The sequence below is a fragment of the Gobius niger genome (genome assembly GCF_951799975.1).
Source record: "Gobius niger genome assembly, chromosome: 17".
NCBI lineage: Eukaryota > Metazoa > Chordata > Actinopteri > Gobiiformes > Gobiidae > Gobius > Gobius niger.
In genome coordinates this window covers 1,784,035-1,856,123 of record NC_136868.1, presented here as the reverse complement: position 1 = coordinate 1,856,123, position 72,089 = coordinate 1,784,035, and the positions used below count along the sequence as shown (strand labels likewise).

The window sequence follows — 72,089 nt, the reverse complement described above, 5'->3', positions numbered from 1 at the left end:
GTGTTCTTCTCTTCTGTAGCTGGGAAGGCATACTGGACATGAGCGGCAGCTTTCGACTTTGCTGAACCGAGGTGTTGTTTCATTCGCTGTGCCTTAGCGGCTTCTCGATCTTCTTCAGTGCGTAACAGCAACAGGAATTCAGCAAAGGTAGGAGGATTTCTTTTACGTTGTTTCAGCTGCAACTCTGCGATTAGTGAATCGTCCCAGCAGCCTCGACAGAATTGGTTCAGCAGGAAGCGGTCTGTTTCTGCAACTGGAGCTCCTCCCCTCTTCACTGCAAGGTTTAGTGCGACCTGCAGGCGTTGTAAGTAAATCGAGGGTCTCTCACCGGCGTCCTGGAAAGTATCCATAAACTTGGCATACAGTTCATCACCATCCTGGACCGTCCCGTAGGCGGAGTCAAGTATTTGCAGGTAAGTCACAGGAGGTGTGTCAGCTTGTAGATGTTTTACCATGTCAGCGGCCGGTGGAAGGAGACTCTCAAAGATCTTGCGGGACCGCTGCAGATCAGAAACAGATGGATCTTTCAGGAGGAGGTCTACACCCGAACGCCATGTATCATAGTCCGATTCATGTTGAGGTCTTGGCAATTTCCCAGAAAACGCCCTGAGTCGGTGTGATGAGAGATGCATTGCAGTTTCATCGTTCTTGACTATGTGTTCCACCACATAGCGTTGGATTTCAGGTGGGTTGAAGTCAGGATGGGGTGCAGGTCTCGGTGTGTGCTGAGGTTGTGCATCAGAGTGGAGATTTGGCTGTGCAGTTGGATTTTGGATCTGGGCGCTAGCTCCAAGATTTTCTGCGGATGACTGGATTTCACCAACTTCCTCCGGAGGCGCCTTCACTGCACCAGCCATTGCGTGGAACCCTGGGACAGACTGGCCAAGCAGAGACACCACATTAGTGAAAACCACGGCGTAGTCTTGCCCCGTGATCCTAGCTAGTTTGTGCAAATCAGCAAGGTAGGCTTCAGTTTGCATTTTGCTCAAATAATCTGCACAAAACATAGACAACTCTTGAATTTCATGCGATTTGTTATCCGATTCGCAAAAACATGAATGTGGCAATATTAAACGCAATCCCTCCATAGCTTTAGCTGAATCATATTCAACAATAAGAACTTTACGGAGTGTGAAAGTCAATTTGTCACAAAATTCAGTTTTTGAAATTTTGCCATATTTTGACAAAAACTCGAGGATTTCATTGGCAACTTTACCTTTTACAACGTCTTTGATTAAAACAGCATTTGGTATTTCAATACCGAGTTCCTCCAAAATGTCCATGTCCACAAAAATGTTTAAATATATGCACCAAAACAACAACAACAACCAGTTCTGTCCGGGAAAAAAAAAACTCTCCTGGCTTCGCTCGCCACTTATGTAACAGGTACTTAAGCTAAAATATTTCTTTCTGTTGGGCTAATCAGAAGTCTAGAGTACGGCTCTCGGAGAGATAGGACGGAAACTGATCTTTGCGTATAAATGTTGTGTTATTATTTACAGTGAACATAGAAACAAACAGACACTTGGGACAAAAACACATGGACAAGAATGGCCATTCAAATGGACAAAAACAAAACATAAACATCAAAGGTAAAGAAAGTTCATGTGGGACAGTTCAAATGCACATTTCGAATGCACAGTTCAAATGCACCAATCGTACGGCCACGGATTTGAGATTGAAGTATGACAGTTCATAGTGAGAGTTCGGTTTATGGTGATAGTGTGTATGGGGAAATGCAAAGGCCGCAGAGTAGTGAGGTGCGAGGCAAGGGGTTGTGGCTATAAGCCGCCTACCGGCCCGACCAGAGCAGGTGGAGATCCTTGAGAGGTGGAGATCGTTGGGCTCGGGCTCGAGGCCTATCTACAGCTCGCCATCCAAGACTTAGGGACCTGGCCTGCGTAAAACACAGGACCCTGAGTTCGATCATTGTGCGCACATTAAAAATAATAATTATCTATTTAACTTCAATAAACAATTACTACTGCTTGCATTAGCAATACTAAACAATCAACCTTATTTTATATATACAAAAGGCTATACAAAAATAAGCAACACAAATGTCATTATGACAGGCGTAACTACCGGCGCGCACCAGCGGACTGCGCACCAGCGGCAGTGTTCATTCATTGTCTTTTCCTTAGCATAAAAAGTTCAGATGACCCTAAACAGCCACAGCACTTAGACACCAGGTGTACATACCTAAAATAAAGACTCGACATAAATATGACTTAAATCAATTCAGAGACATGGAGGAAAACGGAGTTTAAAGCCCAATGCTAACCCTGCTAACTCGCCCATAAGGAATACATAGAGGCGGCTAGTAGCTACCAGTAGCAACAAATTCACTCACCAACTCCGCGTAATATCACAACATCAACACACTCTCTCGTCACGAATCAGCCCTGATGGTCGGCACCTATAAGTTAACAATTAGTTGTAAAATGTTGGACAGTTGTCATAGCGATCTGCAGGTAAACGAGAACTTTAAAACATACCGGCTTCGAACTCCCCCGAGGCTTAGCCACCGCACCTGTTAGCCATATTGGAACGCTGGATAATATAGAGCGCGATAGGCTGCAACGAGTCACGTGAGCGGGTGACGCTACGCTCGCGAGACTAAACGTAGGGACAGCGCAGGTAATGTAAAGGAATGATATTAAAGGAAATATAGCATATTTCCCACCCGTGTTACACTAGCCTAGCACCACGGAACTCTTCAAACATAAGAACTGCATGAATTACAAAAAAAATATCTCCAGAAATCAGCAACACTCTGGATAACGAGGAAATGAGGCCCTATGTCAAACTTTAACTGTATCTTATATCAGTGCTAAACAAATAAAATGACTTTCCCCTTCCCTCGTTTTTACTAAGCAATGTCCAGATGGATGTTATGCAGAGGGGGTGAGGGGGTAAGTGCTAGTCGTTACTTGGTCTAAACCAGGGGTCTCCAGGCTTTTTACCATGTACTTCACTTTATGTACTTAAATGTTTGCAGATTCTGTTCAAATGTTTAGAATTTAAAGAAAATTCCTCTAAAATGTGACTTGACAAGCACATGTAATCTGAAGAAATGTAGAAAGCCTTTGGCGAGCTTCCAAGACAGGGCTGGAGAGCTGCTGGTTGGAGATCCCGGGTCTAAAACTAGGTCAAATCATTGTCTAAACTGACACTGGACCAGATCTAAATAGATTTAAACCATGTCCAAGTGAGTAATTGGAAATGAGACGAACCAGAACTGGCCCTTGATTGAAAATGACCAGACGAAGCCCACGTGCACCAGCGTTTGCAAACCTTTACCTTAAATATGAGAGTGAAGACTGCTCGAAACAAGACAAAAAAATCTGACTTCCCGTCGCTTTAAACGATGTGTTATTCAAAGTGTGCGTCGCTGTATGAAGGTCTATCAACAGACCTGTCTCTGACACAATTTCCTTGAGATCCACTGACCAGAGCCGAGCTGTCCGCTGGCCCTCCTTTGCTAATGAGATGGGAGGAGGGGGGGTTCAAATTGAGAGCGGGGCGCGGTGGGCACCGGGCAGCCTGTCATCCGCGAGGTGATGGTTTTAAGACTAAGCAGTGATACTCCATTAATTAACCTTCACATTCTATGTAGATCTGCTCATCAAGATGCAGTTAATTAAAGAAAGGTCACGGGAAGGGCTGCGGGGAAGAGGCGTTATTACAATGGAGGGATGGCACTGCTCCGTGAGATAACACGGGGGAGAGGGGCCGGGGGAGGAGGGGGAGAGGGGGGGGGAGAGGGGCAGGGGCAGGCGTCAACCCTCAAATGGCACGCCACCGGATTCACTTTCCCAACGGCTGACGCTGGAATGAAGAGCTAGACAAGCGGGTTAAGATTATTATGATTTCTGGATCTGGAACCACCAAGATTAGACTGAGACTCAAACAGAAATAATACTGTATTCAATAAGAAATGTTGTTCTTACAGACTGTTGAGGTGAAGAAGGAAGTGGACAATAGGACGAGCTCTCGATTTTCCCGTCGATCTACATTCCTTCTCTCATCTGTGGTCATGATCGTAAAGACAAGATCATAGATGCAGATGGTCATTTCAATGGTCAATGTTCCAGCCGCTGGGAGAGGGTTTGAAATGTTCATTAATAAATTAACCTAATATTTTAGGTGCAAATGGACACAAATCTCGTTTTTCTTCGTTTTCCTGGTCGTCCGTTTTGCTCAGATAGAAATAAAGGCCTGTCTCTAATCGTGGCCTGGTTCCAATAAAGGCCTGGTCCTGGATGCCCTTGAGTAAATTAAGGCCAAGCAAAATTATCAATATCAAGCCTCTCAAAACCCCCGCCTTAACCAAGCTTTACCCAAATCTAAGAGCTTAAAAGCAAAGCATCAAAATAGCAACGAGTGAGCCAGAAAAGCAACAAAAAAGTGACTAAGACGTGACAACAAAGCAACAAAATAAGCAATGAATAACCGACAAAAAAACTGACGAAAACACAACAAAAAGCCACAAAAAAAGAAATGAAAAAACAACAAAAACATGCTGCAACAATGTGACAAAAGGGTTCACTTTTGTAGGTCTTAGCTTTCAAATGAGTCGTTATACTGTTGCTCTCCAGTTGGGCTGAAACAACTAATCGATTAATCGACAACTAAACGATTATTGAAATAGTTGTCAACTGTTTTACTAATCGATTAATCGTTTTCTAGTAAACACAGACTTAAAAAGAGCAAAAATGACATGAACATTTTTTATTTTTGATGGAAGCCTACTTTGTTTTCTCAAGTTAGGGTCTGTAGAGTTTTGAACATTGAACATTTCATAGATGTCTGTTTGTGTCTCATCCAATTGGCTTGATGCATAATGTGGCTATGCTAGTTCCTCTGAACTGAAGTTGTGGGGGCTAGTTCTTCCTGTTCATATTAATTTCCATTAAGATTAGCTTAGACCCGTTCGAATCATCGTATTTCCTAAAGATTCTGTGGTGGACAGTGAGTTCCTGGTAGATGATCACTTGTGGAGGACACATCTATGTTTATAAGGATCAGTGAGTTTGTCTTTAAGCAAAAAGCTAATATTTCATGCATTATACAATTTGAAATAATGCCTTTTATAGCATATTAGCTTTTAGCTTCAAGGCAAACCATCAATCCTTTATGATCACAGGTGTCTCCGATCTGAACAGTAAATGATCATCTACCGGGAACTCACTGCCCACCACGTGATCTTTAGAAAATGTGATTGTTATTCCAGGAAAGGAAAACAGACAGGAAGTACTGGCGCTCACAACTTCAGGTCAGAGGAACTAGCATAGCCATCCCGTGCAACAAGCCAATTAATAAAGCAGAACTGGCACTACAAAAACACTTTACAACAGTTTAAGTTTACTCCATCAACATGTCCTCAAGAGATGCCGCTTTAGCTTAATGTGATTAAAAATACATGAAAAAATACAATTTTCATACACCATTCACAGCCAAGCGACTAATCGATTAATCGTAAAAAGAATCGGTGGATTAATCGATTACCAAAATAATCGTTAGTTGCAGCCCTATCCTCCTGTGGAGAAGCTTTTAGATTTGTGTAAAACCGAACTGGAGGAAATGCGCTCGGTTAAGACGGGAGGTAAGAGGTTCACATATGTCTTTGTGGAAGTGCTGCATTTACGCTCATTTGGGCCGGGCCGGTCAGAGTCCAGGGCCCTTTTTCAGTCCCAGTCCGGCCCTGCCTTGGACTAAATAAATCTGCTCCTCCACGTCATGAGGAGCCCACTAAGGTATCTGTTTAGGAAGGTGTTTGTGGGTCAAATCCTGATCTACTGTTACGCTAGAAATAATAAAAAGAATAAGCAAATCTTTATTTTATACCTCTTCTCTGTGGACCACATCACTTTGAGGAAATGTCACTTTCCGCCGCCTGTATTTTGACTTTGCTCTGGTTTCCTTTATTCACGGGAAGACGCGGCGAAAAGAGCTCTAATGGAGGAAGCCTGCGGTGAAATATTCATCAGCTCCAATTGACAGCATCTATCATTTACCACGGCACTATAGTTTCTTTGCACCCCTGTGTCTTCCCTGCCAATTTCTGCAGATCCACTCTCCCTGACCTTGCTCAGTGTATGGAAAGAATCGCCTGCCACCGCGGGTAAATAAAAGGCCCCGGCATAAAATAGTCATGTTATCTGCGAGCGAAATCCACTTCTGGGCGGTGACTTATTCATTTTGACTTGTGTCTATCTTTGCCTCCGACGATAAAAGCACATTTAAAAATATCCCGGTGGTTTTTGAAAGAGTTCTCTGATGTTCCGGGGCCGATGTGGAGGTGATGTCGGCCATTTTAGTTTGGCGTGAAACCTTTGTGCAGAGCAGGAGCGCAAGGAAGATCAGACTTTCCTATAACGCCTTATTCTGTTTTTAAAGCACCGTAGGCTTGGTATTGCTTCTTAAGGTCAGCACACACTACCCGACTTTTATGCCCGATTTCGCTCTAATTCTCAGTCGTGCCGAGTCTAATCGAGTCGCGTCTAGTCTAAGGCGGTCACACAGAGTCGGGTCGTGTAGTGTGGGGGGGTCATGACTGGACTGACGTTGGAATCGTGTAGTGTGGTCGGTAGAAAGACGCAACTAGACTCCAGTCGTAGGAAATCAAACATGTTTGTCATTCACATTTGTGTCGGTAAAATCACCCACGTTTCTCCAGAGCGTCCAAAATCAGAGAGATATAAAGACAGGAAAACACCGCTGCGCCTCTTTTTTCACTTCTCTGTTAAACCAGCGGCACAAACAACTCATTTCATGGCCACAGCTCCACACACGAAACAGCACAACTTTATATCACCAAAAGTTCACGACAGCCACCTTTTCCAGCTACATTTCAACCACGAACAGAGTTTAGCGGCTCTTACTGAGTTTGGAGACGAACTGTTTAGCTTCACCTCGCTGCTAACGGTGGCTAGCCTCCCCGCTTTCTCCTCCGTCTCCTCCGCTGTCTCCTCCATCCTGAGGTCCGTCTCCTTTTCTTATTAAATCCACTGAAACACGTCCCGCTTCTTCCTGTCGCCGACTTTTATCTCCATGTGACAGAACTATAGCCCAGTTGAAGCTTGGTAGTAGCAGTAAGCTAGCGCTGCGGTGTTGTGACATTGTTGACACCGTTGACCAATCGGGACACACACGTTATCCCGCGCTCACAAACACAGGCCTGTCTTTGCTGATTTGGGGTCAGTTTTGGAGACGACAGACGCGCTGTGTTATAAAACATCAGCTGTTTGTCAGAATCGTGTGTCGCTCTTACGATTCTCAGTCGTTAAGTGTGAACCCCCAGACGTTCGAAAATCGCACTGAATCCAGTCGTGTAGTGTGGACCCCCCATTCTATATAAAATCGTTTACGACTAGAAAAGTCGTGTAGTGTGAGCTGACCGTTAGAGTGATGTATGTGTTTAGAAATTTCCTCCAGAAAAAAATGATCCCTTTTTGTTCTGTGTTTATGTCAGAGGCTTGTTGTTGCGGACTGTTTTTTTCCTGAAACATCTTGTGAGCTGATCTCTGCGAAAGGCGCTCAGCAAATATTTACTTCCTCACTTTGTTTTGGATAAACAAAGCATAAACTCCACCTGCTCGGCTGAAAACAGTCTGTTCAAAATGAAGTAGCAACAGTGGAAGCCGCCGGCAGTGTTGGGGAGAACACTTGTATTTACTTACGGAATAAATGTATTTTCTAACACATTCTGTAGTTTTGTCCAAACCTAGGGCTGTATTCTCAATCCTTAGAACACTTTCACATTGCTTTGCATTGTATTAAAGGGACTAGATGCAAGTTGGTTATTTTATGCTCACTGCTGCCACCTCAGGTCTTACGTGTAACTGCAGCTTCTATATTAACTCACTGACTGCCAATGATGTCTATAGAATTAGGTTTTTCAATGGAAACAGCTGCAGCAAAGCCTTGAGCATGACTGCTGTTAAAATCTTAGTTGTGCTGCCTATTGCTGCCACCTAGTGAGTCAGTAAAAGAACTACAAGTTGTTTTATTTAGTCACTAGGTGGCAGCATTGCTCTTTCGTTTTCTCAGCTTTCAGAAAAAATTTTGGGTGATTTCACCTATTTTCTACGGACGATTACTAAAGAATGGAAAGAGGTACAAACAAACATTTTACTTAGATGAAAGAAGAGAGTCTAACCTTTCTTGTGGTGGGTTTCGTGTTGACATAGACCTAGACCTAAATTTTCTGAGAGTCTTGAAAAAATAGTCAAAATCCTGAAAAACCTCTGGCTCTCTGATTTGAAAATGGCAGTCATTGAGTTAAGCTCGGGAATGACGGCACTTCAGACCCGAAGTAACAACTGTTTTGAGTGACAGTGCAGGATTTTAGAGGCATTGTAGCGGCCAGCGGCCCTGTACCACTGTCTGCTCGGCTGGCAAAGTCAAAAAGGTGTTTAGCACGAGTGAAAGAGCCCAGTACTCCCGTGTTAAGTGAAGAATCCTTTTTATTTCCGCTTAACCGGCTTAACCATGGTCATAAACTGTATGCCTTCACTCTGCAGCACTGAGGCCACTCCCTTCAGCCCTTAAATAGGCTCACCTGGACACAAACAGGTGAGCCTATTTGTTCCACCAGCCACTAAAAAAAGCCTCAAAAATGGCTCCTACAGGCATGAATGGAAGATTTAGGAGGAGTAAAATACTTAATTTTATTTTTAAACTCAATATAGTCCCTTTAATATAGAAAATTTACCATTAATAAGTATCACAAAAACAATTTTCTTTTTTTTTCTGTTTCACACCTGCCCCCTGCTGGCCGGCCCTCACACCTGCGCAAGCAAACTGAGCGGCGCGGCCTGATGACATCATCACACAGGGTTTGTTTTTATGTCAGGCAAAAGCACGAGCCGTGGCACGTGAAATGTGTAGGGAAAATAATCCCAGCGCGTGAAATAATGCAAGTCTGCTTTGCAAAAAAAGAAAAAATCTAAAAAATATATATATCGTTTAGTGTAGTAATCGAAATCGTAATAGAATTGTGATTAATTGCACAGCCCTAGTCTCAGGTTAGGATTAACAAACGGCGAGTAAAGCTTTGTAAATGTTTTAGAAATTGTCAATAAGGTGTTTTTAGATTTTTTAGGAAACTATTTTTTTGTTATGTATATGTTCTATTTTTGAATGATCGTCCTGTGTTTAGTGTTTGTCCTGATTGTTTTCACTCTCTGTAATCTATTATGTTTATTATGTCTTTGTGTTGAATTGTATGTTTGTGGAATTATGTGTTGAATATTGTGATGTTTATTTGTTTTATGTTTTTGGTTGGCCTTGCAAACACGCTGTTGCATCTCAGTGGGTTTCCCATTAAAACATTGAAATTGAATTTACAAATGCCTTAGTTTGCCGTCGTCATAAAGTGTTGCCACACATTTTATTGCACTGTAAAATAAGTTATTGCAAAATGCTGTTTTATGACACAAAGAAGTGAGAGTTTAGTTTGAAGGTCTGTGGCGGATGAAACTTTCTGAGTGAGGGGTGAAACATCCAGAGCCGTGGGAGGATGTTTTAGTTAGGGGGCGCTGAGGGACAAAATCTACCCCCAAAATACTTCTTCTGTGCATAAATCCTATTTATTAACCTCTTAACTCCCGCCTGAACCGAGAGCATTTTCTCCAGTTCAGCTTTACCCAAATCCTGTAGGCCAGTGTAACGCCTCATTTGAAAGACCTACAAAACTACATGGATCTTTTTCCTCACGGCAGATTTTTTTTCATCACTTTTTTTGTCGGGCAGTCGACTCATTTTTGTCAAATGTTCGTGACTTTTTTGTCACTTTTTTGTCCATTTTTGTCATTTTTTGTAAATTTTTTGTCACTTTTTCGTCAAATAATTCACATTTTTTTGTCAAATTCTTACCACTTTTTCCTAAATTTTTTGTCAAATTTTTCTCACTTTTTTGTCAAATTTTTGTCCATTTTTGTAATTTTTTTGTAATTTTTTTGTAATTTTTTTGTAATTTTTTTGTAATTTTTTTGTAATTTTTTTGTCACTTTTATGTCAAATTATTCGCATTTTTTTGTTAAATTTTTGTAATTTTTTGTAAATTTTTGGTAATTTTTTTGTCACTTTTTCGTCAATTTTTTCTAAATTTTTTGTCAAATTTTCCTCACAATTTTGTCAAATTTTTGTCCATTTTTGTCATTTTTTCTCACTTTTTTCTCACTTTTTTGTCAATGTTTTCGTCTCAGCTTTGTTGCTATTTTCACACCTTTTTTCCAGAAGCTTTTGGACTGGGGTAAAGCTGGAGAAAATGCGCTCAGTTCAGGTGGGAGTTAAGGGGTTAATATTGCCTGCAGTTCACAAACTTGGAAACATCCTCAATACAACAATAACCCAGTGCGAATGACAACTTTGAAACATTCCTTTTCCCTCTAATGAAGGGACAAAGTTGATTTGTATTGATTTGAAAAAAGTAAAAATGTTTGGATTCAGCCCAGAGTTGGGGTCATTTAGTGGCTGTGCTGTTTGCGAGTGTGGTGGAGGCCGGGGCTCAGGGGAGAGCGTAAATGGCGCTTTGTCCAGGGTCAGCATTACTGCAGCACAGCCCCTCTCGTTTGTCTCCGCACCTGCCAGCGAGCGCCACCGAGCGCCACGCCAAAAGACACGCGGAGACGGCTTCCGGACGACTGATCGGGCACGGGGGAGGCGCTCGCGTCTCTCCGCAATTTTGCAGCCGAGCGATATTTTTGAAGAAACGCTGCCAAGGTTTTCAGGCAAGGCGGTGCTTAGAGAGAGAAGGGAGCCGTGATGGAGGAAATAACGCTTGGCAAAAACATTAAGGGAAGACATTTGTAACACTGAGTCTGATCCGCCTCGTGTTATTGCTCTGTACAAGGTCCCGCGCAAAAGAAAATGGCCGACGTCACCTCTGTCTAATGTCAGTGAACGGCGGCTGATGGATAAGACAATAAAAGAACTCTTCAAAGCAAACCACGTATTTCATTTTCCACATTGTACTTTTGTAAACTTTAGCCGTCGTTGGTGTTTTCACACGACAACAGAAGAATCGTTTGCTTCCATATATGTCACTTCCTGTCAGTGTCCACAAGGAAGTGAAACTAAACACCACAAACAATGTGAATCGTGGAAATCTGAGTACAACTTTTTAGCTAAATATAACGTCTCACATCTTTAGCTTTGATTACAGTTTCATTTGCTTGTGAAGGCTCTCATTCATCCAGGGAGTATCCATCATATAAAAATAGGGCTGGGAAAAAAAAAAAAATGGAGTTTGTCGGTCAAATCGATTCATATTTTCAAAAAATGTAGTTTTTAGATTATTATTATTTTTCTATTATTATTTTTTTTTTTATCTCTCTGCCCTATGCTTGAAGCAGAGGTGCCCAAAGAGGCCCAGTGACCGACTTTTGCACCGTATCTGGTTAAAACTGCCGCTCTCCCATTCATTCTCAATGGTAAATATGGATGCAGTACACTGTTTGGCCACCAGCGTCACATTGGGGGCGCTGTTTCACTCCTTTTGCAAAGTGAATGAAACACTTGTAGGGCCCGATCTTGTGCATCAAAACGGAGACGATAGCGTGACATTTTGCCTCAGTAGCAGCTCTCTGTGATCTTGCCGCTCCAGACTTAGCGTATTTAAGTGGTGGAATATCAACTTATTTATCACAGACAAATAAAGTCAAATGTAAATCGGGCCCATATGGATATTTTCTCACAGCAGATTGTTCAGTAGAAGTGAAAAAACGGCAGTTGTAGCTCGTGCTAGCTAACCGTTAGCATTAGCCCGATGCTAACATGTAGCATCATGTTAGCATTCTCTGTTATTCATGTATTTATGGGCTGTTGAACCACCTTGTTTTTGTATCTTTATTTAGTAGAAAACTATATTCATAATTCAGCATTTGTTAAAGTAGGTTTTGAATAAATAAAGTTTAGATTTTTCCCCTTAAGTGTTTTCAAACATGACCATATACAGACGGCATCTCTGGAATCGCCCATATATGGTCATTTTTGAACAGTTAAGGGGGAAAACAATTTTGAAAAAATGTAAATGATCTAATTGTTCAAAAACTACTGTAACAAATGCTGAATTATGATATATTATAGTATATATAGTATATATATATTATAGTTTCTACTAAATAATGATACAAAGACATGGGGAGGAGCAAAGTGGTTCAACAGCCCATAAATACATTAAAAAACGGAGAGTCAGTTACCACGCTAATGCTAACGGTTAGCTAGCGCTAGCTACAACTGCCGTTTTTTCACTTCTACTGAACAATCTGCTGTGAGAAAATATCCAAATGGGCCCGATTTACACTTGGCTTTAATTAAGTGATAAATAAGTTCATATTCCACCAGAAAATGGCTAAAAAGAGGGAAAATTGTGTTTCTCTAAAGCAGTGGTTCTCAACCTGGGGGTCAGGACACCCAAGGGGGTCGCGAGACAAATTTGGGGGGTCACCAGATCATTTAGATAAAATATACATATTTTCATTAGCATATAATCTATTGTTTTATGGTAGCATGTGTTTGCTATTTTACCAGAGTGCCATTATTTGTTCATAGTTTTGATGAATTTTATTTCAGCCATTTGTTTTTTTTCCTTTGTTTTTAAGAATTATGTCGGCTAATGTTCCTATTTCTCACGGTGTGGCCCGGGCGGGGGGTCACGAACCTCTTTACCTGTTATAATGGGGGTCGCGGCTCCAAAAGGTTGAGAACCACTGCTCTAAAGATTCTATTTTCCCCCTCGGCGAAGCCACGCCCCCTTCTATGACGAGATGCCGTCTGTATCTAAAACAGTCAAATCCAGGTGGGCGCTTTTTAGGGGGTGTGGCAGGATTTAATGTAGGACTAATAATTAAAACAGGCACATACAGGAGTAGACATTTGAACCACTCCCTAAATATAGCACAACCTGTCATCTCCACATATTCCTCCGTTACTGTCGGCAGATCAGCCTCTCTGTGCATCCGACGTAGATCCATTTCCGTGATTCATTTCGATTGTTGCGCTGCTGGCTCCGGTCCGGTACCTGCAGCGCCGTTCGCCCCCGCGGCGCGCATTGGCCCGGGCGGCGGTCGCTCCGGTTGCTAGGCGGAGAGGAGAGACATTTAACCGGAGGCCCCCTGCAATCATTTATGGTGAGAGAGCGCGTCGAGCCTTCACGTCGCCCCTGACACCGGAGCCGGAGCAGTTTATCAGGCCGCGGTAAATCAGGCGCGTGTGGGTGCGGACGGCAACATTGTTTGATCTCTTTCAGACACCGTAATAATCTGCAGCCCCTGATTGATACCTCGGCTCGACAAAGCACATTACTGTTGTGTGTGTGTGTGTGTGTGTGTGTGTGTGTGAGCGAGCCAGGGTGGTCATCCGTCCTGCCCGGGGACTGGGGACTGGGGGCGGGGGGTACGGAGCTGAAACACTGGGTCATTTGGAGTCTCTAAACCAATGACAGGCTAACGGCTAACGGCTCTGCAGACGATGGTGGGGGGTTAAAGAGAGGGGAGGGGGCAGAGGACGGAGGGATGAAGAGGGAGGCGTGTAATACAGCAGTGCCACCGGCTCAAGAGGAGAATTACAGGGCGCAGATAAAGAACTGCCCGCTCAGTTGTTATTGGATTAAACGGAGGCGGACGTGCAGAAAGAAAAGGGAGAGAAACTATTACAGCCTGGAAAACGTAAACGCAGCTACTGGAGACGATTTGTGCCGTACAGTCGAGAACATGTTTTATTTTTAGATGCTTTTCAACAACAAATGCTCTTGTAACAATATTAGTGTTTTTTATTGTATTTATTTGGTGGAATGTGCAGCTTCGGTATATCCTTATGTTTACCACAACCATTGGTTTACTGTCAAACATGTCAAACCAGATTATCCACAGTTACTCACCTGTTTGTACTCATACTCGTACTCATTCATGAGGTCCCGATACCAGAAACCGATACCATTTGACCTGCGGCCAGAGAGAAGAAGCAACAAACTGTAGAATAGTTTAGTGTAAACACAATAATCCACATAGAGCTGACTTTATTACAGACTGCGCTCTCTAAACCAGAGTCTGAGCTGGATTTAACCAGAGCTTAATGTTGTTAGCGCTGCAGCGTCTGCAGTGTTTACAACATACAGGCTAACGATGCTAACTCGCGGCTAACAGTTTTGGCCATTCTGATGCCGTTTTAAGCCCAGGGGTTTATTCATCTGAAAAACTAACCCAGCGACTAAAAAGTCCTCAGAAAATCCAGATTAAAGACATACAGCATGTTTATATTGAGGGAAAATGAGCTGCAGCAGAACAATGAAAACGCTGTAGCTTCTCGCTAAGTTACTACAAACACACGAGAAAATCTACAGGAGCTGAAGTAAAGACGAAAAGAGACCATTTAAGGAACATCTCAATACTATTGTTAAATAAAAACACATAAATGAATAAAGCTCAGGCATTGGAAGCTTTAGGACATGGGCTTTTCTGTCTGTGATGGACAGAGACATAAAAATAAATTATATTGAAAGAAAATAAATAAATAAATAAATGGCATCAGCACAATTCTAATATAACTGCTCTTAAATGTGTCGCCGACTTTACTTAAGGAAATGTATATGAGTAAATGAACTTTTACATTTACAAACCAATCTGCTGCGAAAAAAGTAAGAACGTTGAAGAAAATGCCTTGTACTCGTATCAGTGTTCGGTGTCGGCGAGTACTTAAATCCAAGTACTCGTATCGGTTTTAGAAAAAGTGGTATCGGTGCGTCCCTACTTATCGTTGTTTTGTGGGAGGCCATTTATTGGATATTTCAGCCAGATTGTAACAATTGTTTTAGGTTTTTCTAGAAGTGCCAATGTGCGATTCTGAAAAAGCCAAGTGCTATTGCTGAGCACCATCTTGTGAATGAACATTGTTCCCTGATTCTTTGGCTTCGGTGACAGTGTAATAGATTTACTAACCTGCCTTTCTCTGACACTGAACACTTAAAGGAACAGGCCACCGGTTACTGAGACATGTTCTTACCTGAGCTTAGACGAGTTGATGCATACCTGTCTAGTTGTTGTGTCAGTCACGCAAAACGACCAAAGATGTTGCTAGCATTTGGCATTAGCACTCTCCCAGTATATTCCTATGGCTCCAAACGGGGGTGAAGTTGGAAGCTACCAGTAGTGATGGCAAGATGAAGCCCCATGAAGCATTGAAGCCTCACAGCCAATTGCATCACACATGGTTCGAAGCATCAAGGTGCTTTATTTGCTCCACTACGCCACCATTTGGACAAGAAATGTATCAACCAATCAGTAAAAGTTTATTTATATAGTTCTTTACAACAACACCAGGACCAAAGTGCTTCACAGAAAGATAAAAACAATAAAAAAAACACCAAATGTTTACAACCTGGACACAATTCAGTGCTCTAAGTATTAAAAGCAAGTTTGAAAAGATGAGTCTTTAATCTGGATTTAAAAAGGGACAGGTCCGTATGTATAACACGCTGAGTGCTTACAATAAATGGTGGGGCTGAAAGACTTAAGTTTATAGAGCTATGATGGAAAATGTGCTTGTGTTACTTTGTTTATGTCCAACCCAAATACACAAAATGTCACTGTCGCTTTTGTTTTGAATCGCGCTTCAAACCCGCGAATCATTTCCTGAATCAGTCACGCGGTGCGGCCACTTCCCGAGGCTTCGAACGCCGCCACACACGTGATCAACACACACACGTGATCAACACACGTGATCAACACACGCATCGATACGCGCTTCAATAGACACTCCTCCAGATTACTCAGCACGAGCTTCGAAGCCTCCACATGATCAGCACATCACTAGCTTCCAGGCTCTTCCTCAAAGACCAAGCAGGTACATATCAACTCAGGTAAGAACATATCTCAGTATAGAAGAACTGGTGTTCCTGCCGCTGCGCTGTCATGAAGCGTTTCCTCCCATTTTCAGGCAGTGCTTCCGTTTCACTTGTGTCTTTCTGATGTATTAGAGGTGGTTATGTCGCCAAATTCAGACTCATGATTTGTGTCCTTTATTCCCCCCAATGTTGGACTCCTGGACTCCGCTTAAGCCCCACTGTAAACAGCTGACGCGAGAGTGCTCCTTGCGTCATATGTTTTGATCAAACACACTCCTGTGCCTGAGCCTCACATGACCTGAGAGACAAAGCACTTTTATTAACTATATATTGTGAGCCAGGAGTCGCCAGCCTTTTCACATGATGAGGTGCTTTTATGCAACAAAAGTGACAGATACTGTAGCTACTAATGCATCAACGAGACTTGTCTAATTATGCTTCAACGGAAATGAGTTTAATTTCGTCCTTATGCTCTGCTAGATAAAATCAATAAAACATCAACATAGAATTAATCAATTACAGTGAAAGGCAAGAGTGCAGATAAAATACTTTCAGTGTCATATTCACGGGTAAAAAGAACTGTTTTCAGCCTGGATCTGAACATTGTCAGAGTTGAGGCCTGTCTCACATCCTCATGAAGACTGTTCCAGATTCTCCCTTATTGAATATTGTTTCACGGCCTGGTCCTTTGCTGGAGCCGCTGCGCTTAAACCAATCCAGCAGTTGTACAAAGCAGGTATTAAGGATCAAAACCCCAGTCTTTTCACATATGTGCTCCAATAAACAAATATACATTTAAACATTTTGAAAATCTAAAACGTTTTAAAATGAATTGCCTTGTTTATATATATTGATACTCGATCAACAGCCAGGGGGGACTGTGAGGTACAGGGGGGACTGTGAGGTACAGGGGGGACTGTGAGGTACAGGGGGGGCTGTGAGGTACAGGGGGGGCTGTGAGGTACAGGGGGGGCTGTGAGGTACAGGGGGGGCTGTGAGGTACAGGGGGGGCTGTGAGGTACAGGGGGGACTGTGAGGTACAGGGGGGACTGTGAGATGCAGTTCCGGAGGTGTTTCCATTAAGGCTTGTTCTAGTTGGAACACTCTACTATGACAGTTAGAGAAAGCAGCACCTACGTCTCATTTAAGAGACAACTGAAGGAACGGCTTTTCTGCAAACAAAGGCGTGACCATTAAAAGGCATTAGACAGGAACATATTTTAAATACTTGCAGGTACAGGTGTGTGAGTGGGCGGGACGAGGGGAGTGGCCTATGAAAGAGATGCACTTTATGTATTGTGTAGTTGTCGTCCTTGCCTGTTTTGTCTGTAATGCACTGCTGTGTGTTGTGGTTTATATGTTTTATATGTTGTATGTTCTTGTCTTGTTTTTTATGGGACTGCGGATGGAAATTTGCCTTGAGCTAAATCCGGCATATTTACAGCACTAGTTGTCTGTTTATTAAAATGCACTGTCCCATTCAAATAAATTAATACATGAAATGAAATGAGATTTTAGCTGCATGAAACTGAAACGCAGCCTCACCGTGTTTAGTCGTGGCTCTGGAACCACCAGGAGACCCCTTACCTGAAGTTCTCAGGGCCCGAGATGGTTCATACGGCTGTAACATGTCAGAGATGGACATGAAAAGACTTAAAGTTTATTTTCTGAGTGACAGGAAGCCAGTGCAGAGACCGGAGCACTGGACTAATATGGTTGTATATCCTGGTTCTTGTCAGGCCAGTGAGCAGCCGTTACAGTCGTTTAACCTGCTGGAGACAAACACATGGATAAGTCTCTCTAAGTCTGGTTTTGACACTATTCCTCTGATCTCAGCCATGTTTTTCGGATGTTATTGCTTTAATGTGGTTGTTTAAGTTCAGGTCTGAGTCCATGATTACTCCTTTTGTCTGAGTCTAGTTCTATATCAAAAAGTTTGGAGAAATGTTCAGCAACCAAAGAAAATGTATCTAAAATGTGACTTCTCAAGCGCGGGTTGAAATATGAAAGCCTTGGGCGAGCGAGATCCACGTTATGAGCTGTTGGGCCATAGAATTATGAAACTGAATATGTGGTTCATGAAATGTGAGCAAATGCTTTAAATTTGAGTGTTTTATGTCGGCCATGTATTGATAATGAATATAATTATTAGAGAAAAATTAACCGCGATTAATCTAATTTCACAAGTGATTCATCCGATTAGAAGAATGTTGATGATGAATGATTTAAAGTTTAAAAATGTTGTTTTGATTTGGCCACACCCTTTTATAATGTGTCTTATACCGGCCCCCATGTCGATGTAACACTGAGAGCTGCTTTCTGATGCCGTAGACAAGTTCATGAAAACAGCTCCTTCTTTACTACAAAAATACAGCGTCAAATGTCCAATTACAAATCGAGACTGACAAAACCGTCGAGCTCGTGTCTCGTGTTATTTCCCACTCATCCAGAGACGCTGAGCTTTTTGCCATTACCACCTCCGTGTCACTTCCCTGAATGTGAATATGGTGATAAGAGAGTGCGGCGGGAAAGCTCAGGCAGCAGCGGCAAATGAGGGGGGATCGGAGATTAATAAAGTGTTTGATCAACATCTGGAAGTAGGTGCAGATGAAACAACTGGCACATGACACTGCGGCGCACCTGCTCCCTCCATCTTGCACCGGTTACAACACTGCAGCTCATATTAACAGGCCTGGATGAGAAGTACAAACCCAGACTGACTGTGAGCGATACAATGTACCGTAAAGTCTCTAATATAGGCTCGGGCCTTTATTTACTCAAGGGCATCAGGACCAGGCCTTTATTGGAACCAGGCCACAATTAGAGACAGGCCTTTATTTCTATTTGAGCAAAACGGACGACCAGGAAAATGAAGAAAAACAACTTTTGTGTCCATTTGCACCTAAAATATTAGGTTCATTTATTAATTATCATTTCAAACCCTCTCCCAGCGGCTGGAACCTTGACGCCTTTTATTTTGTCGGGACAACAGGAAGTGTTTCGTTGCTGTTAGCGGAGCTTTGACATCAGTGTCACTGCAGGTTTCTGTTTCGTTTTTACCGCGGACCGGATTATTTGTTGTTATCTTGTGTAAAAGGCGAGTTTAGACGGAGCGTTTGTGTTTGTGATCGATCATGAGACTGACCCGAGAGAAGACGAGACGCTCGCGCTGATGGGAGGAGTTATTTTGAGGCGTGGGACTGACCTGCACACGGAGCAGCTGGACGTGCTTTGAAGACGCGATGGAGACTTTATTAAAACCCTGGAGGGTCAGAAACATTTGCCCTGTTTCCAAATATCGTCCCAGGAGGTTTGAAAAGTGGCTAAATCTGTGTCAAAGTTACGCTCGGATCAGCTCCTCCGCAGCGTCCCCCCTCGGCCCGGGTTCAGTTTGTTACTTCCTGCAGGTGAGTTTTCATTTACACCAGTATGAGACAAATTCCTAACATGGGGAATATTTCTACTGCTATAGTTTCTAATAAAAGCCCCGGCCTGTTTTAGAGACCGGCTTTAATTTGCCTCCGCCAGCCGCGAACCCGGGCTCTGTCGGAGACCCGGCCTCTGTCGGAGACCCGGCCTCTAATGGAATACAGGCCAGTGTTAGAGAATGTACGGTAGCTGTGTCGAATCGAAACCAGGTCTAAACTACGAAGCTACAAACCATCTACGTCTTTCTTTTGCCACAAAAACTTAAGGATTCAAAGACTGTCAATCAATGCATGTTTGGAACGGGACAAAAATACAATCGATGGACGGCAACAAGAAGATGAATCATCCACATCTACGCCCAGTGCTTACTTTGTAAATTGGTAGTTTCAGGAACACTTCTGGGCTGATGTGATGGATTCGGGGAACAGGCCAAGACAGTTGCTGGAACACTCTCATTAAACACTTCACCAGCGGAACATTCTTGTTTATTAACACAAAAACGAGGAGCACCACTCCGTCTTGGTGTTCTTGCCTCCACGTCGTGCATTAAAACTGTTTACAGTGTTCCCTCGTTTATCGCGGGGGTTTCGTTCTAAAAATAACCCGCGAAGTCTGCAAAGTAGTCAGCTTTATTTTTTACAGCTATTATATATGTTTTAAGGCAGTAAAACCCCTCACCACACACTTTATGCACTTTCTTTGCCTGGTGTTTTCTTTGTCTTATAAGATTTTTAGATTCACATCACAGACGTGGGGATGGAAACATCGTGAGCTGCTCTCGTCTCCGCTGTGCGATTGTTCAAATTAAGAGACAATCGTAGCTACGACCAAAGTTTTATGGTTGCAGTGCAGGCTTCAGAAGGCCAGTGTTTAATTTTAGTCAAAGTGATATTTTTGTGACTAAAATTGGACTAAAACTAAATGAAAAGTTTCTCATGAGACTAAAACTGTGACTAAAATGTCCAGATATTTGAGTCGACTAAAATCAGACTAAATAAAAATGAAAAGGAGAGACTAAAATCATCCAAACTTGTATTGAGCGTCTGAAAGAGCCTCAGATCATGTAAATTCTCTGCCAAAGGATCAGCTCTGAGCTTTGTTCATGTGGAGCAGAAACATGAAGCAGAGGAACAACATTAAACATGATTATAATCAATATTATAAATATAAGTCGACTAAATTAGTCTTCATTTTAGTCGACTAAATTGACATGCAATTTTAGTCGACTAGAACTAGACTAAAATTGAACTACATTTTAGTCAAAAGACTAAAAAGACTAAAATGTAACTAAAATAAAATATGTTGTCAAAATTAACACTGGTGTCTAGCTGAGGTGAGCGCCACATGCTAGCGGTGTTTATTTTTGCGGAAAAGTGCAGAGAAAGTAAACATGCCGTTCATGCGCTTTAAAAAAGCAAAATTGTACAAAAAATAAATCCCCGAAACAGCGAGGCCGCGAAAGGTGAACCGTGTAATAGTGAGGGACCACTGACCGCACGGCTCCTTGTTGTTTCATTCTACATAGAATGTGCTTTATGTTATAAGCCAAAAATGTAAGGGAAAAATAATATGAGTTTTCTAACCTGACCCAATCGCACCTGAAGCTGTATATTTGCGGTTCCCGAAACGCCCAAATCCGCGGACATCAGATCAACATCACTGGCTCCTGTTATGCATTAAGGAATGTTACCACAGAGATCTACAGGCTCGAAAGTGATCCAGATTTGTTGTATTGTTAAAAGCAGAGTTAAAGGAACAGGCCACCGTTTTCCACACTGAGACATGTTCTTACCTGAGCTTAGACGAGTTGATCCGTACCTGTCTGGTCTTTGTGCCCATGGAAGAGCGTGGTCGCTTCCAACTTCCCCCCTGTTTGGAGCCATAGGAATACATTGGGAGAGGCAAAATTCTAGCAACATCTTTGATCAGAGCCGTGGGAAGATATTTTAGTTAGGGGGCGCTGAAGGACAAAATTTACCCCCAAATACTTTTTCTGTGTATAAATCCTATTTATTAACCTCTTAACTCCCGCCTGAACCGAGAGCATTTTCTCCAGTTCAGCTTTACCCAAATCCTGTAGGCCAGTGTAACACCTCATTTGAAAGACCTACAAAACTAAATGGATCTTTTTCCTCATATCAGATTTTTTTTCATCACTTTTTTTGTTGGGCAGTCGACTCATTTTTTTGTCACTTTTTTGTCAAATTATTCGCATTTTTTTGTCAAATTCTTATCACTTTTTCGTCCTTTTTTCCGCAATTTTTGGTCAAATTTTTCTCACTTTTTTGTCAATTTTTCGTCAATGTTTTCTCACTTTTCTCACATTTTCATCCTCGTTTTCGTCTCAGTTTTGTCGCTATTTTCACACCTTTTTTCCAGAAGCTTTTGGATTGGGGTAAAGCTGGAGAAAATGTGCTCGGTTCAGGTGGGAGTTAAGGGGTTAATATTGCCTGCAGCTCACAAACTATCCACTCAGCACCCTGGGTTCCCACGGCCTTGTCTTTGATCGTTTTGCGTGACTGAGGGCGGGCACAAAGACCAGACAGGTACACATCAACTCGTCTAAGCCCAGGTAAGAACATATCTCAGTATGTAAAAAACAGTGGCCTGTTCCTTTAAACCATAACTTCCCTCAATCCAGCTCCGTAGTATTGAGCCAAACGTGGACTATCTTTGCGTTGTCCTTTTGTGTGGGATAACGGAGAAGAAGCATCTAAACCAGGTCTAAATCAGGTCCAAACGAGGCACAAACTAGGTCTGAACACGGACAGTCGCACTGCGTTTTCCTTCTGTGTGCTCAGACGGAGCGGCCCGCTGGGATATCGCGGATAAGTAATTGTAGCCTGTTGTAATACGGCGCGGCGGTGCTCTTTGTTTGCCCTCGCTGAAGCGCCGGTCCCCGAGGAGCCGAGCGCGGGGAGCCCGGCTTTGTCAACCTTGTCTGAGAGGGACTTAATATGAAAACAACACTAATGAGAGCCATTTCCATTGCTCCGGTTATTTGCGGAGATGCATCGAGCGGGGCACACGCACGGCTCAGTGATCGCACGTTGCATCGCATTCATTACGGGGGCCCGGGATGGACCGCGGATACATTACGCACAAACACACTTATAATTGCATTTTTTTTTTTTTATTGTTCGCTGCTACTTTTAATGTTGCACTGCGGCAAAATGGGCTCCATCCGACCGAGCTGAATCATCGGGTCAGGCGTCTGCTCTGTGTCTGTTCTGAGGGAAGGACTATTGCAGAAATAAAGCCAAACTGCTCCAGTTCTGAACCAGATCTAAAGCAGAAAACCGCGTCTAAATACAGTACTGACAATACAATACAGTACTGACAATACAATACAGTACTGACAATACAATACAGTACTGACAATACAATACAGTACTGACAATACAATACAGTACTGACAATACAATACAGTACTAACAATACAATACAGTACTGACAATACAATACAGTACTAACAATACAATACAGTACTAACAATACAATACAGTACTAACAATACAATACAGTACTGACAATACAATACAGTACTAACAATACAATACAGTACTGACAATACAATACAGTACTAACAATACAATACAGTACTAACAATACAATACAGTACTGACAATACAATACAGTACTAACAATACAACACAGTACTGACAATACAATACAGTACAAACAATACAATACAATACAATACAGTACTGACAATACAATACAGTACTAACAATACAATACAGTACTAACAATACAATACAGTACTAACAATACAATACAGTACTGACAATACAATACAGTACTAACAATACAATACAGTACTAACAATACAATACAGTACTAACAATACAATACAGTACTAACAATACAATACAGTACTAACAATACAATACAGTACTGACAATACAATACAGTACTAACAATACAATACAGTACTAACAATACAATACAGTACTGACAATACAATACAGTACTAACAATACAATACAGTACTAACAATACAGTACTAACAATACAGTACTAACAATACAATACAGTACTGACAATACAATACAGTACTGACAATACAATACAGTACTAACAATACAATACAGTACTAACAATGTATCCATTAAGAATGTTTTTTATTGTGTATTTTGTTTTGGGATTCTTAAAGGAACAGGCCACCGTTCTTCCATGCTGTGATTCGTTCTTCCCTGAGCGTAGACGAGTTGATCCGTACCTGTCTGGTCTTTGTACGTTCCCCTGGAAGAGCGCGACAGCTTCTAACTTCACTCCCGTTTGGAGCCATAGGAATACATTAGGAGAGACATGACTGAGGGCACAGACAAAGACCAGACAGGTACGCATCAACTCGCAGTGTTAGTTTTGACAACTTATTTTAGTTTTAGTTTTAGTCTTTTGACTAAAAAGTAGTTTAATTTTAGCTAAGATTTAGTCCAAAAAAAACTTTTCAATTTTAGTCTAGTTTTAGTCACTAAAATTGCATGTCAATTTAGTCGACTAAATTTAAGACTAATTTAGTCGACTTTGCATTTATAATATTCATTAAAATCATATTTAATCGTGGTCCTCGACTTCATGGAGCTGCTCCACATGAATGAAGCTCAGACCTGTTCATTTGGCAGAGGATTTACATGATCTGAGGCTCTTTCAGACGGACAATAGAAGTTTGGCCCAAAAACATTTTTCAGGTTTTGGGCCAAATTGGTCTCTGAACATACAAGCTTTCACCCAGAAACAGAAAATATGCCTAATCTTCACAAAAACATGTTTAAATATTGCGCTGATTCAATGTTCCCCCATAGACTTATATGGGAGAACACAATTTCAAGGCCCTTTTTCTCAAAACACATTTTTCTGTCATTGTGGCGACACTATGTCCACGTCAGTCGGACCTAAAGACTTCACATTTTCCAGCCTTGGACTGAACAAGATTTGGAAGATTTTTTCAGATTTTTTATTATCTAATCCCTTAAACCCCATTTATTGAGTTTTGAATGTCAAAAAATAAGGCGAAAATTTAATTTTTACAAAATTTTCCACTAAAAAACAGCTTATTTTAAAACTAAACAAGAAATCCAAAATCCCCTCTGAGAAAGTGTTTTAGCAATAAAATGAAACCATACATTAGAATGTAGCTCTGTCCATTATTCAGATTTCGTCGCCGAAAAGATGGGAAATTTGGGGCATTTTTAGGCATAAAACACCTTGTTCTTATATGAAAAGATAAAATGACAGAAAACATGACATGTATTTTTTCTCACATTTATGCCAGTTAATCTACAGCAAACGTTTCAAATTGATATCTGTAAATATACATTTTTTCCCTGTTCACCTGCAGTGTCTCGCCTTCATCTGATTTTAGTCGACTAAAATATCTGGACATTTCAGTCAGAGTTTTAGTCTCATGAAAACCTTTTCATTTAGTTTTAGTCCAATTTTAGTCGTCAAAAATATCACTTTGACTAAAATTAAGACTAAATATTTTAGTCGACGACATGACCACTGTGCCCAAGGACACAACGACAGTGGCACCTGCATAAGACGACTCACTCTATCCGAGCCGTGAATGCATTTTCTCGTTCACCGCTTCTGTAACGTCGTACATCTTTATGCGACCAAACAAAATCATAAGGCCACGCATCTGCTTCCAATGTTTTTTTTGGACTAAAAGCTACAAATTAGCCGCGCGGTCGTTTGCCGCATCCCGCCGCCGAGGGCAAAACAAGCCCCTCCCCTTCCCGCCCGTGCTGCGACGTGCCTTCTATAGAATCCAAAGTGTTTTTTTTTTCATCAATAAATGACAAGCTCGAGCAGACAAGTATCATTTCCCGCGGCAGAATGAATCCTCCCGCGTCCGTCTATTCACTCACGGACACGCCATTTTGGAAAATCTCTCCAAAGTGACATTACTCTTGAGATAGAAACCACTATTTCATTGAGCAGAAAATTGCTATTGAATTTGGAGCTGAATAATTGCGAAGCGGGGGCCGTAGGAGCGCGGCGGAGTTATGTTTTACAGTCGCACACTCAAAGCGATGACATTCGGAGGCAAATGGTATGGGTATTGTTGGACGCTACATTGCTCCCCTTTGTGCGCCGGCCATATCGCGCGCCGAGCTCCGAGGCAATTTGGACGACGCCGCTGGCTTTGATTTGATGGAGGGCCATGAATGGAATAAAAAATAAATATCCGTGCTTTGAGGAAAAAAGCGCTCGACTGTGGGGTTTTATGTTTACTGTTGTTGTGGCGATACATAAAATCCATACTCTTCACCCAGATAGCGCCTCTTTTTGGACATTTATACAATGACGGTGAAAAAGTCGTTGCACACACTGACAAAAGTTACATTTCTTGGCTTAAAGCTGCTGCACGATGAGAAATGAATTGTGATATTTGTTAACTGTCTTAAAGGGATGTTTCAGGATTTTTGACAAAGGGCCTCATTTCCTAGTTATACAGACTGTTGCTGATTTCTGGAGATATTTTTTTCTTAAATTCATGCAGTTCTTATATTTGTAGAGCTTAGTGGCGCTAGGCTAATGCAAGGCTAGTGCATTTCTATGGTATCAGCTAGCCTGCATAAAAAACACAGAGCACATGAGGCGAATCACTTATAACAATATAAACGTCTGTGTTAATAGAATCATTATAACTGTTTTGCAGTTATATTTGAGCAGCATCAGTGTCGTGGTTGTATAAGCTACGCGGCGGCGGAGTGATCTGCCCCAGGGTTCGATTTTAGGCCCAGTGCTTTTTAATCTGTATATGCTCCCTCTTGGTGATGTCATCAGGAGACATGGAGTCAACTTTCACAGTTATGCTGATGATACACAGTTATACATCTCCATGTCTCCTGATGACACCAGGCCAATGGATGCACTTTTTAACTGCATTTTAGATATTAAATCCTGGATGGCAGAAAACTTTCTCCAGCTTAACCAGGACAAAACAGAAGTTTTAGTCATCGGTCCTGAGGCCCAGAGAGAGAGACTTTTACCCAAACTACAGTCACTGTCTTTTAATCCTTCCTCACAGGTGAAGAACCTGGGCGTGATCTTTGACTCTGAGCTGACTTTTATTCCACACATCAAAAATATCACAAAGATAGGTTTTTACCATCTAAAGAACATAGCCAGAGTCCGCCCCATTCTCTCTCGGGCCAACACGGAGACGCTAATGCATGCTTTTATCACCAGTCGTATCCACTACTGTAATGCCCTGCTTTCTGGTCTTCCCAAAAAGAGTATCTCAGGTTTACAACTCTTACAAAATTCAGCAGCTCGTGTCCTGACGAAGACCAGGAGGCGGGACCACATTACACCGGTTTTAGAATCGCTGCATTGGCTCCCCGTGTGTTTCAGGATCGATTTTAAAGTACTTTTAATGGTTTTTAAATGTCTTAATGGTCTTGGTCCTTCTTATCTTTCAGAACTGCTTTTACCTTATGAACCTTCACGGCCCCTTCGCTCCTCCGGCAGGGGTCTCCTAGTTACTCCTAAAGTGAACAGGAAAACTCACGGTGAGGCGTCTTTCCAGTGTTACGGCCCTCGCCTCTGGAACGACCTGCCGGAGGAGCTCAGGGCCGTAGAGAACGTTCATGTTTTTAAGAGCAGGCTCAAGACCCACCTTTTTAGCTTAGCTTTTAACTGATATTTATTTTTGCTAGGCCTATTTATTATTATTTATCAGCACCTTATAATTAATTAAATTGACATTTAATAGTTATTCATATTTATTCTGTATTTATGTATTTTACCTCTCGGTCTTATTTTTTTTTTTTTATTATCCTATTATTCAATTTTACTTACGTGCTTTTATTTATTTTAACAATTTTTATGCTCTTCCAGTTTCCTCTGGAGGAGCCCTCTGCCTCGGGAGCGGTGGTTGGCTGTGGCTGCTGGGGTGCTGTCTTGTGGGTGTCTGGATGGAGGTGTGGTGTTGTCCGGGCACCCTGTGTTGGTCCCTGTGGCTGCAGCCGAGGTGCCGCTCCCGATGCAGACGGCTCCTTGGATGGTGTTCCCTTACCTGGTTTATCTGCACCCAGCCTTATCTTTGCCTTATCTTAGCCTTTTGTCCATAATCTCCACTGTTTTACCTTGAGTGTGTATTGTGTGCTTGTGCAGTGTGTCTCTGGGGAGGTGGGTGGGGGGAGTGTGAATGCTACAATGTGTCTGTTTTTTCTGGAAGGAAGTGGGTGTGAGAGAATGTTTTTAAATCTGTAAAGCACTTTGTGTTACATGACATGTATGAAAAGCGCTATACAAATAAAATTGATTTGATTTGATTTGATTAGAAAATAGTCCCTGAAAATGCGGTAATTCATGTGATGCAGGTCAGTTATATTCCAAACATGACTCTATGGACACAGACATTTACATGGTTAGTCTGGTGTTATAAGTGATTTGCCTCAGGTGCTCTGTGGAGCGGTGTAAAGACCACCTAGGTCCCTACATGGGAGTCACCCAGCAGGGGTGAACCAAATCCCTCTAAAATGTTGTTCAATGTTTAGAACCTGGTCACAGTAGGCGTAGGATGTGTTTATTGTATTTGTGTCGTATTATTGCAAGCCGGTGGTGTTCCTGTGTTAGCCTGGGTTACCAGACTTGGGACTCTTTGCCAGTGTTGCGTTGCCGGGAGCTAACCATTTGTGGATGTATGCGAGTTTTTTGGAACTAACCATCCAGGACGGAAGTGGATTAACGCTTCGCGGAGCTGCTGGGAGTGTCTGGTCCGACTTCGGGTGCACGGGAGGGCAGCCGCTCGGGTTGTGAGTAACTTGGCTGCCGATGGTTAGCCTGATAAACCAGACCCACCTTCTTTCTGCACGAAAGAAGGTGGGTGTGGCCACGCACGGTAGACAAGTTGTTGATTGGCGGCTAAGGCCGAGCCGAACCAATCACGACCGTCACAGAGAAATGAGAAGGTTACGTCACTCGCTGCACCTTTATGTTTTTAGTTCAATTAACGTTAACATCAGCCAAAACTAACCATTGGATGAAGTAGTCAAGGATTTTGCCTCACGTTCTCCGCGTGAGTTAATATTCACTTCATATTTGTTTAATTGGACACAGCTGTCGTCACGTCCGCTAATCGCTAATTGGTTTATTTCACTGACAATCTGACCGCGTTAGGCCCGCCCCTTCAAACTGCTCCAATTGCTCCGTGACCAGACTAACTCCCTGCATGGAATGGACAGGGAAGAGTATGGCAGAGCCAGGCAAGCCGATGGCCACATAGCCGGCTGCCTGTTGCTATAACCGCGTTTATTCTGTCCCATAGAAACCGGGCCTGCGGTGGGTTTCAAGGCTTCCTGGTCTGGACCTGTACTTAAGGACTTTATTTTAGACTATAAACTTTATTTTCATGCGCCTTAGTGCGTTGTTTTTTTTGTTCAACGGGTTTTACGCTCGAGCGTTGGGGTGGTATGTGGCTGTACGTGTAAAATAGAGCCAAAGTGAAATCATTTGTTGTAATGCAGGCTAGCTGATACCATAGAAATGCACTAGCCTTGCACTAGCCTAGCGCCACTAAGCTCTTCAAACATAAGAACTGCATGAATTACAAAAAAAAGAATATCTCCAGAAATAAACAACACTCTGCATAACTATAGGAAATGAGGCCCTATGTCAAAAATCCTGAAATATATATTTAAAACTCGACGAATTATAAAAATGTGGATAAAAACGCAGCAGTAATGCAACAAAAACCTTATGATGAGTTCTAAGCTTTCAAATGAGGCTGGCCTGGCCTATAGGCTTTTACCTGTTAGCCGTCCCCCTGATCAGGGGGTTAGGATATGATTAGGGTTAAGAACGGCAAATCTAATGTAAGTTGTGTTTCACTCACACAGATCTCACACAGATTTTTAGAAACTAGAAGGTCTTGGCTTTCAAATGAGGTATCGCACTGGCATATATAGTGGGGAAAAAAGTGTTTGGCCAAAATCCAATAAAAAGTCTATGGGGAACAGACTATTACTAGGTTATAAGCCAGGGGTGTCCAAAGTGCGGCCCGGGGACCAAATGCGGCCCTCAGACCAATTTTTGCAATGTTTAGTTGAGATCAGGGATGATAAAATGACAGTTGTTAATATGCAGATCATGTGGCGTGGTTGGATAACTGCAGTCCCATCTGAGGCGTCGCCTTCATTTACAGTGGTTTCTGACAGATGTGTGGTTTTTCTTTAGCTGACCGTGCACGAGCGCCGCTTTGGGCCTGATGCTGCTGAGCTGGTCCTGCTGTAGCTCTCTGGACTGTGGCCGTGCTGACTTAAGCTAATGCACTTTTTTAGAACCAGTCAGAAATTTTAAAAAGTAATTAACCTTTGCAGACGGCCATATCGAGCAAAACACACTTTTTAAATCAACTTTTGCCAGTTTTGGTTGAAAGGTCTGCAGTTGTTCTTGGTAGAGGTCGTAGTAGGATTTTGGGGAATTTTTATTGGCCGATGCCGATATGCCCGATATGCTCAGATTCAGATGCAGTTCATTTGCCATTTGAAGTATGAAACAATATTGGAAAACAGGTGCAAGTAGCTCAAAGTGCACTGCCCAATACAGACCCTTTAACTGCTGTGACATCATCAGTGACATCATCTGGAGGCAGGAAGTGATCAAGAGAAATAAGATTAAACTAAAACTAGAGTCATTTTAACCATTTTGCATCTAAAATACTTTATATTTGAGCAGCATCAGCTTCGTGGTTGTATAAGCTACACGGCGGCGGAGTGATCTGAGAGAAAATAGTCCCTCAAAATGCGATCATTCATGTGATGCAGCTCAGTTATATTCCAAACATGATTCTATGGACACAGACATTTATATGGTTAGTCTGGTGTTATCAGTGATTTGCCTCAGGTGCTCTGTGGAGCGGGTCACACAGTGTTTAATGCAGGCTAGCTGATACCATAGACATGCACTAGCCTAGCACTAGCCTAGCGCCACGAAACTCTTCAAATATAAGAACTGCATGAATTAGAAAAAAATAATATCTCCAGAAATCAGCAACACTCTGGATAACTAGGAAATGAGGCCCTGTGATAAAATAAGGTTTATTTGATATTTCCAAAAACAGTTAAACATTTGTTTATCGTTCCCATGACAACAGCTCCAATGGAAATAGATAGGAATCTAACTTCCTGCCTCCAGCTTCACCAGGAATGTTTACAAACAGTGAAAGGGTATACACCGCGTTCCAAATTATTATGCAAATGACATTTTTCTAAGATTTTCTAAATTGTCAACTCAAATGAGAGTCAGAATCATTTTCAAGTCTTTAACTGGTCGAGGATCATTTAAATGTGGTGGGGAAAAATCTCCCAGTGAAAACAGTATTTTTTTCAAAAATAAATATAGTGAAAACCTCAAAATCCACTGTTCCAAGTTATTATGCAACTCATCGTTTCAATACATTTTAAAGCTTGTAATTAACTGAAAATTGTCATTTGTTGAATTTGTGGCATTAGGAGGTCATACTTACTGAAATCAAAAGTTATTTCAATCAAAAAAATATTAACAGGTCAAGTTATATTTTACCAAAGGAGCCCTTGTGTGATAGCAGCTTCAAAATTCTTAAATCCATTAAAAAGTTTTTGGACAGTTTCTGCTTGGATTTATTTGCAGGATGTTAGAATAGCCTCCCAGAGCTGCTGTTTGGATGAAAACTGCCTCCCACCCTCATAGAAGTATTTTTTGTTGAGGCTTCAAAGGTTCTCAATAGTGTTGAGGTCAGGGGAGGAGGGGGTCCACATCATGAGTTTCTCTTCTTTTATGCCCATAGCAGCCAGTGATACAGAGGTTTTCTTTACTGCAGGACATGGTGCGTTGTCATGATGAAGAGGATTTTGTTCGGGAAAACACGACTCTTCTTTTTGTAGAAGACAGTGGTCAGTCAGAAACTCCACATATTTTTCAAAGGTCATTTTCACACCTTCAGGGAGCCTAAAAGGGCCTAAAGGGGCCGACCAGCTCTCTCACCATGACTCTGGCCCAAAACATGACTCCGCCCCCTCCTTACTGACGTCACAGCCTTGTTGGGACATTGTGGCCGTTCACCAACCATCCACTACTCCATCCATCTGACCATCCAGGGTCACACGGCCTCATCAGTGAACAAGACTGTTTGAAAATGAGTCTCATGTATTTCTGAGCCACTGCAGCCGTTTCTGTTCATCAGCTTCAATGAACAGTTTAGGGGAGGCCGGATAGAAGGTTTATGCACAATTACAGCCTCTGGAGGGTCCGACACCTTGATGTTCGGGAGACTCCAGAGGCACCAGCAGCTTCAAATACCTGTATGCTGCTTTGTGGCATCTGTTCTCTTAATCTGATGTGTTTGTCTGGCAGAAACTTTCCTCATTGTGCCATTATCTGCACAAACCCGAGTGTCTCTGAATCATCCACAAATCTCTGATCAGTTCGATGATTACACTTAATCTTTCATGAAATATCGAAGGTTTTCATACCTAGACCAAGGCATTCAACTATTTCACGCTTTTCATCAGCAGAAAGACCCTTTTTCTTTCCCATATTGCTTGAAAATGATGATCTGCATAATAAAGTGGAACACCCTTTTCTGCAGTTTTTCCCTTAACTGGGCTTAACCTGAAAACTATTTATCCCAGGTCTCTGAGATTAATGTCAGTGATTCATAGAGCCCCGAGACACGACACCATCCATGAGTTTCATTATTATTATTATTTTTTTTACCTTTTTGACACAAAAATCCAATTTGCATAATAATTTGGAACGCAGTGTATATAGTCTCTATATAGGGGATAGTGTGGACATTCGGACACAGCCTTGATATTTCCAAAAAAAGTTAAACATTTGTTTATCGTTACCATGACAACAGCTCCAATGGAAATAGATAGGAATCTAACTTCCTGCCTCCAGCTTCACCAGGAATGTTTACAAACAATGAAAGGGTCTATAGGTCGACATGTTGACCTCTAGTTCTTAGTTTTGTTTTCTACATTGCTCACAGTCTTCTTAGTTCCGGCTCTTTCCTCACTGTTCCATCTTCCACCGCCATCTTTGTCCCACCTGAGCCGCGATGTGGCCGGCGATTCCTCCTCCAAATATCGCCTTTCTCGTTATCTCCAGGACCTGCGTTTTTCCAGTAAATATGTGGGGGGAACATGTAACGCAATCCGCAACACAGGCCCATTTACCTCCAGAGGACGGCGAGGTGACACGGCTTAGTGGCCCCCACACAACCAACATAAAGATTAATAAGTAATGGCCGCAAAAAGATGATATTAGCACTCAGATATCCGCCCTTTTTAGATGAATGCCTTTGATCAGCAGCAGAGAGGTAATTCAAACCCGGCGGTGCGCAGCCCAAGGTACGATCCGCCACTTCAGGGCTTTGGGACGTTTCTACAGTGTCGCGCGTTATTGATCAAGATAAAAGTTTGAAGCATTTACAGTTAGCGCGACTCTATTTTTACATCACGGAATAAGTGCTAATGCCGCCCGCGATACATCATACACGGATCAGCATGTCTGCAGCCGAGTCTTTGTTTAACAAAAGTGCAGGTTTGCAATAATCGACAAGACAAGCTTAAGTTTAGACCGCATTAACTTTGAATTTCAAAGCCCTCGCAGTCACAAACAGGGTCTCCTTCGTACAGGGCTGACCTCCTCTAGGCCATGGTGAATGAAAGTGTGTTTGAGAGAGCAATAGGGGAACTAAGGATGGCGTGTTTCCAAATAAACAAACAAATAATACATATTTTAACTACATACATTTGTGAAATGCAGAAAAATTTATTTGACTTTTATGCATAACATTTTTTGCGCAAACGTCTCCTCGCTCTGTGAATGAATGTTTGCAAAGAAGAAATGAAATACACAGCATCGTATTTATCCATTAAAATGGCTGTGTGTAAACCGTGTGCCCCGATCTGTGTAGTTTGTAGTGACAGTAGTAACCAGTCCAGAGCAGGTTTCAAACGGGACCCTGACCCTCTGCTCTGATATCGTTTGGATTTGAGCCTAAACCCACAAACTGTTTTTACTCTGAAACACCAAACTCTAAAGTTCAGACCAGGACTGTCAATCAATAAAGGTTCATTTGTGTCGTACATTATAAAAAGGAGCGGCACCACAGACCACAGGCTCAGACTTCCAGAGACCGATCAGAGACCAGAGAACATGAGGCTGTGTGAGAGCGCGGGTCTGCTTCTGCTGGTGGCTCTGACCAGAGCAGCTCCAGGTCCAGGATCTGAGGAGTGCAGCAAGTTAGACGTTCTGAAGGACAACACTGAGGTAACATATATATACACTAGTACATGGTTCTGATAACTATTACTACACAGCAAGTACACAATTCATTTACAGCACAAGTTTGTATTAAAAATGGGCTACATAAAATTACAATCATTTTTACAAATAAAACCCATATAACATGAAAAACCTACTAAAGTAAGAGTGAAGAGTGTCATGTACAGCTAAATACAGAAAAACTGAATAATATCATTGCATGGTTGGATCTTAACAAGGTTCCATATTGCATATTGAAGTAGAACTTCAAAATGCAACAAGAAGAAAAAGGAAGAAGACAAAAAATATTTGAGCAAAGCTTTAATTGAAACAATAAAGTGACTTAGTCTGTGCTTGCTGTTTTTTCTGATCTGAAGTTCAGGACCACATGTCTTTAAAAGGACAAATCTGGGCAAAAATGTGGATTCAGTGTCATTTTCTGTCAGGTATTCACACTGTCAGAACGTCCTGATGCTAAAGGCACTTTTGGGTTGTTGAGCTGCATAAGCAGAGCCACTCACAGCTGCCATCGCTGTTGAGGAGGGACTCTGGAAAAAGTCAAGTGGAAGACCTAAAGAAATGCCCCCAGGCTGTCACTGGTCAATCCTCGACCCAAATGAAGGTCATTACTGCGACTGCAGCCCAATAACTATCAGAGGGATCTGCGACTGCAGCCCAATAACTATCAGAGGGATCAGCGACTGCAGCCCAATAACTATCAGAGGGATCTGCGATTGCAGCCCAATGACCGTCAGAGGGATCTGCGACTGCAGCCCAATGACTGTCAGAGGGATCTGCGACTGCAGCCCTGCGACTGCAGCCCCTCTGACAGTCATTGTCAGAGGGATCTGCGACTGCAGCGTGTGCAGCGAGAGGCCCGGCTGATGCAGCTCAACAACCCGGCCACGTTCAAAACCAGAACTTTGTTTTGCTTTTGGCATCAGGACGTTATGACAGTGTGAATACCTGACAGAAAATGACACTGAATCCACATTTTTGCAGATTTGGCCTTTCACATGTGGTCCTAAACTTTTGATCTGCTGCAAAAACAGACTAAGTTTAATTTTTGTAAAAGCAGTTTTTCTTTACTCTTTTTTTCTCTCACTCCCGTTTCTTCTTGTTGCATGTTGAAGCTGGACTTGGAACCTTGTTAACATTTGACCATCCAAAAGGTGAACTTTTCATCTGGTCTTGAACATTTGACTGTATTCTCACACATTGTCAGAGTTGAGGCCTGTCTCACATCTTCAAGAAGACGGTTCCTGATAATTATGCATAAAACATATGTCCTGTATTCTGGAAGAGCACAGAGGGGCCACTGGCTCAAGGGCCACCGGTCTGGCCTCTCACTTTACCTTACCCTTAACCGAGCTTTACCCAAATCTAAAAGCTTAACCTCTTAACCCCCGCCTGAACCGAGAGGATCTTTTTCCTCACGTCATCAGATTTTTTTTCCATCATTTTTTTGTTGGGTATTCAACTCATTTTTGTTGTCATTTTTTGTCAAATTGTCATTTTTTGGTCATCACATTCACATTTTTGTAAAAAAAAAGAATTGTTATTTTTTTGTCCCTTTTTTGTCATTTCTTTTGTCATTTTTGTGACATTTTTGCCACTTTTTTGTCAAACTTTTCTCACTTTTTTGTCACATTTCCATCATTGTTTTCGTCTCAGTTTTGTCGCTATTTTCACAGCTTTCTTCCAGAAGCTTTTGGATTGGGGTAAAGCCAAACTGGAGAAAATGTGCTCGGTTCAGGTGGGAGTTAAGGGGTTAAAAGAAAAGCATCCAAAAACAAAAAAGCGATGAAAAAACAACAATAACATGAAGGAAAAAAAACGATAAACAAGAGACGAAAACACAACGAAAGAGTGACGAAAAAGTGACAAAAAAAGTGATGAAAACAGGCCAAAAAGCCACAAAAAAGTCATGAAAAAGCAACAAAAACATGACAAAAATGCAGCGACAACGTGACAAAAAGTTTCCGTCACTTTTCTAGATTTGAGCTTTCAAATGAGGCGTTACAGTGTTGCTCTCCAGTCAAGAAGCCTTTAGATTTGGGCAAAGCCGAACTGGAGAAAATGCTCTCGGTTAAGGCGGGGGGTCAGAGGTTCACATGTGTATTTGTGGAAGTGTCACATTTACGCTAATTTGGGCTCAAAGACCAGACTGATGATGAGTGTTGAAACGTCTTCATTGATACAACATCAAATCAATGCTAAAAGTCCACCTGAAATATTTAACTTGAGTCTTTAATCCTGTTGTGATGCAGATCTTGGGCCGCACTCACATGATGGCGGCCTTCACAGATAACCCCCTGGCCAGGAATGTCCTCGGACTCATCACCAGCCTCTGGTCCAACATTAACGAGACCCAGACCGGATTCAGCGTCGACCAGTTTTACAAGATGTGAGTTTTTCCACAGTCGCATTTGTCGTGAAACAGAGCTGGACGAGAACCAGTGCTTGATTTGTATATTAGTAGTTTCAGGAACACTTTTGGTCTGATGTGATGGATTCGGGGAACAGGCCAAAACAGTTTCCGGAACACTCTCATTAAACACCATTATTATACGGCTCTTCACAGCGTAAGTAGAAGCTCCGTTGATTTGAATGGGATTTCCCAACGTTCTACCGGTCATTATTTTCTGATAAAGGACCTCTGAGTTGGTGCTTTCATATCACTCCGCACGTACGTAGTAGCGACACTATCTGTCCCGTCACTGAGAGAGAAGTCGGGGAATCGCTCGTGAAGTTAGCGTGAGTCTGACTTTCAACTTACCCAGAGATTCACCACCATTCCTCCAACTGCACCTTCAACTAAGTAGCTAGGCTAGCTGCTAGCCGTGCTGCTTCTAGCCTAGCAAAACGTTGCCGCGCAAACTTTGGGAACTATTTGTCGCGGAAGTCATTAAATAAACCTTTCGACCTTCATAAAAGTGTATGAAGTTTATGTTGTGTGTGTTCAGTTGCAAATGGCCGAATAATAAGCGGGATCATGTATAGAACGCTGGTCATTATCGGGAAAATAAGCATCTTCAGGGTCCGGTTCGCCCTGAAGGTGCTTATTTTCCCAATAATGACCAGCGTTCTATACATTATCCCTTACTTATATCAGATCAAATCTTTGCCCGCTTAAAGAGTTCCCGGATCCTTTACCCTGAAAAACTGAAAGGTGGGAGAATGCGTTTCCCCAAACAGGGAATCAAATTAAGCACCGACTAGAACTGAACCAATTCTGAAGCAGGGCTGGACCAGGGCAGAAACAGGACTTGATCATGACTGGATGAGACCTAAACCTGGTTTGTTTTCTGCAGGAATGGAACCTGTGTCGAGTCCAGATTCGACATGACCACCAGCGGAGACACGACCACAGTCCTGAGTGAGTCTGGGTTTGATTCGGGTTTTGTTTATGGGTTATTGTAGCTTTTGTCCTGCTTTGGACTAGGATGAGACTAAAACAGTAGCTGAGGTTAGTTGAAATGATCAGATGAAGGTGTGCAGAAGACTCTCTTCATCCATCTGTGTCTGTGTTTCAGTGTTTGGCATGATGACTGAGAGCAAGTTCCTACACTTCAGCAACACCTCCACGATCATGGACCTCAGAGCTACAGGCGACAACTTCACAACCATGGCCGAGAAACTTCACCTGAATCTGGGCAAGAACGAAACCAGCCATGGCGTGAAGGCGCACAACCTCTATCTCTTAAGTAAGACTCAACAAAACTCAAAAACAGTTCAGATCCAAAGCTTTCCGACGGGGAAGAACTGGGGCTGGACTGTTTCAGCTCCTCCTCCAGGGGTAGTTCTTTCCCGTCAGACCAGGAACATTTTGGTTGCCTGGCGAGTCCAGAACAATGCCCCTCTGTGTTTTTTATACACAGGTGTATCAGCAGGTGTATCATAGAATCATGCTAGAATTACTACAGTGAAACATCTCTGTCCTTGTATTGCGAGAGAAATCCTTCAGGTCTGAGGAAAGTTTCAGACACTGCAGGAGTTTGTTCCATTCTTTGATGCTTTTGAATGAAAGGATGTCTGAGCAAAGGCTGAGTTACCTTTAGGCGATCTACAGTCATGTCTCAGCGACTCATGGACCTGGAGCTCCTGTAAACTCCCAAACTCCTGTTGCAGGTCATGAGCCCGAGCCCAATGAGACGGACCTGCAGCGGTTCAGAGCCCACGCCGAGTGCGAAGGATTCACTGGAGAACCGGTCTTCCTCCGCAACAGCAGCCACGGTAAAAAGCAGGACTAGACCAGGACTAGACCAGGACTAGACCAGGACCAGACCAGGACTAGACCAGGACTTGACCAGGACTTGACCTCAGATCTTAAAGCCTGTGTTGTGTTTTCAGCGTACTGCACAGAGGAGGAGTCTACCCTGATCCAATGAGGACGCAGGATGAAAAAATAATGATTAAACAATCACTGAAATAAAGGGGTTTCAGTCTTACCTGTTTGTGTCGGTGCATTGTTCATTCACAGCCGTAGCCACAGCTGCCCTGAAGACCATTTAGTGCCATTGAAAATGTACCTCTAAAGCCTTTTAAACAGTCAAGTTTCGCAGCTCGACTCCTCCGTTGGGCTCATTCACGAAGGCTACACCTGTGGATCCTCCGCTGCCCCGGAGAGCTGAAATTACCCATGATGCACTGCAACATAGTTTTATTTTTTTAAACTCACTTTAAAAAAGTTTGTTCCACATTTGTGCAAACAAATGATTGTCATAATAAAATCATTGGTAGAAGTGTTGAAGGCAAGTAAAGATGTAGAAAAGAGGTTTGTATAAAGTTAATGAAAGGCCTCATAAATAGGCCTGTGGTTGTTTACGTAAGTCTGCAATTGTAGCCATGGCCGATAAACTGGACCTGCTCAATATATTTAATATTTGAATTGAATTTCTTACAAATCCTTGCAGAAATGTTATGATTTTATTCAGGCCAAAATGTTCAAAGAGTAAGACATCCAACCAAAACCAACATATGAACAGTTTCCTGTCCTCTGTTTTTCATAAAACTGTTATTTTTGTAAGCGTTGATTCACATTTGATCATGTGATTTGACACGTGAGGACAGATGAGGGCAGAGTCTGGCAGGTGAGCTGGATCTGTGAATGAAGTCTGAGTGCTGATCAGCTGCAGGTGCTCCCAGAAGACTCCGCCCAAGCACTCAAGCTCAAAAGGAGATCAGAGCAGAGCAGGTCTATCGATCAATCAGTCAAAACCAAGACGGGGTTTAGACCAGAGGCTCAGAGAGACTTCCAGAGACCGACGGAGACCAGACTCAGAGACCAGGTCGCAACATGAGGCTGTGTGAGAGCGCGGGTCTGCTTCTGCTTCTGCTTGTGGCTCTGACCAGAGCAGCTCCAGGATCTGAGCAGTGCAGCAAGTTAGACATTGTGGACAAGACTCAGGTAAAATATATACACTAGTACTTCAGCTACTTCTACGACTACACAGCTCGTACACAAAGTAATATACTAGTAATTTTGTCACTCAAGTATGTATTAAAAATGGGCCACGTAAAATTACAACAATTTGACAAATAAAGCAAGATTCAAAGAACTTCAATATGCAACAAGGTGAAAAGGGAGTAAGATAAATGTGTTGAGAAAAGCTTTAATGGAAAACATGAAATAAACTGAAATAGTCTGTTTTTGCAGCTGATCAAAGGTTTAGGACCACATGCCTTAAGAAGGCCCAATCTGGGCAAAAATGTGGATTCAGGTATTCACACTGTCATGATGTCTTGATACCAAAGGCAAAAAAGTCCAATAACCATCAGAGGCATCTGCTTATGCAGCGATGGCTCCGAGAGGCCCGGCTTATGCAGCTCAACAACCCGGCCAGTCAAAGCATGAGCAGTGGTTTGCCTTTGCATCAGGACGATGTGACCTGTGAACACCTGACTGAAAATGACTCTGAATCCATGTGGTTGCACAGATTTGGCCTTTTTAAAAGCATATGGTCCCAAACTTTTGATCAGCTGCAAAAACAGCCTTTTCAGTTTAACTTTTGTAAAAGCAGTTTTTAAGAAAAGCTTTACTTGTTTTTTTTTTTTTTTTTTTTTCTCTCACTCCCATTTCTTCTTGTTTCATGTTGAGGCTCAACTTGGAACCTTAAGATTCAACCATGCAGAAGGTGATTTGTCATTTTTCTTCTGGTCTTAAACTTTTGATCAGGAGTGTATAACAATCTTCAGCCTGGATTTGAACATCGTCAGAGTTGAGGCCTGTCTCACATGTTGAAGACTGTTCCTGATTATATATGCAGAAAACTGAAATCTCATCGTGTCCATGTCATCGTCTTTGTGGCTCTTTAAATTTAAAAGAGCCGTTCAAAAGCCAGACAGAAAACTCATTGTCAGATAACTTATTTGCTCAGTGGTGCGTATTGTCTTTTAAAATGACCAATGCTTAACAAGATTATAATCACCCACCTCCGCCCTGTCAGCGACTGAACTGCTGCAGCCACACAGAACTCTGCTGAGTCCTTTCCAAAGTCCCACTGGAGTCTTTAATCCTGTTGTGACGCAGATCTTGGGCCGCTCCCACATGATGGCCGTCTTCAGCGATAATGATCTTGTCAGGACCGTCTTCGGACTCATCTCCAGCCTCTGGTCCAGCATTACCCAGACCCAGACCGGATTCAGACTCGCCAATTTCTACAGGATGTGAGTTTTTTTTTCCACAATTGTATTTGTTCTAAAATGGAGCTGGACTAGAACTGAAGCAGGGCTGGACCAGGGCAGAAACGGGACTTGATCGTGACTGGATGAGACCTAAACCTGGTCTGTTTTCTGCAGAAATGGAACCTGTGTCGGGTCCAGATTCGACATGACCATCAGCGGAGACACGATCAAAGGCCTGAGTGAGTCTGGGTTTGATTTGGGTTTTGTCTGTGGGTAAATGTAGCTTTGGACTGGAACGAAAAAGTTTAGGTTAGAAAAAAAAAAGGAATGCCGATCCGATACTGATATCAGGGCCGATACTGGAAAAAAATACGATATCGGGTATCGGTTCCTAATATCCGATACTGAACCGATACCAGTTTTGGCTCTCAACACCATAAAACCACAACTTTTATTTAAGTGAAATATGGGCATGCTGTAGGTCATTGCAAATGTATTTCTGATCGCCGCGCACAATTCTGCCATTAGCAATAGCATGCTAAAGCTAGCAGGAGAGTGCTAATGCTTACGAAAACTAATCAAGCCTGGGTCAGACACTGATAGAAATATCTAAATTAGCCTAATAAAATAAACCATTGAAGCCAAGAGTTTGTGTAGGTTTATTTTAGTTTATTTGCACACAGGTATAGTATACATATAACATACAGAATTTTTCACAACATGAGAGGTCTTAGTGATGCTCAAAGGGAGTAGGAAGAAGTTAGTTCTAACTTATAAGGCCCGACCCCTCCTTTCAGACTTGCACAACTTAAACTACTGCTCAGGCACAATATTTTTAATGTATATTTAGGCTTTAACCATGAGATCTATGCGGCAATTCTAGACTGAGGAATTGCCTTAGTAGCGAATTAAATCAACAAACTGCTCCTCTTAGCAAATCCAAATAGTAAAGTCATTAGTTCATGACGTTCTTGTGTTGCTCTTGCATAAGGTTGAAGGTGCACATTCTGGACATCACATAATGAATCCGGATTCTTAACATCTCATTATTGGATCAAAATAACAAAGACAATAATAGTTCAGGAACAGATGATTAATTACAGGAGTTTTGCAGACTTTTTCAGTATAGTTCTGTACATTATTTTAAATTGTACGACAGTTGAACACATTTTTAAATCCTCTTCTAATGAGTTCCAGAGGTCGACTCCACTTCGTGTATAGGTTTAAGAAATAACTGATCTAACATATTTGTAATGATCCGATCACTTGAGCCATGTGAGGTGTTTATATTAATGTAATCTAAAGCCTGTCATATCGGCTATACCCAAGTATGATCGTGTGGAAAAGTAATCCTTATGTCTATTGATAAACTCTTGGATAAACATTTGATATTTGATCTGTAACATGACAATACAATATGACTTTATTGATCTTACAATGGAGAAGAGTCAAAACAATTTTTCACTTGGAGAAAGACACTTTTAAGAAGGTATCGGTAGAAATCGGATATCGGCAGATACTTTTAACCCCAGTATTGCTATTGGCATCAGTAGCTGAGATTATTTCAGCTTTGCAGTGCTGAAATGATCAGAAAGGTGGAAAGACTGTTTGAGGGGGAAATCATGGCGGATTTACAGACTCCTCCCCAGCTCTGACTAAGCATGTTCCTAAAGAGGGCATAAGGGCGGGATCTTCACTAGTTCATGCAGCTCCAATGCTACCAGGCCGGCCCTCGTTAGTGCGAGATTTCGAGGCTTTAAAGTTAACGGGTCTGAAGTGCAATGCTTTCCAATGAGGTGCTAGCGGCTGTGGAGGTACTACAGCAATGGCCTCTAGTGTTGTCACAAAGCAGAGCAGCCGGCGGCCTTTGCATCTGTCATTTTAGTCAAAACAAGATTGATCCTCTGTCTCTGTTGCAGTGTTGGGCCTGATGACTGAGGGCAAGTTCCTAATCTTCAGCGAGACCTCCATGATCATGGACATCAGAGCTACAGCCGACAGCTTCACAACCATGATCCAGAAACTTCACCTGGACCTGAACATGGATGTGAGCCCAAGCGAGGCCAGCCAAGGAGTGAAGGCGCACAACCTCTATCTCTTAAGTAAGACTCAACAAAATGTTTTTACGTTTGCTTTGAAACTGGTCCAATTTATTATGTTATGATTATTAAATCATCGGCCATTACTACGTTGTGGGTTCCTGTTGCAGGCAGAGAGCCCGAGCTGAATGAGATGGACCTGCAGCGCTTTAGAGCCCACGCCCAGTGTGAAGGATTCACCGGAGAACCTGTCGTCCTCCGCAAGAGCAGCCAGGGTAAAAAGCAGGACTTGACCAGGACTTGAACTTGACCTGGACAGGATCTTAAAGCCTGTGTTGTGTTTTCAGCGTACTGCACAGAGGAGGAGTCTGCCACCATCCAATGAGGACGCAGGATGAAAAAAAATGTTTAAACAATCACTGAAATAAAGGGTTGTCAGTTATATCTGTGTCAGTGCATTATTTGTAGGACCCTCGAGAGGCTTGAGCTTGTGCATAAACTATCCGGCCTCCCCGAAACTGTTCACAAGCAGAAACACCTGCAGCGGCTCAGAAATACATGAGGACTCATTTTCAAACAGTCTTGTTCACTGATGAGGCGGGGTGACCCTGGATGGAGTAGTTGGTGAATGGCCTCCATGTCTGTTTTATTTTGTGCTAAAATTGTTTATGATATTGCACTTTCGTTCAGCGGGTGCTGTTAAGCGCTGTACAAATAAAGGTTGGTTGATTGTCCCAACAAAACTGACGTCAGCAAAGAGTGGGCGGAGTCAGGTTTTGGGCCAGAAACTTGAGAGAACTGGTCGCTCCCGGAAAGCCGTGCTTTCTCTAACAAGATCCTCTTCATCATGACAACGCACCATGTCCTGCTGTAAAGAAAACCTCTGCATCACTGGCTGCTATGGGCAGAAAAGGAGAGAAGCTCATGATGTGGACCCCCTCCTCCCCTGACCTCAGCCCTATGGAGAACCTTGAGCCTCAAGCAAAACATCTGGTGGGAGGCAGTTGTCGTCCAAACGGCAGCTCTGGGAGGCTATTCTAACATCCTGCAAACAAATCCAAGCAGAAACTCTCAAAACTCACAAGTTTAATGGTTAAAGCTCAAAGAAGGGCTCCTGTGTTCAAATGTAACTTGACTTAAGATGTTTGTCTGCAGCTCACGGTGCGAAGCAGATTTCTGGTCAAAGGTATAAAACATATTTTTACTAAATAAAATTGTCCTGCATTGTATGATTTATGAGTGTATACAAGTTTAAGATTATTCTGATTTTTATTATTGCCACTATAGTAGTATTGAGGGCTTATTTCATAGAGAGGAATATTGCCTGACATGGCAGTATAGCTACACGACCTTGTAATTTTTCCAAATCAAGACTTTCCCTCAAGTCACTCTGCGCTTTTATTTTGGGGGGGGGGGGGGGGCTACGTCACTTTTCCCAAAAGGAAAGCAGTGAAGGTGGATGACATCAAGTTGATTGAGGCCAAGACATGCGTTCAGTTAAAAGAAACTGGTGGAGTTAACAGCGTGGTGCATGTACGCGCTCGGCCCCTCAGGGCGTCGGCTCTGAAAGGCGTGCGATGTGTTACTGGCGTAAGTCGCAAAAACAGCGCGGCCTCCATGTGTTAAGTTGTTTGGACTTGAGCCTAAACCCACAAACTTTTTACTCTGAAAGGCTCTAAAGTTCAGACCAGGTCTAGTACATTTGCGACGCACGTTACAACACAGAGAAGCACGTTGGACGACAAGACTGGCTTTAGACCAGAGGCTCAGAGAGACTTCCAGAGACCGACGGGACCGATCAGAGGAGACCAGACTCAGAGAACATGAACATGAGGCTGTGTGAGAGCGCGGTTCTGCTTCTGCTTGTGGCTCTGACCAGAGCAGCTCCAGCTCCAGGATCTGACCCAGAATCTGAGAAGTGCAGAGAGTTAGAGGTCCTACAGGACAAGACGAAGGTAAAACATATGCACGAGTCCTTCAGCTACTTCTACTACGACACAACATACACACAGTAATATATAGTTGCCAAGTTACAGAATCAGAAGGAGTCGTATTTTCAAGTCTGGGATGTGTTTGTGTCTTATTTGAAAGGTCAGACACTTTAAAGTCTGCATTTATTTTTGTCATGTATACTTTTGCTGTTTTGTTCAGTCTGTACTGGTTTTGTTTTGTTTGTTTTGATTTTGTTAAAAATCAAATAAATACTTAAATAACAACAAAAAAAGAAAAACATAAGTTTGGAGCGAAGAATACAAATAAATACTTTCAGCGTCATACACAGCAAAATACAGTTCTGATCAAAAGACCAGTCGAGGCAAGTTTATTTGTAAAACATCAACATAAAATGAATCCGTTACAGCAAAAGTCAAGAGTGCAGATAAAATACTTTCAGCCTGGATTTGAACATTGTCAGAGTTGAGGCCTGTCTCACCTCTTCAAGAAGCCTGTTCCTGATTATACTTCATCGCGTTTAGTCTACCAATACTTAACAAGATTAATATTAACCCACTGCTACAACCACATCCTGTTGTGATCCAGATCTTTGGCCGCACTTACGTCCTGGCGGCCTTCACAGATAACAACTATGCCTGGAACTCAACTCAGGCCGGACTCATCTCCAGCATCTGGTCCGACGTGAACCAGACCCAGACCGGACTCAGTTTCACCCAGTTCATGAAGATGTGAGTTTTTCCACAATTATATTTGTCGCAAAAATGGAGCTGGACTAGAACTGAACCAATACTGAAGCAGGACTGCACCAGGGCAGAAACGGGACTTGATCGTGACTGGATGAGACTTAAACCTGGTTTGTTTTCTGCAGAAATGGAACCTGTGTCGGGTCCAGATTCAACATTACCATCAGCAGAGACATGATCGAAGTCCTGAGTGAGTCTGGGTTTGATTTGGGTTTTGCCTGTGGGTAAATGTAGCTTTTGTCCTGCTTAGTTCAGCTTCATAGTGCTGATCATTTGAGTGCAGATGAAGGTGTGTAGACTTTCTGGGTCATTTTACTCTTGTCAAAACTGCTCAAAACAAGCTTCATCCGTCTGACTCTGTGTTACAGTGAATTATGTGATGACCGAGAACCAGTTCCTGAACTTCAGCAACACCTCCATGATCATGGACCTCCAAATTACGCCTGAGAATCTCAAAATGATTCTGGGCCAAACCGACACCGGCCAAGACCTGGTGTCGCACAACCTCTATCTCATCAGTAAGACTCTACAAAACCAAATCGAAAACAGCTCAGATCCACAAAGCCCCATCGAAATGTTGCTGTTTAAGCACCAGCCGCCTTTAGATGCACTTTCATATGGGGGGAAACTGGGGCTGGGCCATTTTTAGAGGGACTGTTTCAGCTGCTACTCCAGGGGGTAGTTCTGTCCAGTCAGACCAGGAAAATTGCCTATATTTTGGGCAACGAAATCAAAATAATGAATTGAGCCAGATTAAATGTTATGGTTTTATTTTATTGACATATTAGTTACTAAGATTTTTTCAGAGGGGATTTTGGATATTTTGTTCAGTTTTTCAATAAACTAATCATCTGTAAAAACTCAAATTCCGCCTGTTTTTTTGGTTTCAAAGCTAAATAAATCAGGCTAGGAATTAGATATTAAAAAATCCCTCTGAAAAAACCTTCAAAATGTTGTTGTGTCTCAGCCTGTAAAGTGTGGAGTCTGTGGGAGCTTCTATAAGGGCTCAGGCTCTGCCCGAGTGCGGCTTCTCTCATTCAGAGAAAACCAGCCCTGAAGTTTTGTAGCGAGTGCGCATGCTCGGCCCGTTCTTCCACTTTTCCGCTCCAGCGTCTCGTAGGAGGAAAAACACCATATTTGGGTGAAAGCGTCATCACGGGGCCCCTTAGCAGGACACGTGGATGTCAAATCTGTCAATATTTATGAATGAAAACCCGCGGGAAAGACGGCCTTTCTACTTCCGGGTCGCCCCCACCTCGCAGACAAAACATCATCAAATAAACATCATCATTTTTATATCTGACATGAAAACTAAGATGTAAAGGGAGGAAAACAGATACAAATCTCCACTTCCACCACTGCGTGAAAAATCTTTCTGGAGATAAATATTTTTTTAATTCATGCAGTCCTAATATTTGAAGAGTTTAGTGGTGCTAGGCTAGTGCTAGGCTAGTGCATGTCTATGGTAACTAGTAGCCTGCATGATTTGTTGAAGCTCCTTTGTGAATTCCACGTGTCATAATGCGGCCACAGGTAAACAAACTGTAGATCCGGTAACCGAGCAGATCACTCCGCCGCTGCGTAGCTACAACCAGGAAGCTGATGCTGCTCAAATGTAAGTTCTTTTCAATGCAAAATGGTTATGTTTAAAACATTGTACAGTCAACACAGACATCTGGTGTTATAAGTGATTTGCCTCAGGTGCTCTGTGCTTGGGTCAGACTGTTGTTAATGCAGGCTACTAGTTACCATAGACATGCACTAGCCTAGCACTAGCCTACCACCACACACTCTTCAAAAATAAGGACTGCATGAATTAAAACACATATATATCTTCAGAAATCAACAACACTCTGGATAAGTAGGAAATGAGGCTCTATGTCAAAAATCTTGAAATATCCCTTTAACTCACGCAGTCAGATCTGTTTATTTGCAGATGCGTGTTGTCGCCAACAATCTTTGGATGCCATTTTACTTGTTGCACGCTGTATTTCTTGATTTTCCGCGGTGGAAGGTGCGGGACACGTGTAGCACTCTTGATCTTTAGAGCCTCTGTGGGGGCGCAGAGACTGTCCCCACTGTTCGGACCCTGTGAACTGATTGTGATCCCGATGCAGGCAGAGAGCCCGAGCTGAGTGAGACGGACCTGCAGAGGTTCAGAACCCACGCCGAGTGTGCAGGATTCACCGGAGAACCTGTCTTCATCCTCAAGAGCAGCCAGGGTAAAAAGCAGGACTAGACCGGACCAGAACATGACCTGGACTGGATCTTAAAGCCTGTGTTGTGTTTTCAGACTACTGCACAGAGGAGGAGTCTGCCATGATCTTATGAGGAATCACTGAAATAAAGGTTTCAGTCTTATCTGTTTGTGTTATTCATTCACAGCCGTAGCCACAGCTGCCCTGAAGACCATTTAGTGCCACTGTTAATGTACCTCTAAAGCCTGATGAACACAGTCGACGTTTTCAAAATGTACTTAACATCTTAAATGTATTACTTGCAATGCAATAAATCTAAAGCAGAAAAGAAAACACTATATACATGAATAGAAATATCTTGTTCAACTCTCTTTAGATAATGGCCTTTGTTCTTCCTCTCGCTGTTTCCCGAATAAGGATTAGCAAAGCACAAACCAACGAATACTTGTAGAAACATCACGGACAGAGAGATGCTGATGGAAGTGTTAAAAACAGAGCGTTGGACGTAAATGCTTGACTGTCCAGAGGTTTTAAACAGGACCCTGACCCTCGGCTCTGACGCTGTTTTCATTAAAAGCTTTGGAGAAGCGCTGTATGTGCACGTGAACCCGCACCAGGAGGGTGAGCCCACGTGCACTTCTGTTCTCGCGAGTGACATTTCTGTGCCTGCTCAGCGTCTGGCACCAGAGCCGGACACAGTGTCAGCCGGACTCACTGTGAGTGGTCGTTTGGGGAAAACCCGGACTGGATCAGGTCCGAACCTGGACCGGAGTTCATGTGAGCCGGGGGTTAGTAGTTGCGGTCGTGACCGAACCGTCCAGGGCAGGTTTTAAACAAGACCCTGAGTCTCTGCTCTGAAGTTCTGGACTTGAGCCTAAACCTACAAACAAAACGTTCAGACTAGAACTCTCAAAGTTTATTTGTGTAGCACATTGCATCACAGAGAGATCACACCACGACAGGGCTTAGACCAGAGGCTCAGAGAAACTTCCAGAGACCGACAGAGGACGATCAGAGAGGAGACCAGACGCAGAGACCAGGTCACAACATGAGGCTGTGTGAGAGCGCGGGTCTGCTTCTGCTGGTGGCTCTGACCAGAGCAGCTCCAGCTCCAGGATCTGAGGAGTGCAGCAAGCTAGACATTCTGAAGGACAAGACTCAGGTAAAATTTACACACTAGTACTACAGCTACGTCTTCTGGTTTACAAAGGCCTTTATACTGTACAACTTGGGTTAAATGTTTTGGATATCCCTCCACAAGCGTCTCACAACAGAACTGGTGTAGCTGAGCCACATGTGTAGGCCACCCTGCGTGCACTTGCCTTTTCAGCTCTGCCCAAACATTTTCCACTGGACTGAGGTACGGACTTTGATGGCCACTTAAAAACATTGGCTTTGTTTTCCTTAAGCCACTTTGTAACCAGTTTGCTGTGGGTCATTGTCCATTTGGAAGAGCCGTCTGCGCCCAAGCTTTAACTTCCTGACTGATGTTTGAGTTTAAGTTTAAGTTTGACTCGCAAGGACCACGCCACAACAAATTGCAGTTGAAGAATGTATTGATGTTTTAAATGTGCAGAGTGAAGCTGGGTGAGACTGTGGGTGGGGGCTCCGTCTCGATTGAACCCAGCTCTTCAGGACCCCCCTCCCAGCAGAAGAATCAGGGCTGAAAGATGAAACAGACGTAGAGGGAGGGAGGGTGGGGTCGACAGTTTCGAGCAAACATGAATGAAGAGGCTTGTGGGTAATTAGAGGCGTGGCGAGGTGAAAGCAGGAGTGGTTGGTTTGCAGAAGGTGATTGGCTGAGGCGAGGTCCTGCTCCCGAACCGAGTCAATAAATATTGACTCCATTTAATGGTTTTGTATAGCCCAATATCACAACAGAAGTCGCCTCGCAGGGCTGCACCGAACATTAAAACAGAGCAATAAATATGACAATTAAAGGTTCAGGTGAAGCGTTTTGAGATGTTGGGCCATCTATTTAGTGAAGTGCACCAGTCCCTCCCACAGCAAAACAACCCCACAGCATGATGCTGCCACCCCGTATGTCAAAGTTGATATGACGCTCTCAAGGCTTGCAAGATTCCGCCTTTTTCCTCCAAACGTAACGATCGTCATTATGGCCAAAGACCACAGGATATGTCTTTTGTTGTCATTGTTTATTGTTTATTCCGAGTTCAATGTACAATATATATACAATTTTTACACCATTTTTTACATTAACATGTGCAGCTTTTGCGAGATTTTAACATGCAGTCATGACATATATACTTACATATAAACATAATGCTGTACATAAACTCGAAAAGGAGTGGGAGGAAGTATAACTTATAAATTCCCACCCCTGTTAATATCATATTTACATTAATGTTGTTGGAGCCGGTGGCAGGGCAATGCACAACAACCTGATGGCAACAGTCAGCACAATGATCCCAGCCAATCCCAGCTGCAGCAGGACGACAACGCAACGACACACCAGCAACGTACCAAAGCCGCCGAGCCAGTGAAACACAAATCTCCCTCCAACAAGAGACAGGACGCCACGTTCAGTCAGTGTGACCAATCTGAGAAGTTCGATTTGTTTATAGTTTGGTTTTGCTTCTTTTTTTTTTTTTTTTTCTGTTATTGTTTTTTCCTTCTTTCTTTACAACATTATTCAAGTAATGCACATTGACTTGTAGTTTTCAACCATCCAAAGGGATGATACTTGAACTTGTGCTCTCCAACCAAATGTGCCAATCACTTCAATTTTCCTTCTGTTTTCCGTCATGTGGCAACATATCAACCTAGTGGTAGAAAGATACAGCGCCCCTTGCACAACAACCTCACTACGTCACCGGCCTGCCACCACGCCACCCCCCACCACACCCAGGACCAGCCACAACCACCAAAGATTAAAGTCTTTATCCTTTTTTTGGCAAACTCCAGTCTGGCTTTCGATGTAAGGGCTTCTTCCTGGCAGAGTTCTGGTACAGGACTCTGGATAATGACAAACTCTTAGCAGGTTCAGCATCTTCACCACAGCACATTCATCTCTGGGACACAGAAACCGCCTTCTTTCTGATCTGTATGATGACGTCATAGTTTGAACCAGTGAACCCAAGGATGGCCCAGACTTGTTCAATTGTTTAAAGATATAGTGTATGTAAATGTATGTAAAAAAAAATTGCATTGAAAATTTGACCTCTCATTATTCTGGCATTTGACAAAGAGAATTGATGTGTGTTTTTCTGAAGTGTTTATAATCATATCGTTCCCACTGTATATTTCAACCAAACAGTATCACTGCTGATTCCTTTCCAAAGTCCCACTTGAGTCTATAATCCTGTTGTGATGCAGCTCTTGGGCCACTCCCACATGCTGGCGGCCTTCACAGATAATGTCTTTTCCCGGAACATCCTCGAAGCCATGTCCAGCCTCTGGTCCAGGATCAACGAGACCCAGAACGGACTCAGCGTAGCCCAGTTCAGCAAGATGTGAGTTCTTCCACAATTGTCACAAAATAGAGCTGGTTTAGGACTGAAACAAAACCGAAGCAGTGGTGGTGGAAACAAGACTTGATCACAGCTGGGTGAGACCTAAGCCTGGTGTGTTTTCTGCAGGAATGGAACCTGTAAGGAGTCCAGATTCAACATGACCACCAGCGGAGACACGGCCAAAGTCGTGAGTGAGTCTGGGTTTGATCTGGGTTTTGTCTATGGCAGTGGTTCTCAACCTTTTGGAGCCGCGACCCCCATTATAACAGTTCATTAGGATCGTGACCCCCGCCTGGGTCAGACCATGGGAAAAACAGGTACATTCACCTCTTAACTCCCGCCTGAACCGAGAGGATATTTTTCCTCACGTGATCAGATTTTCTTCCATCATTTTTTTCTTGGGTATTCCAAACATTTTGGTCATTTTTTTGTCCATTTTTTGTCAAATTTTTATCACATTTTTGTCACATTTTTGTCATTTTTTCGTCAATTTTTGTCCATTTTTTGTCACTTTTTTGTCACATTTTTGTCACATTTTTGTCATTTTTTTGGTCAATTTTTTGTCATTTTTTGTCACTTTTTTGTCACAATTTTGTCATTTTTTGTCACTTTTTTGTCTTTTTTTTGTCACATTTTTGTCACTTTTTTGTCACTTTTTTGTCTTTTTTTTGTCCATTTTTGTGTCCATTTTTGTGTCCATTTTTTGTCCATTTTTTGTCCATTTTTTGTCCATTTTTTGTCATTTTTTCATAATTTTTTCGTCAATTTTTTGTCACATTTTTTGTCCATTTTTTGTCAAATTTTTGTCATTTTTTCGTTCATTTTTTGTCACATTTTTTGTCCATTTTTTGTCACATTTTTGTCATTTTTTTTGTCAATTTTTTGTCATTTTTTGTCACATTTTTGTCATTTTTTCGTCATTTTTTTGTCATTTTTTTGTCATTTTTTCGTCATTTTTTTGTCATTTTTTTGTCACATTTTGTCACATTTTTGTCTTTTTTTTGGTCAATTTTTGGTCATTTTTTGGTCACTTTTTTGTCAATGTTTTCTCACTTTTTTGTCACATTTCCATCATTGTTTTCATCTAAGTTTTCTTACTATTTTCACAGCTTTTTTTCCAGAAGCTTTTGGATTGGGGTAAAGCCAAACTGGAGAAAATGTGCTCGGTTCAGGTGGGAGTTAAGGGGTTAACCTATATAATAAAAAAAACAAACAAAGACAAAACAATGGCTAAAATAAAATGAATCAAATTTAGAACAAATAATGGCACCCTAGTATAATAGCAACACCATCATAATAATATTAAACTATACATTTTTATCTATATGCTTTGGCGACCCCCATGTTTAGCTTCACAGTGCTGACAGGCTGAGTGTTGAAATGATCAGATGAAGGTGTGCAGCTCTGGGTCATTTTAGTCAGAACTCTTGTCAAAACTGCTCAAAACAAGCTTCATCCGTCTGTCTCTGTGTTACAGTGTTTGGCATGAAGACTGAGTGTCAGTACCTGAACTTCAGCAACACCTCCACGATCATGGACCTCCGAGCTACAACCGACAACATCGCGACCTTCATGCAGAAATTTCACCTGAACACAAACATTAATCCGGGCCTAAGCGACACCAGCCAAGTCCTGAAGGCGCACGACCTCTTTCTCATCAGTAAGACTCTCCAAAACCCAATCAAAACAGTTCAGATCCACCCAGACACCACAAAGCCCCATAAGCATGTTTTAAAGTTCTCCCTGTAGATGCACTTTCATATGGGGGAGAACGGGGGCCATTTTTAGAGCGACTGTTTGGACCCTGTGACGGTTGTGATCCTGTTGCAGGCAAAGAGCCCGAGCTGAACCACATGGATCTGCAGCGGTTCCGAAACCACGCCAAGTGTGCAGGATTCACTGGAGAACCCGTGTTCCTCCGCAACAGCAGAGAGGGTAAAACGCAGGACTCGACCAGGACTGAACCAGAACTAGACCTGGACAGACCTGGATCTTAAAGCCTGTGTTGTGTTTTCAGAGTACTGCACCGAGGAGGAGTCTGCCCTGATCCAATGAGGACGCAGGATGAAAAATGTATGATCGAACAATCGCTGGAATAAACTGTTTTCAGCCTTATCTGTTTGTGTCTGTAAATTATTCATTCACAATAGCAAACACATGCTACAATAAAACATTAGATTATTTGCTACTGAAAATATGTATATTTTATCTAAATGATCTGGCGACCCCCCAAATTTGTCTCGCGGCCCCCATGGGGGTCCCGACCCCCAGGTTGAGAACCACTGCTTTAAGGCATTGATTCTGTTTCTAGAGAGCATGGGGCTATATTTCCAATTAGCTTAATTTTTTAACATTGTCAACACTATTTGTAGTAATTTTGTCACATTGTACGAGAGCTTTGGTCTAAATATGATCATTTTGGGCAGTCTGTGTGCGATTATTTGATTTGGTGGATCTGGAAACCCTGTAAGGTAGTCATTCTTCACTCATTGTCCATTCATTGCTGGTGCTAAACATAACTACAGCTGTCCTGAACCACCACCAACTCACCCACACTGTTTACAAAATCAGCAAAGTGTCTATTACAAACTCCTGCATCGCTTTGATAACACCATAATGAATTACAAACCAATCAGAAATACAGTATGTCCTAAAATGCCAGTTTCTCTCAGACCTTCATTTTTAGCTCTGCTCCTCCACAACAACAGCAGTGTGAAGTTGGCGGGTCCGCGGCTGCTCTGTAATACTTCTGTCTGCGCTCCCCGTGGCATTCTGTAATTTGTTTCAGTGTTTGTGTTCTCCTCGCACTTTAATATCGCGGTATTGCTTCAAATTGAGCGCAGAGATAAAGTTCTATTTCATTTTGTTGGATTAACTTAGTGGGTAGCGCACGTCTCGAGGTGTTTGTCCTGTTTTTTGCTGTATCTATGAATTATTTAGGAGCCGCAGAAACACAGAAGGCTCCGTGGCCCTTTTCTCTGTCCCTGCTTTTCATGAAGATTGCGTTGCTGAATGTGATGAACCAAGTCGGGGCAGCAAATGGTAACTTTGACAGCTGAGTGAGAAAAGTGCGCTATTATTTTAGTTTTAATTGATTTTTTTGTGCTTTTATGTCCCGTTTTTCAATCTGAAACATTATCGTAGCAGTGTCATGTGACATTATGAAGATTTAAGTAGGTTGTTTTTGCCTAATGCTGGACGGGGCCTTTCTGTGTGGTGGAGTTTGCATGTTCTCCCCATGTCTGTGTAGGTTTCCTCCGTCTACTCCGGTTTCCCCAACCACTAAAAACATGCACAATAGGCCAGGATGACTGATGTGTGTGTGTGAATGCATGGTGGTGGTCAGATGTGTCAGTCAGTCTCCCCCAGGGGCCCTCAGACAAAGGTTTGCTGGACCTCAGGTTTCTTTCTGAATTGGCACCAGAGGTGGGCAGTACTCAGTTACATGTACATTTACTCAAGTACATGTACTTGAGTAAATGTTTAAAGTAAGTAAGTTTTGTCATACCTTCATTCTTACTTCTACCTGAGTAGCACTAAAATGAAGTACGCTCTTCCCAGAAGATGGTGAAAAACTGGAGGATGTGACCAGTGCAGGACACCACGCTCTGAAACAGGGACAAACCCAGGAGCCTCCAGAAACATGCTGGTCAGGTTGACGCACAGTGATGGCTCAGGACTAACCCAGCACCTGAACACAATTTCATTGTACATTTGTACAATGACAAACAAATAAATAAAATAAGGTAAATGTACTTACTTACTGTGTTTACTTTTGAATTATTACAACAAAAACTACGATATTACAACCAAAGGCAACTTAATAATAATAATAATAATAATAATATTCATCCATCCATCCATTTTCTTCCGCTTTATCCGGGGCCGGGTCGCGGGGGCAGCAGTCTCAGCAGAGATGCCCAAACTTCCCGGTCCACACACTCCTCCTCCTGCAAACCGCCCCAGAGCAGCTGAAGGTCCTGGTTCGTTGAGGCCATCAGAACAACATCATCTGCAAACAGCAGAGATGAGATCCTGAGGCTCCCAAACCGGACGCCCTCCGGCCCCTGGCTGCGCCGAGAAATTCTGTCCATAAAAGTAATGAACAGAACCGGTGACAAAGGGCAGCCCTGAGGAGACCAACACGCACCGGGAACAGGTCTGACTTACTGCCGGCAATGAACCAAGCTCCTGCTGCTCATACACTGCGTTCCAAATTATTATGCAAATTGGATTTTTGTGTCAAAAAGGTAAAAAAAATAATAATAATAATGAAACTCATGGATGGTATCGTGTCTTGGGGCTCTATGAATCACTGACATGAATCTCAGAGACCTGGGATGATTAGTTGTCGGGTTAAGCCCAGTTAAGGGAAAAACTACTGAAAAAGGGTGTTCCACTTTATTATGCAGATCATCATTTTTAAGCAATATGGGAAAGAAAAAGGGACTTTCTGCTGATGAAAAGTGTGAAATAGTTGAATGCCTTGGTCTAGGTATGAAAACCTTCGATATTTCATGATAGATTAAGTGTAATCATTATACTGATAAGAGATTTGTGGATGATTCAGACACACACGGGTTTGTGCAGATAAAGGCACAATATGGACTGTTTCTGCCAGACAAACACATCAGATTAGGAGAACAGATGCTACAAAGCAGCAGACAGGTATTTGAAGCTGCTGGTGCTTCTGGAGTCTCCCAAACATCAAGGTGTCGGACCCTCCAGAGGCTGCAGTTGTGCATAAACCTTCTATCCGGGCCTCCCCTAAACGGTTCATTGAAGCTGAAGCAGAAACGGCTGCAGTGGCTCAGAAATACATGAGACTCATTTTCAAACAGTCTTGTTCACTGATGAGGCCGTGTGACCCTGGATGGTCAGATGGATGGAGTAGTGGATGTTTGGTGAATGACCACAATGTCCCAACAAGGTTGTGACGTCAGTAAGGAGGGGGCGGAGTCATGTTTTGGGCCAGAATCATGAGGAGAGCTGGTCGGCCCCTTTAGGCACTTTTAGGCTCCCTGAAGGTGTGAAAATGACCTTTGAAAAATATGTGGAGTTTCTGACTGACCACTGTCTTCTATGCTACAAAAAGAAGAGCCGTGCTTTCCCGAACAAAATCCTCTTCATGCATGACAACACACCATGTCCTGCTGCAAAGAATACCTCTGCATCACTGGCTGCTATGGGCAGAAAAGGAGAGAAACTCATGATGTGGACCCCCTCCTTCCCTGACCTCAGCCCTGTTGAGAACATTTGGAGCCTCAACAAAAAAAACTTCTATGAGGGTGGGAGGCAGTTTTCATCCTAACGGCAGCTCTGGGAGGCTATTCTAACATCCTGCAAAGGAATCCAAGCAGAAACTGTCCAAATTTTTTTAATGGATTTAAGCATTTTGAAGCTGCTATCACACAAGGGCTCCTATGGTAAAATATAACATGACCTGTTAATATTTTTTTGATTGAAATAGCTTTTGATTTCAGTAAATATGACCTCCTAATGCTACAAATACAACAAATGACCATTTTCAGTTAACTACAAGCTTTAAAATGTATTGAAACGATGAGTTGCATAATAACTTGGAACAGTGGATTTTGAGGTTTTTACTATATTTATTTTTGAAAAAAATACTGTTATCACTAGGAAATTTTTTCCACCACATTTAAATGATCCTCTACCAGGTAAAGACTTAAAAAATATGCTGACTCTCATTTGAGTTGACAATTTAGAAAATCTTAGAAAAATGTCATTTGCATAATAATTTGGAACGCAGTGTACAGGGAACGGACAGCCCTTAGCAGAGGGCCCCGGACCCCATACTCCCGGAGCACCCCCCACAGGGGGAAGACGTGACGATGGGATTGAGGAGGTCCTCGAAGTACTCCTTCCACCGCCCGACGACATCCCCAGTCGAGGTCAGCAGCCCCCCACCCGCACTGTAAACAGTGTTGGTGAAGCACTGCTTCCCCCTCCTGTGGCTCCGGACGGTTTGCCAGAATCTCTTCGAGGCCGACCGATAGTCTTCCTCCATGGCCTCCCCGAACTCCTCCCAGACCCGAGTTTTAGCCTCCGCGACCGCACGAGCCGCAGCACGCTTTGCCTGCCGGTACCTCTCAGCTGCCTCCGGAGTCCCACAAGCCAACAAGGCCAGGTAGGACTCCTTCTTCAGCTTGACGGCATCCCTTACTTCCGGGCGCCACCACCGGGTTCGGGGATTGCCGCCGCGACAGGCACCAGAGACCTTACGGCCACAACTACGAGCAGCCGCATCGACAATGGAGGAGGAGAACAGAGTCCACTCGGACTCCATGTCCCCCGCCTCCCCCGGAATCTGGGTGAAGCTCTTCCGGAGGTGGGAGTTGAATAATAATAATAATGTATTGGTTTTATACAGCGCTTTTCTGGACACTCAAAGACTCTTCACATTGCACTATTCATTCACTCCATACTCTGTGGTGGTAAGCTACTATTGTAGCCACAGCTGCCCTGGGGTAGACTGATGGAAGCGAGGCAACCAGTCTGCGCCATCGGCCCCTCCGACCACCACCACACACGCACTCACTCCATTCGCTAGGCTTCCTGATGTTTCCAAACGGTCTCCCATCCAAGTACCGACCAGGCCCTTCCCTGCTGAGCTTCCAAGGTCTACTTGACATAAAATAAGCGAAATACCTGAAATAGATTAATGTTATCGTCTTTTTATTTATTTATTTTTTACTAATTTACCTGCGTCCTTAAATTTTACTTCCTCAGAAACACTGAGGGTAAATGTCTTCAGGGCTGTCACAATAATTATACACTGATGTATCATTCAATAAATGACACATGAACAAAACATTGTTGACTCAATGTTTATCGTCTGTACATTTATTTGCACTTTTTGTCTCATTATGCTATTGTAATACTTTATTTTTCACCTTTTCACCTGTTTATTGTGGGATATTTTAATATTACTCACATTTTTAAGCTTAAGAGTTTCTGTGGAATTAAAAGGTCTTCAATAATACTGTTTATTGCAATATCTTCATGCCTCAGTACATCAAACTTTGACTTCATCATGACAGGCCGAATATGACAAAAACATATCAAGCAAAAACATTGTAGTAATCATGGTCATTTCCACAGATAATAGGATTCTGTGTTTGCTGAATTTGACCATTTCAAAGATCGAGATGTTTCCGTGCTTTCGCAGCTTTCACGAATGTAGCACAACATTCTCATTACATCGTCCGTTTCTTTTATTGATGCGTTTGTCATAATTTCGCCCTCCGCATATACTAAAGTTCACTGGGTCTATTAACGCCGGATCCCGTGTTTTTTCCCTGACGCTTTTTAAAAATGCTAATGGACTCCAACGAGCACCTGAACAAGGATGAAAGTGCCCTAATTCCCTCCGCAAAGGTCACACGGATGAGTTATAGCGGCGCGAGCACCTGAAAGCTATTCCCTTGTTAGATTTGACAAAGAGAGGCTGCCATTTCCCCCCCTTAAAAATAGTGTAAGGTAATAAATGATCATTTGTGGGGAAAGTGGCCGGGAACAGCGCACTGACTAACTTCTCCTCCTGACATAACTTTACTGCCGGCTGATTTAAATTCATGCTCCTAAAAAAGTTCCTCCCCCCTGAAAAGTATCGGAAACGAGGGGCTTTTGCGGAGGACGCCTGGGCAGACGGCGCTGACACGTTCGTATAGGCGTGCGGGCTTTTCGTTGCGCTTCTATGGGGAAAAAGGGCTAATTAGTCGGGCCGAGGAACATTCCCGCTTACCTCCCCGACTGCATCGCCCTCTATTCTAATTCCTCAAACATAAAACAGGAGAGAAGAGCTTATTTTTTCCACAGCGAGGACGCTCTACAATTTAATTTCGGTGGGCAATAATACTGCAGTCTTTGAAGACACTGGAATTCTGCATATTTAGACTCTCTTTCCCCTCTGGATCACAAAACACTAAGGTCCACTTTCCAGTATTTCTCCAATGTGGAAAAACTTCTATTTTAGACCTTATTTTTACAACTTAGTTCCATTTTGCCTTCTTTCTTTTCTGATTTAGAAACAGGGTCAACAACCTCTCTCTTGAAATGTAACATTTCTGTTGAGTTTGTAACCATGTCTATAGATACAGACGGCATCTCGTCATAGAAGGCTGAGGGGGGAAATAGGATCTTTAAAGGTACACTGCGTAACATTTTGGACTATACTGTTGCGGCAAAACAAAACATGCTCCTGATGACACAGAAAATGCTGTTGCTGCAGTGTGTAATAAAAGAATGGACTTGGATGAGAAACTAACCTGTTTAAATCTCGAATTCTACAGTTTTCGTCACATCTCCATGGAGACGAGACAGCTTCTCACTCTTTTTAGCCATTTTCTGGTGGAATATGAACTTATTTATCACATATAAATGAAGTGAAGGCTAAATCGGGTCCATATGGATGTTTATTCGCAGCAGATTGTTCAGTTGAAGCAAAAAAACGGCAGTCGTAGCAAGCGCTAGCTAGCATTAGCATTAGCACAACGCTAACATGTGGCATTATGTTAGTATTCTCCGTTTTTTTTTTTTATGTGTATATGGGCTGTTGAACCACTTTGCTCCTCTCCATGTCTTATGCTGAATATAGTTTTCTACTAAATAAAGAAACAAACATTTTTATGCACAAAATGCCTTATTCTTATACAAAAACATCAAATGACAGAAAACTTGCAATACATTTTTTTCTCATATTTATATCAGTGATGTTCAGCAAAAGTTTCAAATTGACATCTCGAAATGTATTTGTTTTCCCTATTCACCTGCAGCGTCTCACCTTAGCCTTATATTACCCCCCGCCTTAACCAAGTGCATTGTCTCCAGTTCAGCTTTACCCAAATCTAAAAGCTTCTCGACTGGAGTTTGCAGCCTATAGGCCAGTGTAACGCCTCATTTGAAAGCTTAGACCTACCAAGTGTTTTTGTTGTTGTGTTTTGGTCATTTTTTGGGGTATTTGGTCAGGGCCGGACTGGGACTGAAAACCAGCCCTGGACTCTGGTCAGTCTGGCCCAAATTAGAGTAAATGTGACACTTCCACAAATACATATGTGAACCTCTGACCCCCCGCCTTAACCCAGAGCATTTTCTCCAGTTCGGCTTTGCCCAAATCTAAAAGCTTCTTGACTGGAGAGCAACACTGTAACGCCTCATGTTTTTGTTGCTTTTTCATTATTTTTTTCATCGCTTTGTCGTCACGTTTTCGTCACATTTTGTTGTGTTTTTTTGTCACTTTTTTGTTGCTTTTCCAGCACATTTTTGTTTTTGGGTGTTTTTCTTTTAACCCCTTAACTCCCACCTGAACCGAGCACATTTTCCCCAGTTTGGCTTAACCCCAATCCAAAAGCTTCTGGAAAAAAGCTGTGAAGATAGTGACAAAACTGAGACGAAAACAATGATGGAAATGTGACAAAAAAGTGAGAAAAGTTTGACAAAACAGTGACAAAAAAGTGACAAAAAAGTGACAAAAAAGTGACAAAAAATGACAAAAATTAGACGAAAAATTAGACGAAAAAATGACAAAAAAGTGACAAAAAAATGACAAAAAAATGACAAAAAAATGACAAAAAAACGACAAAAAAATGACAAAAAAGTGACAAAAAAGTGACAAAAAAATGAAAAAAAAATGACAAAAAAATGACAAAAAAATGAAAAAAAAATGAAAAAAATGACAAAAAAATGACAAAAAAATGACGAAAAAATGACAAAAAAGTGACAAAAAAATGACAAAAAAATGAAAAAAAAGTGACAAAAAAATTACAAAAAATGACAAAAAAATGAAAAAAAAGTGACAAAAAAATGACAAAAAAAATCGACCAAAAAAATGACAAAAATTAGACCAAAAAATGACAAAAAAATGACAAAAATGTCTGACGTGAGGAAAAAGATCCTCTCGGTTCAGGCGGGAGTTAAGAGGTTAAGCTTTTAGATTTGGGTAAAGCTCGGTTAAGGGTAAGGTGAAGTGAGAGGCCAGACCGGTGGCCCTAGAGCCAGTGGCCCTTCTGTGCTCTTCCAGAATACAGGACATGTGGCCAGTCCGCCCCTGTATTTGGGTAAATCGTGTGAGGGTTAAGAGGTTAAAATTTGTAAAATGTAAAATATCAAGGCGGATGCAGGTGAATAATTGACTTCCCTACATGTTCCTGACCCGTGCTCCTCTCTGACGCCGGCGCCCGTCCCGGCCCCTGCTCCTGCAGATCACCGTGACAGTTTCAGGTGGAGCAGTCTATTAATAGTTTACCTCTCAGCCAAAGCGGTTCATCATTTTTTGGTGTCTGTGGGCTTCTCGCTTTCAAAAAAGGACCCACAAGTTATGCATCTCAATCCGGCCCTCCATCCGTCATGCTGCTGAGGATTATAAATACACGGACAGGCTCTGACCCGGGCGATTAGTTACCCAGAATCCTGTGGGTGGAGGGTGCTTTGTCTCCTGTCAAGCGCGTGGTGTTCTTCTTTTGCTTTCGGGCGGGAGGAGGAGGGGGAAAAAAAGGAGTAACAAGATCACAATCGTACAGTCCAGTGATTCTGAGATTTTTCACGATCCTTCAGACGACGCCAGGCTTTTTTGAACTAGACGTAAACGAGGAAAAATCGAGGGCGGGGTGGAGACCGCTGTCCATCACAAACAGAGATGTGTTAGAGGTTTCAGAAAAGTATAAGCATCTAAAACTCCATGGATTATTATGAAGTTAACTTTTTATCAGACTAAATATCTTAAATTGCATGATCTTGTTGATGTTTACACTGCAGTTGTGATGTACAAAGCTCATAATCTCAGGCTCCCTCAGTGTTTACAGGAGATGTTTCAAACTAGAGGATCTATAAACAACCTTAAAGGAACTGATCTGCTACAGAAACCTCTGGCTCACAGTAATACTAAGAGGAGGTGTTTATCAGTTAAAGGCGTTGATCTATGGAACGGTTTATCTATTCAACTTAAGGCTCCAAAACTATTCAAGCATTTAAGAACATGTACAAGTTAAACATGATAGAGACGTATAGAACACTTGAATGAAGACCATTAGAAAAGAAGTCGATCGAGGAAGCAAAGCATCATTTCTGATTGTTGAAGTTTAAGTTTTTTGCTTAAGTGTTTCCATCGTTGGTATTAGAGAAATGTATAATGAGTCTCTTTGGACACAGAGTCACAGTTTGTAAAAGGGTTTAGAGGCAGAATAAGTCTTGGTTTCAGCCTAAACCCCTTTCGGTCAGGAATCATTTAGATTAAATTCTTAATGTATGTGTTTTCTTATTGTATAATGTCTAAGATCTTTGGAAAACATGTGACATGTGATTTAAATGTTCATAATGACCGAAGAAAATAAATTAACTAACTAACTAACTAACTAACTCCTGAAAGCAGTCTTTGTAGTCTTAGCGCTGCATGGACACAAGTACACGTTTGTGTGCACACAACCTCAAACTCTGAACCTCCAGATTTGAGTCTTTTACTCCTGGGGATCTGCACCAGCTCCAGAACGTGTTTGTGAACAGATGCAAGGACTTAAAGAGGGGGTATTCTGCTTTTGTCAGTCCCATAGCACCAGTCTATATCACACTACAATGATGACAAACCTTCTGTTGGTCTGTAAATGCAGTAAATTAGAATAACTGCCTTGTATAAAATGTCTCTCTCAAAATGGCTGTAGTGAATGTCTTGAAATAGGCCTCTGTCTCTTTAAGAACCTCTGAGCCTTTAGACACGCCCCCTCCACACGCTGTCTGTGGCATCAGTGGGGAGGGGGTTCTGCTGAGGAGCAGTGGTTGGTTACTCGGCTGGTGACCAAAGCTCGGAGGCGTCTCCAGGAGGTGGGGGCGTTCCTAGGAGGACTCAGGCAAACCTATCCCTAAAATGGCCGCCATCAGAGTTTTTACAGATTACTCAGAAATACGTGAATGTGCCAAGGCAACACTTCAGCCATGTTTTTAATGAGGGAGTGACAGAATAACATGATGGAAAGCTTGAAAAAGTCCATTTTGCATAATACCCCCCCTTTAAGAAGTCAGGGAGAGTCCACACTGGTTTTAGCCATAATGACGGGCAGTCCCCTGTCTGGGGCTCATTTTGAGGTGATGAGTCTGTGCCATCAACCCCTTCCGACCACCATCAACCACTCACTCACTTCATTCACCCCAGGCTTTGTCTAACCCTTTGACTGGCCAATCGGTCGGCTCAAATGAATGATAAAAATATCCTAAGTATTTGATCCAATTGATTTAAATTGTAGTTGTTCTTTAAAAATAAATTGAGATTTTAATATTTGGCCAAATCACCAATGAAACAGTTCAAGAAAATCCACTGTTACCATGGAGATCGGCCCTGCTTGTGGCTGTTAACACATTTTCCATAGACTAATTAGCAAAAAACAGTATAAAAAGTGAAGAAAAACAACTCCGCACATGTACCTACATCAAACACACTGTGTGCATTTTCTCCAGTTCAGCTTTACCCAAATCCATAAGCCTATAGACCAGTCCAACACCTCATTTATTTAGTTTAGTTTATCTTTATCTGCTAAGACCTACAAAATTGCTTTTTTTGGTAGAGGTTTTCATCACATTTTTGTTGCTTTATTGCTTCTCTTTTGTTTCTTTATTGTCGCGTTTTCGTGTCACATTTTTGTCACTTTTCATGGCTTTTTTGACACATTTTTCTCACTCTTTTGTTGCTATTTCAACGTTTTTTTCATGAAGCTTTTAGCCGTGTTTAAAGATGACCAAATTCACACTAAGGGATCTTTCTTGCCGTGGAAATGTGCAGGTTGGTGAGTATTCATGCATGCGTTTTTAAAATAAAGCCATAATACCGTAAATGCTCCAATATAGGCCGGGGCCTTTATTGGAACCAGGCCACAATTAGAGACAGGCCTTTATTTCTATTTGAGCAAAACGGACGACCAGGAAAACGAAGAAAAACGAGATTTGTGTCCATTTGCACCTAAAATATTAGGTTCATTTATTAATGAACATTTCAAACCCTCTCCCAGCGGCTGGAACATTGACGCCTTTTATTTTGTCGGGACAACAGGAAGTGTTTCGTTGCTGTTAGCGGAGCTTTGACATCAGTGTCACTGCAGGTTTCTGTTTCGTTTTTACCGCGGACCGGATTATTTGTTGTTATCTTGTGTAAAAGGCGAGTTTAGACGGAGCGTTTGTGTTTGTGATCGATCATGAGACTGACCCGAGAGAAGACGAGACGCTCGCGCTGATGGGAGGAGTTATTTTGAGGCGTGGGACTGACCTGCACACGGAGCAGCTGGACGTGCTTTGAAGACGCGATGGAGACTTAATTAAAACCCTGGAGGGTCACACAACATTTGCCCTGTTTCCAAACATCGTCACAGGAGGTTTGAAAAGTGGCTAAATCTGTGTCAAAGTTACGCTGGGATCAGCTCCTCCGCAGCGTCCCCCTCGGCCCGGGTTCAGTTTGTTACTTCCTGCACGTGAGTTTTCATTTACACCAGTATGAGACAAATTCCTAACATGGGGAATATTTCTACCGCTATAGTTTCTAATAAAAGCCCCGGCCTGTTTTAGAGACCAGATTTAATTTGCCTCCGCCAGCCACGAACCCGGCCTCTGTCGGAGACCCGGCCTCTGTTAGAGACCCGGCCGCTAATGGAATACAGGCCAGTATTAGAGAATTTACGGTACATTATCAACAAAGGGACACTGGCTCCTCATAAAAAAAACACATCCTCACATCATTCTTCTTTTTGAAAAACAACCAAAAGTCTGTATCAAACCCAGACGCTGACCAGAGCGAACCAGAGGAAGGACCGACAACAAAAGCGCTGCAGAACACATGAGTCAGACCCGTCCGCTGGGGGGTTGTATCTGTTTGTATTCAGGTAAAGGGGGGTCTGACAGAGGGTCGAGCCGGCGCCGCTCTGAGCCGCCGCGCCTGTGATTGCCGGGCGCCCCCCGTGAGCGCCCGGCGTTTGTTTTGACCACACAGCGGGCCCGAAGGAGACTCTGCTTCTGACAGCGCGATGAGGAGACGATCAGCCACCTCTGCCCCGGCTCCCCCCTCCCTCCCTCGCCCCCCCCCTCGGACAAAGACACTGAAAAACAAGGAACGTCTGGGAGTTCAAACCAATCCGTCTTGTGTTCAAAAGTGATGGGATCTGACTGAAAAACGGCCCTGGACTCTGACCGGCCTGGCCCAAATCAGCGTAAATGCGACACTTCTGGACCGAAGAGCAACAGCGTAAGGCCTGATTTGAAAGCTAAGACCTACAAAAGTGATTGAAACTTTTTGTCACGTCGCCACATTTTTGTCACATTTTTGTCATGTTTTTTTGTTGCTTTTTCATAACTTTTAGAGTGTTTTCGTCACATTTTTCATCACTTTTTGTGTTTTTTTGGGGGGGATTTATTGTGTATTCGTCAATGTCTTGTGTTTTTGCTACGTTATTATGGCTATTTTGTATTTTGTATTTGTGTGCTATTTTGTTGCTTTGCAGTTGTGTTTTCGGCACATTTTTGCTTCTGTTTTTTGTGGATTTTTTGTTGGTTTTTCACAGCTTTTTATCGTCGCTTTTTTGTCACGTTTTTTGTTGCTTTTCCGGCACATTTTTGTTCCGTTTTCACCCTCGTCGCTATGTTGATGCTTTTCTTTTAAGCTTTTAGATTTAGGTAAAGCTCGGTTAAGGCGGGACCGGTGGCCCTGGAGCCAGTGGCCCTTCTGTGCTCTTCCAGAATGGACACATGGCCAGTCCGCCCCTGGATCTGCTCCAGTTCTCGACGACCACGAGCAGTTTTGAAAGCCAGATTCAGTTGTAGACCTCGCTGTGTTTGGACATTTGGTTCGACAACAATGACCTGGCCTGGGCCCGTTTGACCATCCTTCCTGCGCCAGAGTGGACCGGGCGACCCCAGAGGAAAACACCACATCCATCACAAGGAACTCAGTCCGGCTGTCAGTGCTATACAGAACTATTGAAGCTGAACTCTCCCCTTCCTTCTCCCCTCCTGCCCCCCATAGTGTCCATGAACTTTACAGTAACTTGGTCTTTTCTGGTTTTGTTGCTGCACACACTATTAAATTGTAGTTGCAGTGGTAATAAGGCAACTATAATTGAGTGGTTTTGCTTGATATGCTATGATTATGTCAATTTGATTGTTATTGTCAATAACAATAACTACTAATTTTACTAACTGTACTTTTTATTGAAGTATGTTTTATGTATGTTGTCTGTAATATGGGTAGGATATTCGTAATGTGCTGCAAGTTCATCATTCTTGTTTCTTCTGTTTTCTTTTGCTTGTTTCCCGCTTAGTTTTTGCCTCAGTCGAAAACCGCGCAGTAATATCTTCACTTTACTGTGCGGATGCCAAATTACTCCTGGTATTATTACGCCTTACAATATAGTCCCCCCTTTTATCCGCTTAGAAAATCCACATTGTTTAATTGTGTGTAATTATACTTTGTAGTGGAACACTTCACGTAACCATATTTAAATAGGGAAAACGTGGAAGAGCTCGGTAGCTTCTATCTTGACCTGTTTTGGAGCTATAGAGGAGAGAGGGAGAGGCTAAATGCTAACGCCGTCTGTGCTGTGTTTACGTGACTGAAGATCAGACAGGTCCTAAAGAACTCGTCACAGCTCAGGTAAGAACATATCTCAGTATGGAAAAACGGTGGCCTGTTCCTTTAAAGCTGTCAGTCGTATGTCATTTACCGTTACTGTGTAGCCTTGTACAAGTTGTCTGATATCATATAACCAGATATCATAACATGTGTGATTATAATGCTGCAGATAATGCTTCTCCTGTGTTTGTTGTTTTGCTATAACACGTGTATCTTCTAAACAGGGACCCTTGTTCACCCCATGGGGATGTCCCTTTGCCTTAGCGCTCAGTTTTAAGCGATATTGTAAGGGTGAGGGGAAAGGCTAAGCAGAAGAGTCCAAAAGAGACTTGGAATTGGGCTGCCTTTTTAAGTGAGAATAATCAATAAGAAAACAGACACCTGCAGACCTTCCTTCTTTGTAGCGCTGCTTGTGAGCGCAGAGCCGGCTTGTCTTGTTGTTTGTTGTCAGTCGGACCTTTTGATCCTGAACAAATGGAGAGAAAGAGTCTGAGGAGAGGGAGACGCCGCCGCCGCCGCCGCCGCCTCGGGGCAAAAGGAAATATGGACATCATCACAAGGAAAAAAGGGTCAAATTCTGCAGGAGAAGGCAGTAAAATTAAAACCTTTATGGCTCTCTTTATGGCCGGACTCCCTATGGCCATCACATTATGTATGGAAGATGACAGCGCAGTGGTCCATTATCAGTGGGATCCGGGGAAGGGAGTGCCTGCATGAGGTGCGTGTCAGACAGGATTTATCACAGCGGCCCGTCCACAAGCAAAGGATGTTCTTTTACAGGAATCTCAGTAACGCTTTGGAACAACACTTAAAACATATATATATGCGCTCAGGAAATAATGAAATCTTTATTCCTGTGTCATTATACTGAAGTTATATGTTTGTTATTCTTAAAAACCCACAGTCAGACTTATGGGCTGGACCTTTCTGCATTGATAAGAATTACTAATGCTTACAGCGGGAGTAATTTTAACCTTTAAAATGTGTGTTATTCAAACTTTCTGCCACAATTAATGACAAGAGGCTGCAACTCCCTCACCAAGTCCATGCACAAACCTTTCACTTGTGCTCTGTGCTCATGTGTTTGCTTTTCTTTTGTTTGCTTTGTCACATTTGTGCAAAACTGCATAAAAGCAGGTGGACAAGAATCTGTCTGTTTTCAATAACGATTCATGTTTTTATTGTCACAGGACTCGAGAGCAGCACATACATATGGTAAGTACAAATACTTACATCATTCCAAAATTAACGCTGAATGTCTCGTCACTAACTGGTAGTTTAGTAGCAATGAACTGGGGGAGGAGCGGTTATGAAGCCAGGCTTTTATGCTACTGCTGATCAATGTGGAGCTGGACACAGGTTCACCATCTGCAATTAGGTCTGGTTAGGCCAGGGGTCGCCAACCTTATTTCAGCTGAGGGCGACTTTAAGAGCATTAAGTTGTTCGAGGGCTACCAGTTAAAAACAAATCCTAAAGACTTAAACGTGCACTGTTCACTTATAGGATATTGACCCCATATTATATTAAAATAGCTTTATTTTAAACTCATACCGAGTCACAAGAACCGAAATAACTGTAATTTTAAGAATTAGATTCAAGAAAATGAAGTGTTTTACACTTTAGAAAAAGTCCCACGGGCCCCTGGGTGCCCGCAGGCACCACGTTGGTGACCCCTGGGTTAGGCCCACATCACACCCCTGATTAAGGAAGAAGAGGAAAAACTTTATTTATAGTCACAAAGCGCTTTTACATGAGGCAATTATACATTCACTCCATACTCGGTGGATGGATAGATAGATAGATAGATAGATAGATAGATAGATAGATAGATAGATAGATAGATAGATAGATAGATAGATAGATAGATAGATAGATAGATAGATAGATAGATAGATAGATAGATAGATAGATAGATAGATCTTACTTTCTTAACCAGTCAAAACAACTAAAATGTGCATTATTATGCTGATCTAGTTAATTGCTTTTTGGCAGTATAGGTAGGTAGGTAGGTAGGTGGGTGGGTGGATGGATGGATGGATGGATGGATGGATGGATGTGGGGGCCTTCCTTCTGAAGTCCAGAACCATTTCTTTGGTCTTCTGGACATTCAACTTCAGCTGGTTCCTCCTCGGTTCCTCTGACACCACTATGCATTCACACACACGCATCATTCATCGTGGCCTATTATATATGTTTTGCCTTTGGAAGAGGCCGCGTGCTATGTCACTGTAGAGGTGAGTGAGTGTGGGTTGTTTACAAAAAGAAAAGGAAGCTCAAGCACTTCTCCTTGAATACTTAAAGGAACAGGCCACCATTTTTCCATACCGAGATATGTTCTTGCCTGAGCTTAGACGAGTTGATGCGTACCTGTTCTTTTTCTCAGTATGGAAAAACGGTGGCCTGTTTCAGAGCGTGGTGTCCTGCACTGGCCAGCTCCACCTCCTCATTCCTCTTCCCTCCGTGCAGCTCCTTCCACTGCTGGCCTCCTCTTGCCTCTCCTCACCTTCAAGTCCTCCCTCTCCCCCGGCTCTTCTCCACCTCCTCATTGTGCCTCTTCAGTGTTTCAGAAGAAGAAATCCGTGGATCTGTACTTCTCAAATGCCTTCAGACACCACTGCACCAACATCACAGCAGCAGCTTCACAAAAACAGTCCGGACTTCATCCTCCTCAGACCGTTCCCGTCAGACGCAGACTGACAAGCGTCTCTCGAAATCACCGATGTTATTTCCCCGCGTCCCCTCCCGGCCGCCAGCCACCCGAATCCTCACGCATTGACTTTTTTCTCCCCCCCCTCGCAGATTGCAACTCGTCCATTTTTTAATTGTGTTTCATTTTTTTTAATCTCCCCCTCTCCCTCCACACACACACACACACACACACACACACACACACACACACACACACACACACACACACTCTACCTGGTCCGCGGGGGAACAGCGGAGCCGAGGTGGCCACTGTCATCCGTCTGCGCTGACAGAGAGAGGGAGAGTGTCAGGCTTATCACACAGCCGACTGATCAGGGGTGACATCCTCAACTGAATCACTGACATTTCACGGACGGTGCAAATCTATCCATCTTTGTCAAGGCGCCGCGGACGCCATTTTAGCATTCCCCGAGTTAGCATATTGATCACCGGGAGAAACGCATGAGCGAGGACTTCTCGTTTTTCTGCCGTCTGAGAAGTGGCCGGACGCCTCTGTCACAGTCCAGCGCCGTGGGCCTAATCTACCCCCCCTCCTCCCCCTCGCTCTTCATCCCTCCCCTCCCATCGCATTTGGAGGTCTTTGTCATTCACCGCAACTCGCAGAAGGATTCCAAGTTCTCTGAAAGTGCACGTTCAAGTCATCAATCATTACCGGAGACTTTTTTTTTTTTACGGGACTGAAAATATATTATTTACAACTTGTTATTGATAATTCCGCCCCGAGCCGCCGGTGCGATAAGCAAGGGGGGCTTTTGCTTCTGTTTAAATCAATGGCTGCGGGTCCTGACAAGTAAACAGCCATTGTGGCAATTCCAACAATGCCACGATGACTTAGTCTGCTGAACTACGACACAACAGGAGGTTTGGTTTGAGCAATTAGATAGTTTTTATTTCACGTTTATACAGTATATGTACATATCCATCCATCCATCCTCTTGCATTTGTCCGTTGCCGGATCGTGGGGGCAGTTGTTGGTCTCTCATAAGGGGCTTCTGAGCCGCTCTTTGTCTGACCCGTCACCGAGGACCTGTTTGCCCTGGGAGACCCTACCAGGGGCACCAGACCCCGACAACAGAGCTCCAGGATCATTCGGGCGCTCAAACCCCTCCTACAGGTTAAGGTGGCGGTTCCAGGAGGAGAACATGTAAATATCATAAACTGAAATTCCGATGCAAACATGTCCGAGGATAAAACATTCAAAATGAAGTACATTACGTCTCGCGTGAAAGTTAAAGACGCCTAAAGAAGGAGCAGGAGAAGGTCTCTGTGCGGGCGTGGCATTTACAGTACCGGTCAAAAGTTTGGAAACACTTTTTCATGCGTCGGCTTTTCTTTATTAAAGGTCCTATATCCTGCAAAATCGACTTTTTAGAGCTTTTAGCCATGTTGTTTTGCTATTTCCTTATCAAAAACACCCCCAGAGTGGTTTGTGGCTTCATTCACGCAGCTCTCAGTAATCCTCCTGAATCCTGCTCTCTGAGGCTCCGCCCTCCTGCTCTCTGAGGCTCCGCCCTCCTGCTCTCTGAGGCTCCGCCCTCTCCTGGTGAACGACTGACCTGCTCAGTTGTGTCGACACAGCGGTATTACAGTATTTTTACATTTACAATAAGCTGTACACGTAAGCTTTCGTCGGCACATTATCTGGCAACCGCTGCAACGATTTCTTCACATGTTGTTCCCCGACTGCATGTTGCTTTTCCCAGCATCCACACACACACACACACACACACACACACACACACACACACACTGTTTCACCTCTCATCCAAAAGGCTTCGTCAGCAACACTAAGCTCCGCCCACAGACCAGATCTTTATCCGATTGTCGGGCCGAGCTGAAACGTTAGTGTTACTGACGAAGCCTTTTGGATGAGAGGTGAAACATTCAACACTTCAGCTCGAGTACAGAAGATGACTGAACTGTTTCACGCCCAACGGACCCTCTCGCCTGAAGACCTACAGAACCTCTGCTCCTGGAGCCTTGTAGAGACCCTGTGATGGAGCCTTGTAGAGACTCTGTGATGGAGCCTTGTAGAGACTCTGTGATGGAGCCTTGTAGAGACCCTGTGATGGAGCCTTGTAGAGACCCTGTGATGGAGCCTTGTAGAGACCCTGTGATGGAGCCTTGTAGAGACCCTGTGATGGAAAGTCAAGGCTCCAGGCTGACACGGCTGAGAGGAGCTGACTCGTACTGTCTGGTCTTAGCCGTCGTTAGCATGTAGCCTCTCCCAGCCTGTTCCTATGGCCCCAGACGGCAGTGAAGTTAGAAGTGACCAAACTCTTTCACGTTTTCCCTTTTTGAAAACGGTTACGTGAGCGTTTACGCGATCCAAGTGTAGTCACACAAAATGAAACATGTGGATTCTCTGAGCAGATAAAAGGGGAACTATATAGCAAGGCGTAATAACACCTCAGGAGCTCTTTGACGTCTGCTCCTAAGGTGTTATTACGCCTCACAATGTAGTCCCCCCTTTTATCTGCTCAGAGAATCAACAGCTTCATTTTGTGTGACTACACTTGGATCGTGTAAATGCTCACGTAACTGTTTTCAAAAAGGGAAAACGTTTAAGAGCTTGGTGGCTTTCTTCAATGAAGGTGTTCAAATCGTCTTCTGTGCTGGTGGTTGAAGTCTCGAACGTTTTGCCTCTCGTCCAAAAGGCTTCGTCCAAAAGGCTTCGTCCAAAAGGCTTCGTCCAAAAGGCTTCGTCCAAAAGGCTTCGAAGCCTCGAAGGCGAAACGTTCGAGACTTCAAGAGAGACTTTCGTCTCCTTTGAAGTCTCCTTTGGACGAAGCCTTTTGGACGAAGTCTTTTGGACGAAGCCTTTTGGACGAAGCCTTTTGGACGAAGCCTTTTGGACGAAGCCTTTTGGACGAGAGGCAAAACGTTCGAGACTTCAACCACCAGTACAGAAGACGATTTGAACACCTTCATTGAAGATAGACAACTCCTGTACAACTGAGAGCTTACACAGACAGCTCGGTGGCTTCTAACCTCAGCGCCGTTTGTGGCCGTAGGAACAGGCTGGAAGAGGCTAAATGCGAGCAACATCTCTGGTCTTTTTGTGAGACACACACAAAGACCAGACAGTTCAGCATCAGCGTCTAAGCTCAGGTAAGAACAGGTCTCAGTGTTCCTTTAGAAGCGGCTGTTACAGATCCTCCCTCCCTCCCTCCTCTG

General features: G+C 42.9%; 2 protein-coding genes and 1 long non-coding RNA gene across 3 annotated transcripts; all 3 read left to right on the top strand.

Moving 5' to 3' along the window:
* Positions 1 to 33,442: 33,442 nt before the first annotated feature.
* Positions 33,443 to 42,618, top strand: LOC306976898 (uncharacterized protein; the record flags this gene model as incomplete). Its single annotated transcript, XM_079575026.1, has 6 exons — positions 33,443 to 33,556; positions 35,821 to 35,957; positions 36,865 to 36,929; positions 37,087 to 37,257; positions 37,682 to 37,786; positions 42,564 to 42,618. 6 exons carry the CDS (start codon positions 33,443 to 33,445, stop codon positions 42,599 to 42,601), a joined length of 630 nt encoding a protein of 209 aa, XP_079431152.1. The 3' UTR covers positions 42,602 to 42,618.
* Positions 42,619 to 45,386: 2,768 nt separating this feature from the next.
* LOC306976904 lies at positions 45,387 to 47,246 on the top strand. The gene is made up of 3 exons (XR_013793787.1): positions 45,387 to 45,430; positions 47,030 to 47,134; positions 47,206 to 47,246. It is a non-coding gene; the product is annotated as an uncharacterized lncRNA (long non-coding RNA).
* A 373-nt stretch (positions 47,247 to 47,619) lies between these two features.
* Positions 47,620 to 52,695, top strand: LOC306977224 (uncharacterized protein; the record flags this gene model as incomplete). Its single annotated transcript, XM_079575434.1, has 7 exons — positions 47,620 to 47,826; positions 48,054 to 48,272; positions 50,447 to 50,583; positions 50,710 to 50,774; positions 52,061 to 52,243; positions 52,414 to 52,518; positions 52,601 to 52,695. 7 exons carry the CDS (start codon positions 47,620 to 47,622, stop codon positions 52,636 to 52,638), a joined length of 954 nt encoding a protein of 317 aa, XP_079431560.1. The 3' UTR covers positions 52,639 to 52,695.
* Between the last annotated feature and the right edge of the window lie 19,394 nt (positions 52,696 to 72,089).